Source organism: Ostrinia furnacalis, unplaced genomic scaffold, assembly GCF_004193835.3.
Source record: "Ostrinia furnacalis isolate ACB-3 unplaced genomic scaffold, ASM419383v2 OfSCF0183, whole genome shotgun sequence".
Lineage (NCBI taxonomy): Eukaryota > Metazoa > Arthropoda > Insecta > Lepidoptera > Crambidae > Ostrinia > Ostrinia furnacalis.
In genome coordinates this window covers 705544-777632 of record NW_021130422.1, presented here as the reverse complement: position 1 = coordinate 777632, position 72089 = coordinate 705544, and the positions used below count along the sequence as shown (strand labels likewise).

The window sequence follows — 72089 nt, the reverse complement described above, 5'->3', positions numbered from 1 at the left end:
AAGTATTAAGGTACGTCGCATTACTACTGCTAATGAGTAGACGAGCTTGTAATGTATAATTAAGGACATTTGTTTAGCCACGAGCTGTGATGATGCCAAATATTTGACGTGCCATGAGTTCCTCGCACACAGTCGATGGAAGATGTAAAATAATAACTGTCCCTCGTTTTTGAACTTAATTGATAATAACAGTATACAACTTTTATCGTTCGTATACCTCATTCGACAGCGTTGGCCATGGCCTACTGTAAACCAGGGTGATGATCTACGTCACACAGGTCATGGATCATGTTAAATGAGGCCCCTTATAATATTTTGCAAAATATAAAAAAACGCAATTCATCTTAGTTTATTGTAATTAACAAAGATGTTTATTAGACAAGTCTGCTGACGAGTGACGAATGTAATCTGGGGGCACGGCAGTGCCCCCACCAAGTCGAGCAAAAAAGCGGCACGGCCGTACCATCCTTTTCTCGAAGCAATTCAGGCCATTTTCGACTGCCTGTAACTTCGTTGTGGATAAAACTAGAAGGCTGAATTTTCATTTAGCTATGCAGGCATTGTAAAGACACGGTATATTCAAAATTTCATTCAATTTGAACCAGTAGTTTAAGAATTATAACGGGTCAAAGTTACTTAATTTTGTCACTCACTGACTCACTGACTCACTGACTCACCGATCATCAAAACTCTAAGGCACTTCTAGCAGACCTAGAAGCTTCAAATTTGGAATATAAGTAGTGTTTGGTGTATGAATCAAGGAAAAACTAAAATATTTGGGGGCACGGTAGTGCAACCGCCAAGTCGAGTAAAATTTTTCAATTTCGGTCCAGTTTTCTAGATACATAACTGCTGTCTACAAAATACAAAAAGAAATGAGATCCCATCAAAAACAATACTTGTCAAAAAAACCAAGTCTCGCAACTCAGTTGTTCTACGGTAAAAAGTTGTGAGATCCATGTAATACCAAGTCCAGGCCAGGAAATCTTTAACGTTTGACATAAATATATTGACTTGGTCATCGCATGAAAACACGTGTAAATTAAATTATTTAGTGCGATGGCCAAGTCAATAATTTATGTAAAACGTTAAAGATTTCCTGGCCTGGACTTGGTATTACATGGATCTCACAACTTTTTACCGTAGAACAACTGAGTTGCGAGACTTGGTTTTTTTGACAAGTATTGTTTTTGATGGGTGCAATATTTTTAATCACACTATTTTTTCACGCTTCTCAGTTCTATTGAATTTTTCGTTGTTAAGTTAATAACTTAGCGATATCCAAAATTCAGGAATATTTTATACACGTATGTAAATATTACATAACGCTACACATCACGTTTCTACCTGAAAATACCGTCTGTAAGCACTGGCAGGGGTAATTGGATAGATTTGGGGACGTAGAGACCCGATACAACCAAACTAGACCAATTACAGAATCAGATTTGTAATAAAACCTTCTTCTATTTGGTCTGAGTTGCGTCACTCCTAAAAACCTCACCCAATATGAGTTGCTCATAACGAATTAACGATATCATAGAACCCTTTTAATCTATCTATATCTATCTTTATAAATAAAAATAAATTGCTGTTCGTTAGTCTGATTAAAACTCGAGAATGGCTGGGCCGATTGAGCTGATTTTGTTTTTTTTTATTTTTTTATTATTTATTTAAAATGTTTGTCGTAGTCCAGGGTAGGTCTAAACGGTGAGCAAATAAGGAAAAATTGCGATGGTTTATTTATTGCCTATAAGGCGGTACAGAGTTCGCCGGGTCAGCTAGCATAAAATAATATTCATATTCATTTATTCATTGCCAATGTGGAAATCATTGGGGGAGGCTGAACATAGTCAGCAGTGGACGTCCTATGACTGAAATGATTATGATGATGAATATTCATTTATTCAAAGTTGTTATGAAATCACTTTAACAACATGTTACTCAGACTTCCAATATTTTCCAAAATGACGGACTATTATTTTGGGCGATCGATGAAGGATGCAAATCATGTCCAATATTGATCTCATCATCGAACGAGCCAGTCATCGTGTATGATTGAACTCATTATCTCGGTCTTTGTTCGATCGAAAGTAGATTCATCTTAATTAGAAACTGAGAAGGCTGGACGGACACAGACCACTTGGCTCTACAGACACTATCAAACATATCGAGTATAGTACAACATAATCAGTAATTGATACGGATCGAGTAAAAGTTAAATCGAAAGCTAAGAAAAGTCTTTAAACTTTTTATCAATTTTTAGACTAAAAGCAATACTCTAGCTAGGGTCTAGGCAGAGCAGAACAGAAAAGATCAAGATAATATTTTATATACATTAAGATAATCATCTTAAAATATTATTATTATTTAATAATAGTATCGGCCGGATAAGGAACTGGTGGCAATAGACCTTCTTATTACGATCTCTATTCTAGCTAATATAATAGACATTCGAGATAACCTTAGACCTCAAGTGTTTCAGAGTCCAGATGACAAAAAAGATGTGCCTTCGACAACATCTGCAGCTCTGGAGAAATGAAATGAATCACAAACATCTGTTGAAGGTGATAACATCATCTGATGTGTGCCCTAATTTGACGTCGGCTGCTTTGTTAGATCCAAACCAGACTGACAGTCCATTCGTATGTAACATGACAGGGTCAACTGAAAAGATAACACTTGAGTACGGGTTCAAAAACATGACAAGGGTGGACATTGCTAAAAGTGTGCTCGCTTATTTGTAAACTAGCGGCCGCACGCGACTTCGTATGCGTGGATCCCGTTTTACCCCCTTAGGGGTGGAGTTTCGTAAAATCCTTTCTTAGCCAATGCCTACGTCATAACATCTACATACATGTCAAATTTCAGCCCGATCCGTCCAGTGGTTTGGGCTGTGCGTTGATAGATCACTATGTCAGTCAGTCAGTCACCTATGAGTTACATAATGTATATGTTACAGGAAATGTATGAATTCTAGGAATTGTATACTATTCCTAGGAAATGTATACAATTCCGAAGCTATTTAGGAAATGTATAAAATATTGCTTCAGAGATTTTTTAATACGCACATATCCTAGGACATGTATACTATTCCTAGGAATTTTATAGAATTCCAATATTGTATTAGGAAATGTATAAAACTAAGCGGCACAAGCGCGGTCGTGTGATCGGGTGCCCTTCAGTACGCCTAAAATTTCATTTAGCCAAACCACATTGGCCCATAGGTACTTTTAACTCACAACTATTATTGTTTAGCCTGAAAGTTGTTTTCGCACTATTATAGTTTGGCTGAAAAAAATATTTGCCTATTGGCATACCTTTCTTTCGGCATCACGCATATTACGCTGAAGTATTGGAAAACTCTAATTTTAACGTCCCTTTTATTAAACTATTATTGGCATGAAGGTTTTAGTGCTCCTGTAGCTGGATAACAAAGTCTCGGTTAGGTTAGGTTAGACTTGCGACCTTACACATACACAGCGGTCGCGGCGCGGTAGCGCCATTTAAGTTTCGGAGAAAAAAAAAGAAATCTTAATTACATTTCCGATTGCTGTTTAGGAAATGTGTAAATTTTCTAAGAAATGTATCTAATATAATTTACATCACACATTTCCGGGTGATTTTAGGACTTATACACAAATCCTAGGAATTGTATACAATGACGGATTTCATACATTTCCTGTAACATATATATGTATTTAGATTGCTACAAAATACTGATAAAATATAAAGATAAGACAACGCCTAAGCTGTAGAACTAGACTTGAATACACAGTCACAGCGTAGAATAGAGAAGTGAGAACAGCAAATAGTCGACTTAGTCAGTAGTAAGTTAGCAACAAAACATTTCAGAATGTATATCAAAACCCAATTGGAAAGATAACGCGATCGCACAGTAAATGTCAGGCGGTGCATAAATCTTCAGTTGGCTGGACCAGAGAGGCACGGCACCGCGCATTTGGCTCCGGACCAAAAAGAAACTTCACGAGATACAAACGGTGGCGAAAAAACAATGCAAAAATAAATACATTTTTCTAGAATAGTTCACTTCGAATTAGGAACCCAGGGTACTAGTATTTTTCCGCGACTACGTCCAGGATTGCGGGATACTTGAAGTTCTTATTCCTGTATGAAAAAAAATTAAGGGACAAGAGGTTCCATGTACTTGTACATATCCAAAACACATACTCTTATGCATAGCGTTTTAAGTTTTGCTCGTGTTTGGGTGCCATGCAGTATGCAGTTCCTCCGTGAAATAAATTCGATGTCACGATAAACAAACGTAGAGAGAGTTATCCGAGTTCATTTTTGAGCTCCATTTCATACCGCTTTGTTTGAGATATTGGGCAGTATGAAAGAAAGTCTGACATTAGGGTTGAGATCTTGCACAGTATATATTGTGGATCTTGAGATTGACTGAGAACTTACCTTCGTCTAAAGAAGGAAGGAATAAGGGCCAGAGCCAGACATGCAGGGTGACATAAAAATTCAAAAGCAGGGCCAATTACGGGGCGCAACGGAGCGGTGAGCGATGGGTAACGCATTACGCAACATTAGCCGACTGCAGCGCGACGCATCAATAACTCGGACATAATGTTGGTAGGGTTGCCAGTACTAGCAATAGGGGCTGCTTCGATAGCTGTGAATAAAGCCTGGTCCGTGAGCACGTAGAATTTTGTCCAATGACCCCAAGCTACCTATCCTTATTGCTCGCGCGTAATTATGTTGCTGTCGCGCTCGCACACTCACTGCGGGCGCCCGTCGCACAGTCGCGACAGCAATATAATTACACGCGAGCGATAAGGATGGGTAGCTTGGGGTCATTGGACAAAATTCTACGTGCTCACGGACCAGGCTTTAGAAGTGTTAGGCCCAGAACACAAGGTAAAACGCAACTGCAACGAAACTACAACTACTAGTTACTTTTGAGTTGCATCTAAATTTCTGCCATAGATTCCGTTGAGAGACCAGACCGCTATGGCAGAAACTTAGATGCAACTCAAAAGTAACTAGAAGTTGCAGTTTCGTTGCAGTTGCGTTTCACCGTGTGTTCTGGGCCTTAATCTCGGGCATAATGTTGGTAGGGTTGCCTGTACTAGAGGGGTGCTTCGATAGCTGCGAATAGAAGTGTTAATCATCTCTTCGAAAGATCTCTAGTGTGGGCAGGTTTCCCTCTAGCAAGATGGACTGACCGGACCGTGGAGCAACTGGGCAACATGGAAAGCATTGGGGGAGGCCTATGTTCAGCAGTGGACGTCCTATGGCTGAGATGATGATTAGGTGGACTGACTATCTGGTGAAGCGCGACCTTCAACTGAATGATGAAGCAACTGGATACGGGCAGCGCAGGATCGACCGGTCTTTATAAAAATCCTTGAAGCCTTTGTCTAGTCAGTAGACTTCATTTGGCTGAAACGAATCATCTCTTCGGAATTAAATGAAGAACCGACTTGAGAAATTAAATTCAAGAGCCATTGTGAGCCTTACAAGCGGCTTTTTCGCAACTGGTTCTTTTATCAATGCTACCAAGAACTAATTTCCACAACCGAGAGTGTCAGCAGTTTTAATATTTATAAGTTCGTGCGAAGTGCGAACTCCCGGCACCGAGATTTATGTCTTCTTTCACGCATGTCGACATAATTTTAAGCTTGGCGCAATCAACCATGGTGGGTCTGCCGCTTGATATTTTTATCAAAATTTCAATTTGAGATTTCTTCATCCTAATCAAGAAGCGAAATCGACAATTTTTTTCAACTATTTAATAAATTAATTAGATTTAATCTTTATTTTTATAAAACTTAATCTCTTCCTTCATGAAGTGTTTTTCACCATCCAAATTAAAATTTCAAACTTGGCCATGGCCAAATACGCATCCTTGAAAAATTAGCACTGTGCCATTTGATAAGACAGCAAGTTGGCAACCCTACACCGAATGTGGTGTAGCGTTTGCTGAACTCGCGTGTCGTTTACTGCCCCTGCTCCACGGCAGTTTCTACCAAGTAATTAGTCGACACTCGGCATGTCACTGAGATCAAAGATTGCGATCGAATCGAAGTACCTACCTATCACTCGATTGTCATTGGAGGACTTCCAAGAGTTCAAACACGCTTTGATAGGTCAATTAATATGCACAGATCAAATGTTTTATATTTTGGTCTCGTGTAAACAATGCAATGTATTCACGAAGTTTAATATGTTGCGGTTTCGAATAGGCGCCGATAACGATTAATAAACAATTAGGCTGTTTTATCAGCTATTTCGCCTACAGACAGAATTAACATTATTTCTACGCAAGTCGTCGTGGGAGGAAGATTCGAAGAGAAGGAAAAAAGTGTGTTTATTAGCTACTCTGTATTACACATACTTAATCAATACCAGAATTATTGTAAGCATCAAACGCCTGAGTAACTAATAATGTTCTGAGGCGACCCAATATGTAACCTATTGAGGCCCGATTCGACCAAACTTTTATCGGAGAATAACTCCTGAATATAACTGGCACATTGACAGTTTCAGTATGGGAAATATGTCAAAACTGACGATTTATTCTGAGATTAACATTTACTCTTGTTTGGTCGAATACACCCTAAATAGAAAGATGGTGTTGTTAACTAGGACTTTGGTCAAAGGATTAATTGAACTTGGCATTGACAGCGCTGCCCCACGACTGTTGCTGGACTCACGTATCGGTGGTTATTGCCCCGCGCACGGCCTCGGCACAAGTAATTAGTTGACATTTCGAATACCACCTCGCGGTAAACACCTAAACACCTAATTGGGTAAATACCACCAGGAATTTTGTTAAAACAACAAAAATTTTACTCCTCATTATCCTCAATTACTTAGCAACCGACGAATACTTAATTGTCTCAATATTTTTCATAAAGTCGTGTACAATATTTTTATATTAAGCAAGTAAAAACATTACATGATACCACATAAATGAACTAAAACTTCGGTCAAGACTGTTAATAAAAATAAAATTAATTAAGAGTTAAGACCGATCATAAAGTTTTTCGTTCGCTTTTTTTACTTGACTGCCTAGAAATATCTATCCCGGATCAGCGTATAGGATACTTAGTTTTTTATTATTTTCCACTTGAACGAAGCCGGGACAGCAACTAGTGGTTTTATGAAGCAAACACCATCGGGGGTAACGAACAGAATCGTACCCGTCTGACATAACAGTTAGTCATATAACACATAGTTATAAAATAGATAATCGTTGCCGACACCGTTAACGACAGCGCCGTTGCCGGGGTTATACTGTATCCATGAGAAATGGAACATTGAAAACAACTAGAGAATAAATGTTATTCATGGTCATAATCTAAAAATCCATATTTACATACACAGGACTCGGGATAGAGAATCGAAAAATTAATTAAATAATGTAACGAAACAATACAACTAAATTTTAAGTAGTACCTACAAAGAATTGAAAACTGAAATAGTTAACACAAACTACAAAAAGCTGAATCAAACAATACGAAATAACCTTGCAAAAAAATTCCACAGACTCAATACGCCAAGGAAAAAAATATCATCTATTTATCTAAGAACAAATAACTTTCAAAGTAGCGTACAAGTAATTACCATTTTACATGCTGCGACAATAACAAGTTTCCATTGTTATCATCGGCAGCGCTGTTGAATATTCATCGGCTGTGAGCAGGTTTCGCGACACTAGCTTAGTATTGGGAGAATGCACTGTTGCATCGGATCTATTGGTAGTACTAAATATTGTTCTTCTTCTTGTCGTGTCGACAAGAAACCTACACAGCGTCAGCCCAAAACTCCGCCATAAGAATGGCGTTGTCAGTAGCCTTCATTAAATCTTCCTGCGTGCTGTTGTTTCATGTGCTTCGTCGACTGGAGAACAAACATTGTTTATAAGAGCACAAACATTGGTCGCTCATAATAATTTAAATTCAACTATTTTTGCAAGAACATTGCAAGAATCTGACTCATAAGTGGTGATGTCAACTAAAATACCTTTTGACATACTTGACCACAAATCTGTAAATAGCTATGACGAATCGAAATTACATCTCGATTCTAAAAGGCAAAAATGACAAAGCGAATCGTGTTTTGTGAAGAAACTCAATTTATTTTACAATATAATGCAGCATGGCTACGTTTTACATGTTCTCCAAGTTGTAGTTGATGTTAGAAAACTCGTTATATCACCAAGTCAACGGATTTCAACGACACTGGCCAGCTATTTCGCGACAAGCATCAAATTAAATACAGTGCGAATATAATAATCTAAAAGACAGGTGTTGAAAGCGAAAGCAGGAACTAAAATTTAATGTCAGTTTTCGCACCTGCCTGTAAATAATATCGAATAGAGTAAACCTCAACCTATAGTATGACATTATCATTGTATATCCAAGAGCATCAAACACAAGTTCATTGCCATAAACATAAGATGAGGATTATTCAAGTGTGTGAAACGCGATTCAAACGTACAAAGATATTCCGATGCGATGCGCTACAGCTAGTTCTGTACGGGCACGCCATAAAGAGGGTGTTGTTAGTTGTTATATTTGTACCACAGGGTGGCAGGAGCGAGCCGTGACGGCACGTGCTCCCGCACCGATCAGCTGTTGGCGGGGTCGACGAACGCGCGGTGACTAACGTCGGACGAAACGCGAGTCAACGCACCGGCGCAGGAGTGGATCTCGGTGGCTTGCCTTCTGATTCTGGTATTGAGTATTGTATTAGGGTTTTTATAGCTAAATCAAACGATCTGTGCAAGGGTTAGGCGTTGAACCGTCAAGGATCACTCAATGGTCCATGTAAGGTGGTTTGTATTGTGGTTAATTGTTGCTTGTTTTCAACAAATAATGTCGGCAGGACAACGTATTGCATTGTGTTTTTATTTGACTATCTTATTATCTTTTAAAATTCATGGTTCATCCAGTTTAAACAATTAATCTTAAATTTCGCGGTTCACCTATCGCGGTTAACTTGATTAGAACATTATAGTGTATGAGGAAAAACGTGTTATTTCGCTAATTCGAAAAATGTATCGATGCGACAGCAGATGCACAAAAGGTCATGTCAACAGGCTCACAACAAGTATAAAAAACTCACGTGTTTTTTTCTTAGTTCATATTCATCAGATAAGATTTGATAGCTCAGTTAATACCTGTCTGCCCAATAATTTGATGTTTTGACTAGAAACGATGATTTGCAAATTTTTGAAGTGTCGAGGACAAATAGTCATTATTGTGACTATCAAAATTTAGGAATGAAATCTTCAGAAGTAAAACGAGACGCATTACGTAGTTAGTTTGGTATGTATCTCAGTGCACAGTTGTTTTTGGGAAACGTGGTTAATAACTACTTATTTTTGGCCATTATTAGCTTATTTATGCGCATATTTCCAGGCAACCTGGAAGCTAAAGGCTGATTTACATGCCATTTAATTTTGCCGCGCAAACATAAGGTTGGAGCAAGTCATTTTGTACTTTTAAGCTGTCGATTCAGTGATGCGTTTTTTAATCGCACGTTACGGATGAGTAGTCCGACCCTGTTATAAAATAAAACTATTATAGAAAGAACTACAAGTAGCCTTTCCTCGCCAGCTTCTTTTCGCGCCAAACTCAACGTAGGTATCGTGTCTGAGTTCACCCAACACAAGATGGCATGAACATTTTTCGATCTCTAGAAACTTATCTATTAAAATCTCAGTGCGACATTGCACAGAACGGTTAACTGTGTTAGTATTAGCGTTAATAGATACAATAAAAGATTAAAGTAGCTCAAGGACTTTGATTGTTCTGACGCCAAGGAGCATAAGTCTCGTGCAAAGATTTTGTATTCGCAGCACGTTTTTAGTCTTCAGACCGGCTTAACAGATTTATTATTGTGATTGTGACGCATTCAGCTTTCATATTAAAATTTCCAGTAGACAGTAACTTTATCTTATAAGAATGAAACAAGTCAAGAGCAACATTTTTGTGTTTATTTATACCCATACGAATCTAGGCCGAGATGCTAAATGATAAGATAGAATTATACTAGACTTATCAAGTGCATGGAAGACGGCCAAACAGAAATACGAAACGACTATGTCATAATCTGGACATGCTATTTCCCAGGAGTTGGCACTGCGTATGCACTGCACTGCAAAAGTAAATCAATTTGCTAGAATTCATTAACAGTTAAATAGAATCGTGAACATAATTGGCGCTGGCATTCTCCGATGCCGATTTATAGTGGTAGCGTGCATTGCGACAGAAAATTTAATTATGTAAATTTATGATTTGGGAAAACATATTGAAGAAGCGCAGCTCAAAGACTGGTATTTTCCAGACGAAATGAGTTAATGAGATGGATGACCACATGAGATTAGAGGTGACAGGAAAATTCCTCTTCAGGGTGGGCGCTAGGCGGTAACAATAATGAGTTTAAGCACATGCAACGTGACCGGTGGCTATTATACATGGACGTCTCCACAAATAATAAAAACGTCTAATATTTAATGATTATCTTTAGATCTTGACTGATCTTAATAAATGGTTTAAGTTTTATCTAAATGCCATTATCTCAAGCATTTGCTATACGGATGGCGCACATATCACGTTTCGTTTATTACAGTTTTTCTTAGGCATTCCGCGTTTTATACATTAATTTATTCGCTTCATACAAAGGTGACCTTGCAGTGTCTATATTAACTTGTAAATAGGAGTTCTCGCGGCGTCCTTTGTTCTTCCTTAGCAACCGGCTTAGTGGCGTCAAATTTGGGCATTTTATCTTAGTACAGATAGATTTAACAAGTTGTAAACTTGCCAGAAGAATTAATATTTTTTTTATGGTTATTACATTTGGATATTACATGGGATAAGTGGAATAAAAAGATTGTCTGGGGATTATATTATCATAAATGACATTATATTAGCTTTTTTAATGTCAATAAGTTTCAAAAGAGTGCAAAATATTTATGAAAAATATAAGAAATGAAGTTACCATTCACAATTTTAACGGCGATCGCATATTGTCAGGTGGCCCGCCAAATTCCAACCTGGGTCAATAACCACTCGCAGACCGCGCTTGCTCTGTCTCTGCGCCCGCGCGCTCGATTCACAGGCCGATGCTATCATTTGATATCGTTTATAAATTTGCCAGTTGGCATTTAGGTCAAGCGCAGGCGACATTGGCGAACCGAGCGAGACAGGTGGCAAAAAAACGAGGTGGCGCCTGCGCGTTTATGCTCAGAATGCCAACTTCTCAAAATGCCAACCGCTCGCAAAATGACAACTTCTCAGAATGCCAACTTCTCGAAATGCCAACTTCGCGAAATGCCAACTTCTCAAAATGCCAACTTCTCAAAATGCCAACTTCTCGAAATGACAACTTCTCATAATGACAACTTACAATTATAAACGAATAATGAATGCAGGAGCAGTGAATGCTACCACAAATAATAAAAATCATTAAAAAGTCCATATATTTCGTTCGTTCGTTTCAGCCAAATGACGTCCACTGCTGGACAAAGGCCTCCCCCAAGGTTTTCCACAATGAACGGTCCTGCGCTGCCCGCATCCAGGCTCCTCCCGCGACCTTTACCAGATCGTCGGTCCACCTAGTAGGAGGCCTGCCCACGCTACGTTTTCCAGCCCGTGGTCGCCACTCGAGAACTTTCCTGCCCCAACGGCCATCGTCTCTACGAGCTATGTGCCCCGCCCACTGCCACTTGATTTTAGCAATTCTGCGAGCTATGTCGGTTACTTTGGTTCTCCTACGGATCTCCTCATTTCTGATTCGATCACGCAGGGAAACTCCGAGCATAGCCCGCTCCATCGCCCTTTGGGTGACCTTGAGCCTTCTTATGAGGCCCATAGTAAGCGACCACGTTTCGGATCCATATGTCAACACTGGCAACACAAACTAATAGACGTAGACTAATAAATTTACATTCGTTTTGTAGAATAGCTCAAATACTAATAATGCAATGCAAATAAAACATACTTTAACGACCTGGTTTTTCTTGTGTTGGAAAATAACTGAAAAAGAAGTGAAAAAATTCATGTCTTTTTCTAATTCAATCCATTCTTACTTCCATAAAATGTATGAAACTTGTATCCGTTTTCTACTTCTACTAATAGATAATTTTATTGACTATCGCATGATATCAAATATTCGCTTATAATGTTAAGTTACCCACGTTTTCACTTGTTTTTGAAGGAGGAGGTGAAAACTAAAAATTAAAAACTCAAATCCTCGTAATTTTGCGACAAATGGGTCAAGCCCCAAATTTGAAGTATTTTCATCGATAAAATTGTCCATAGATTACGCCATTAAAGTTTGATCACTACAAGCCCGGACACACTGTATAATTGTTACAATCATTGTCAAAATTGGATAAACAAAAACCAGGTACGGTCTGTTGTGTAACAGCAAAACAATTATGCTATGGTGTATGATAAGGTCACAGTACAATTTAAATCATAAATTAGTGCATGGCGAAAATAATGTTACGTTATGAGGATAGTTGTAAAAAATGCACAAGTTATACTTGTCAAAACTATATCGCCCTTGTAATGTGTTAATTTATCTAGTAAAATAATTGTTTTGCTGTTACAGACCGTATCTGGTTTTTGTTTATCTGATTTTAACAATGATTGTAACAATTATATAGGTGTATGTCATTCAATCGACATTTGAGATGAGAGATTGATGCGATACGACCCTAGTGTATTGATTGATTGTATAGTAACAAATAAAGGTATTGAGATATTGTAAATATATGGACTTTTTAATGATTTTTATTATTTGTGGTAGCATTCACTGCTCCTGCATTCATTATAATTGTAAGTTGTCATTATGAGATGTTGTCATTTCGAGAAGTTGGCATTTTGAGAAGTTGGCATTTTGAGAAGTTGGCATTTCGCGAAGTTGGCATTTCGAGAAGTTGGCATTCTGAGAAGTTGTCATTTTGCGAGCGGTTGGCATTTTGAGAAGTTGGCATTCTGAGCATAAACGCGCCTGCGCTGTGTGCCCACAAACAAGTAACAACTAAGAAGCTTCCTTTATCCAAGTTTCCTATAATGGATTCATAATTACTATAGACGGTTGCTATAAGAGGCACGCGCCCGAGGCTGCTCGCGTGTGCAATTTCGTATGATAAACTTATTTGATTACATGTGTGCAACTGTGTGCAATAAAACATCTTGATGCGACGGATCGCTGGGATAATTCCGCGTATGACGCATAATATCATAATTAGCTGGTAGTATCGCATTATAGCGAGAGTTCAGCTGTAACTATTGTAAAAACGAAAAAAATTGAGCATGAAGTTAATAAAATTATTAATAAGTCATCAATTGAAAAATATTATGAAATTACTTTGCGAATTTAAAGATAGATTAGGTGTTTGGCACCCGTGATCGGCCGTGACCCCGTTAAGAATGAGAGCAGCAGCCTCGACCGGGATAAAGAAGATTTTACCGGCATTAGACAGTTCCGAAAGGGTCGAAGATAATTTTATACCATCACTATGCATATTTATTGCAAAAATCACAAAGATTACTCCTGTAATCAATGTGAGATACATGATGCAATTGCATAAGATGAATCAAGCTAAATAACTTCGTGATATCATCTATTAATTGGAAAAAAAAATATCTGGATCTTACTTGGGATTGGGAATAGTCACCTAAGAAAAAGTTAAAAGAGTTTGTCTTTACATTTAAGTAGGAGTCTCTCCACTCATGTAAATCAATAATGACTTGACGCGGTGGACTATATGAATAATTGATTAAATGGACATGGCGCACAATTTTTGTTGAAGATGCCAAAAAATACTACAAAAAATTAGAATGAATACTGTATTTTTACTTTTTTGATATCTTTAAAAATGACTGAAATATTCAAGCTCAAAGTGCGCTCTTCCGCTAGGAGCGATTTTCCGCGCGGATTTTGAAAATGTGACGTAGTAACATGAAAAGCTGCATGTAAGATATTATCTGTGTACAATGGTTAGAATGGTTAGTAGGGGAGCCGAAGCGGGGATTTCGGGACTTACTAAAGAGTGGCAGACTATTTATACCTGGTTGATTACCTCTAAGTATGAATTTTTGATATAAAACGGCATTAGTTCTTATGCCTCTCACCCAAAAAATACCTCAATTAAGCCCAAATTTGAGACCGCAGCCAAACTTTGAGTGACGATGGAAACTAGCCTAGATGGAGGACACATGAAATTGAACTTCTGCTTCTTCATTGATAAAGACTTATCATTTACCATACCTTATCATTTTGTATTCCATTTTCAAGTCACTTTTTTTTCGCTTACTGTTTAAACAAAATATTATCTCAGGTCTTTTGAACGCACATCTGAACGATGTCTGGTTTTAATTTCTTCAGTTACTCAGTGACCATGGCGCTTGCAACAGTACCGAAATATTATAAACTCAAAACTAAGGTACATGGTAGCAATCCCGTCAGTAATAATAATAGGAAAATGTCTTGAAAAATAAGTAAATCGTATATCACTTTATGTAACTAATTTTATTATGTATCATACTTATAACTAATCACTTCATTCAGAACTAGAAAACGATTCCAAGGATTCCACTTTTCTTCAATAGATGATCAAGACAATAGAGTTATTTATTATAAATTGCTCTTCCACCATTTCAATTATTCTATCTTACATCTTACTTGATGAAATCTTTTTCAATTTTATTTACATGGTTATAACATTTTCACCATTCCTCTGCACCAATTTGTGAGGTACACCTGAAACCCCCGATAAAGCAGCTATTATAAGAATAATATTTAAAAAAAAACCCTCCTTCTGACGCAGTTAGGTAATAAACTAAATGTATCCAATTTCACTCCAACTTACTGTAAGGCATAAATCAAAGATTGACTTTGAATTATGCCTTATTTTACAATACACATTGAAAAATCAAAATCAAAAATCAAAATCAAAAATATTTATTCAGTTTAGACCACAAGTGGCACTTATGAAAATAATATGACTTGCTTGAGCTTTTTCGACTTTTTCACAAAAATAACAAATAGGCATGAAGAGATTACAAAATTTCTGCAGCGATTGACAGTTCACTTGATTTACTTTGACAGGTGACAATAAAGCCATAGACATTTGCCATATGAAAGACACACTTTTCAAATATTTTGTTTGCCATGAGATTCATGATTCATATCATTTAATGAAAAGATAAACTAAATTTTTTCAGCACAACGAAAATCTGCTTTGGCGCGTAGCAATGCAACGTGACAACTGCAGTTCGGACTTCTTTATACGTCCACTACACATACAATAAAATTTGAACTATCGCACATTTTTTCTTTTTAATTCTAATTCAGTAAAAATGTTTTTGAAACCTTCATTCAAAATTCAAAAGTTATTATCAATGACAGAACTTATGACCACACTATGTACATTGAATAAAATATTTTTCTTTTTATCATCAAGCTTAGCAGTCTAATAAGTTACTATGACACTCGAGTTAATCCACATTCAGCACCATAGCCTCCCCTTCTACAAGGCCCTCTACAAATGTCAAAACGTCACTTAACCCTTTTAGCACCAGTTCTTTTGTTTTTGAGAAGATGTACCCAAATTTTTATATCAATTTAATTATAGTCCAGTCGTTTGGTACAAATTAACGTGGTTACCTGGAAAGTGTTCCGGGAGTTTTGAAAATTGGTAATTAAAATAGATTTCGCTATGTTCTCTGTTAGTCTGTTAGTTAAGTGTGATTGCCGCGCTCGTTGCGAAATTGGAAAAATGCTGCCTTAGAAAAGATTTTTGATAGTTACATTCTTTCCTATTTCGTCGTTACAGCCAAATAACGTTCACTGCTGGACAAAGGCGAGAGGCCTTTGGGTTTTCCATAGGTTTTTCATAATGAACAGTCCTGCGCTGCCCGCATTCAGGTTATTCCCGCGACCTTTACCAGATCGTCGGTCCACCTAGTAGGAGGCCTGCCCACGCTACGTCTTCCAGCCCGTGGTCGCCACTCAAGAAATTTTCTGCCCCAATGGCCATCGTCTCTACGAGCTATGTGTCCCGCCCACTGCCACTTGATTTTAGCAATTCGGCGTGCTATGTCAATCACTTTGGTTCTCCTGCGGATCTCCTCATTTCTGATTCGATCACGCAGGGAAACCCCGATCATAGCCCGCTCCATTACCCTTTGGGTGACCTTGAGCCTTCTTATGAGGCCCATAGTAAGCGACCACGTTTCAGAAACTTAAACTTTCCTATTTATTTCACGACAAGCTTTTGCCTGCGGCTTCACCCGCGTGAAATTTAGTGTCACAGATCAGCATAAATTAAAGCCTATATGTTTTTTTATATTTATATACTTCAGCATATTTAAGACACCCGGCACCGTGTCCTGCCATGATCAAAGAAAAAAGAACTCGCAATTTAGCAGGTAGGTACATTAATTTGACTGTTTCACAACTCTAAATCTATTTAACGTACATTACATGAAATTTATCACATTTATCAAAGCTTCTTAGCTTGTCTAAGTCCCAAAAATAATAAAATGAAAAAAGTAGTTGTTAAAAACCTTTTTTAAGGCGGATTTTTTTCAATAAGGCGGGCGCGCGCGCGGCTATAAACGAGGTCACAAAATTCGGAAAGAACATAGCGAAATCTATTTATTCACCAATTTTCAAAAATTCCGGAAAACTTTCCAAGTAAAATTAACAAATAACTGGACTATTTACTTGTTATTGAGCACAAAGACACAAACTTGGTTATTTTTCCAGAAAATTTATATTTAAGTGCATAAATGTAAAAATGGCTTCATAGTGCACAAAATTGGCAATAGGTGGCATAATAATGGTTACTTTTTAGCGCCTAGTTTGAAATGTGATTGAACGATGACAACTAAAACAACAGTTGTCAGTTAGGTAAAATTTTATTTTAGTTGGAAAAAGACAAAAAGTGGTAAATGGGTTAACGTGCGGGGGCTGCAAAATCATGTTGTGACGTCACGCGCGAAAATTTTTGAAAATTTTAAAAAGTCCTTAAACTTCTCGAGGCTCTATCTTCGGTAATAATGGATGGATTGAGGTGAAATAAAAACTAGTGTAATGTGTGTGATCTAAACTTTAAATTAAGTCATAATTTAACTTTACAACTTATGCGTGTTGTCCATTGCCACTTTAAGATATTACTTACAATGTTAGATTTAAATTATCATCTTGGCTGATTGATTTCGGATTTCCGTTTTGAACTAGAAATACAAGAAAAGCGCGCAACTACGGCGCTTACCTAACACTTGAGTTGGCAACTAAAAAAATGCGAAATTGTCTTGTCTGTTGTTTGGTAACATTTTTAGGCTAGGAAATATTTGTTCAACATAATAAGATTTCGTTTGGAGAAGAATCCTAGATTCACAAGGTCTAAAGAAGCTCTGAAAAACCATTGGCCATGGTCTTCGTGGCCGTGGTCTCCTTGCCAAGGGAAGCCAGTTTGCCAAGTAGCCAGGTAAGGAAGAAAAAAATTTCCAATGCTTTGTAAAAAAAACATATTAACGTCAGTACAGTGACTGGGGTGCGGAATATTGAACCTTACTGCATTGAATTACGATCTATGGTTGAAATAAATATGCGTTGCGCAGGCGCTGAGTCAAGGCGAGCCGGCGAGATAACTGCCCAAAATATTTACAATGTTTTCTTGTATAGCCTGACCAGGAACATAAAAACCCTGGCATAGAGGCGCGTCAATTGCATTTGATAGTGCAACACTGAGTACAGTTGCACCTGTGTTAAATTAATAGGCTAACTTTATGTATCAGGATTCAGGATTACGGGCTAATTTGATATTTTCATATATTAACGAAAAAATATTATTATAGGTAACCTAGTTTAAATAAATTAAATGAAACCATCAATCGAGCTAGTAGGATTTATTTTATTATTCATCAATAATCAAATTCAGAACTTGAATTTTCAACTGCAATGCCTGCTCATGAACGCTTCAAACTCGGTACTTCTTTCCCAATTCCATAAAATTCAACACTTAGAAAGTGACAAAAAACTTTAAAATAGGTAGTTGAAACAAACCACAGCTAATTTTCATAGTGGACTGTACTATACGATAAACATGTCAGTCAATTTGACAACCTTTGTTGGAAACATTATTCAATGAAAATATTGTCCGAACCCTTGGTATTTCTCTTCGACAAATACATTAACACATTGTGAACCACTTTTCTTTCACGACTATAAAAAGATTTTAGCAATTTCATTCACAAAATCAATTGCGCACATTTAAAATAAAGTTTGTTTACACTTTGACAGCAATAGACTGACATGCAAGGTGACATGTCAATAAAGTTTTCAGTTACTGTTGCCATTAAAAGAAATTAGTACCATTAGTTTTCCGCAACATGGCGAGGGTTTTTATGTTCCTGGTCAGGCTATAATAACAGTATTATCTAATCTAAGTGAGCACAGGTTTGGTATGTTTTTGTCCCTAAGGTTTATGTTTATTTACTTATGTCTTTTAAAGTTTTTAATCTCATGTTTGCTTCTTGGCCATTTCACTGAATAACTTTAATCCTTCTTATTTTTTTCGTTCGTTCGTTCGTTCGTTTCAGCCAAATGACGTCCACTGCTGGACAAAGGCCTCCCCCAAGGTTTTCCACAATGAACGGTCCTGCGCTGCCCGCATCCAGGCTCTTCCCGCGACCTTTACCAGATCGTCGTCTCATTTTTTTACCTACACTCAATTCTAAGAACACACACAAGGCCAATGATGAAAGTATTGAAAAATACATGGATTTTACAATAAATTAATCATTACATAACTAAACAAAAATAGGTAATACATAATGTTGTTGTGCTTAAATGAGAGTCTAAGAATCTCATTTATCTGATTGTGTTAATGGAGTAGGTAATACCTAAATGTGTATCAAATTAAAAGATATTTTCATAGGTAATAGAAATTAAATCAGGCACTTATTTCTCAAAACAAAAATAAAAAAATACTTCAACCTATGACGTTAAAAAGCCTGTACTATCAACCTTCAAGACAGGTTTCTTGCAATTAAAATACAATAAGTTGCAATATGAATCACAGACTCCATGTTGAATCACAAGGCTGCTCGGCATCTGTGTGACATTGCAGTGCTTAAATTGGTAATGGCTTGTTGATTAATGTAGGTACAGTTGACAGCACATTAGACTATGCATTTTTGTCGCAAAATAGCACTTATTGTAATAGCATAAGATGCCGCATTGTTTAACATTACATGGTCGCTTCTGTACAATAGTTTTGAGTACATCAAGTTAAACCTTGTGATATTTTAAGTACCTAGCTTTAATTGGTGCTCATTTGTGCAATATTTTTTAAAATATTGTAGTAGACCATATCTCGTCTATTTTGTTTTATGACAATGAATTTTAAGACTAATTTCAGTTCATAACAATCCTTGTTATGGTTTGGTGTTATGATAAGATAAAGAGTTGTGTATAATAATAAAATTTTTCACAATTATTTTTAATTAGGTACCCACAAACAGAAGGCAATTTTAATAAAACACTTAGTTATAAAAGGTTTAGTTGAGTTTCTGGTAAATGTAAGTTGGTATTAAAGAGATGAATGCAGAATAGAGGACATAAATCCTAGATAACTATTATTTAAACCACCAGATCACACATTCTAATAATCTAATAGCAATGGTCAAGGCAGCACAAAGGTTGATAGATAAATAAAATAATAAAAATGCACATTTGATCACTATTCCGATTGTACTAACTGAAATACTCAATATTAATAGAGTAGCTTAGACAGAACTAAGGCTAAATATTACCCACAAAACTGTACAAGAAGTTATTTTACAAGTCATGTGTAGGTACCCTAAATGTGACCTTGGCAGTTATGTCAATGTACAACTTCCACACATTACAAAAAATATTTTTTACAGAATTTACTACATTATTTCTATTCAATCTAGCGCTCTTATCACAAATTTAGCAATAAATCAACAAATAAACGCCCATAACCGTCCACAGAACAACAATGAAAACAAACATTCTAAATGTCACAGACAACAGAAGGTCAATTTGAACAAAACATCACCCAATAGGAAATTGCTGGGGATCATTGTTCTAAAAGATCCGCTATTCGTTACTTTGCTGATGATCATAACCTAGAAAACTCTCGAAATTGTATGATGTACAGTTATGAGTGGAAACTCACCAATAGTGGCGAACTCGTCGGGGGTCCTCCCTCCGGCTATCAGCCAGCGGCACCAATCGATCGTCTCCCACTCGTCGATGGCCTTGCTGGGGTTCAGGAGCACGTCCAGCAACGGGCCCAGGTGCTGCGGAGAGGTGCTGGCGCAGTCCGCGTGGATGTACGCGGCTGCCCCACGTTTACCCTTCTTCATCAACACTTGCGCCGTAGAATTCGACATTTTCACACTTTTTTATACACCGCTCTGTTATAACAATCTCACTACACACATAAGTCACCGTATTATTTCGGTCGCTCACGGAAGAAACACCATTTCGAGTTTTACATAAGGCAATGAACTGTGGCCCGTAACGCCTTCGCCGTGCGACATGGTTTATGGTCACGAACACATGAATAACAGGAACCACTAAATTTTGTCTTTATTTTTAACCTAAATATTGAACAGAAACTGAGGCTATGAACATTTCTTTTTATTTCACAAGTAGAAAATAATGCAATGCAGAAACAACTCGGCCATTCATTTGTTGGTGTTGACAACAATGAAAATAAAAGAAGCTACTAAAGTTACTACCAATATGTTACCAGCATAGAACAAACTTTTATAAATGGTAGTTATTACATGAATAGTTGCTCTGTGTGAACGTGTTTTTCAACAACACACAGACACAACAATGTCTACCTACGGTCTACGCTACGAAACCAAATACCCAATATAATATGACAGATTCTGAAAGATGGACAATCTCCTCATCACCTGCGGGCATGCAGAAGACTTGGACTTAGCTCTTCATTGATAGTTGTCCCATTATTTGCTTGCTTTCGTTTCAGCCAAATTATTTCCACCGCTGGACAAAGGCCTCCCCCAAGGATTTCCATAACGTCTACCCCATAAAGTTAATATTCCTTCGGAAATATTAACTTTATGGTCTACCCGCATCCTGGTCCCGCGACCTTCATCGGATGTTCATCTAGTGGGGGCCCCACTTGGGGGCCATGCCATGTCTGCCCACAGTGCCCACCAAACCTACGTCGTCTGACCCGAGGTCACCACTCTAGAACTTTTATGCCCCAGCAGCGGCCATTAGCTCTAAACCCCGTCCACTACCTCTCACCTTAATCTAATTCAATATTAAGGAACCAGAGTTCCAGTTTATAGGAATGGAAAAAAGCTTCAAAAAGATGAACAGCAGGGCAACTACTTTCTCCTGGAAGTCGCTTTGAAGGAGCTAAGTCAAATTATTATTGTTATTAGAATTATTTAGTTAATTATAAAACAGCTGAATAGTGCCATATTTTTGCCGTTAGTCTGTTTTGGGAAGGGGCCCTCATATTCATATTAGCTGTGATATTAGTTCATGGCCCCCCTGTAGATAAAAGACGGTCTGTATAATTTCCAAAGTTAGATATTACTTCCATTCTGATTAATTTCCAATTTGTGTAGCAATATTCTTTTAATCTATATAAATAATAAGTAAAACGGATAAATTAAATCTTGAAAAAAGCACAATGTTTAAATAAAATCGCCCAACCATATTGCCCATAGATTGCCCCAGGCCGCACACAGGTTTTTTTTATCTGTGATCGCTGTCAAAAAATGGCTGGAATAACGTCGCATGTTATTATTTTTTGTTTTCCATTATAATAAAATTCGTCTATTGATTTATCAACTATAATAAATAAAATAGTCTGTAACTAACTATACTGTGAAATTACCATATTTACCTTACACAAGTTTGTCGTGAAAATAGCAAAACCAACGACACAGCATGGACGATGAAAAGAAGGTTATGTTTCATGAAATGGAGCTTGATGATCGACTTTTGAAGGTAAAAACGTGATAAATAACGTCGATTTTAATTCTTTTAAGCTATTTGTTCTATAATTCATGGTATTTCTGCGTTTCAGGCAATATCCGAGCTCACATGGCGTGAACCCACGTTGATCCAAGAAACTGCCATTCCCTTGTTGTTAGAGGGCAAAGATGTACTCATGAGGGCTCGAACAGGTTCAGGAAAGACGGCAGCATTCACGATACCAGTAATCCAGAAAATATTGAACTTGAAAAATACAAGTCGTCACCAGTGTATTTATGCTTTGATATTGTCACCAAGCAAAGAGTTATGTGGACAGGTAAATAATCATTTTGTCTATTAATTTTGTATATTTATTACTCGAGTTGTTGAAATACCAAAAGAATGGCAACTTACGTAAAACAAAAAGAAATAAAATAGCATAAAGTTGCTTGTTGTTGTACATAACTGCAGTTTACTCATAAACCTTGTTTCTAATTTATAGATAACATCAGTTATAAATGATTTGAGGACAAAATGTGCAAGAGAAGTTAGATGTGTAGATATATCAGCCAGCGGAGACATGCAGACACAGAAATCGTTGCTCACAGACAAACCAGACATTATTGTTTCGACTCCTTCAAAAGCTTTGGCACATTTGAAAGCAAATAACATGCGTTTAAAAGATGACTTGGCTATGCTCGTGGTTGATGAAGCAGATTTAATATTCTCTTTTGGATATGAAGACGAAATCAAGGAACTATTAGGGTAAGTGTAATAATTACATTAATGTCCCTTGAAAGGAAAATACTGCTAATGTTATGAATTTAATCATTTTTACCTGCACATGACTATCAGTATCAACAAGATAAACACTGTTAATATTTAAATTTGACATTCAATGTATCTTTAATAGAAAATACTATCAGTGACTTCAGTCCGTGATAGATTAATTTTTATTTACAGTCATTTACCAAAAATCTACCAAGCTGTACTAGCATCGGCAACACTTTCAGATGACGTTCTAAGTCTTAAGAAGATTGTCCTTCGAAATCCTGTCACACTCAAGCTAGAGGAACCAGAACTTGCTCCGTCATCTCAGTTGCAGCATTACCACTTGTTTGCGGAGGAGGATGACAAAGCGGCCATATTATATGCGTTGCTAAAACTGAATCTTGTGAGAGGGAAGAGCATAATATTTGTCAGAACTGTAGATAGGTGTTACAAGTAAGTAAAAAAATACTTTTTATTTTATAGTTCGTTTGTTTCAGCCAAATGATGTCCACTGCTGGACAAAGGCCTCCAAGGTTATTTTACAGTATTGACACCAAATTATGGAGACGCTTATGTAACATTGGCAATATCGTGTTTCTCAAAACTGAGTAAAATAAAAGAAGAGCTGATAATATTTTATTATGTTTCAGGCTCAAACTATATCTTGAGCAGTTCAAAGTCGGTTCGTGTGTGCTTAATTCAGAGTTGCCTGCAGCCGTCCGGTGTCTCTCAGTCGACCAGTTCAACCGGGGAAGGTATCAGATTATCATTGCATCCGATGAGAAAGCATTGGAGAAACCAGACGGAGGCATTCTGGCACCTGAGGATCAAATTAATACTAAGAAAAAGAAGAAAGATAAGGTAAGAATTTTAATTTAATAGTTAGAATCAAGTAGTGTAATTCCAGGGTACACAATTATTTTCAAGTTAAATGAAATGGCAATAGTAATGGCTATATTTCACCGGGACACCATGGCGGCGCAACCAGGTGCCGCTACCAACAAAATGTATACAGCTTTGCGCAACCAAACGGACACCAGGTGAGTAACTCTCTATAGAGCTGTATACATTTGGTTGGTAGCCGGCGACTGGTTGCGCCGCCATGGTGTCCCGGTGAAATATAGCCCTAAGATTTAGGATGGTCACATACCAAGCACAGCGTTATAACAACACAAATCAGCAGTGACTCCCTATCAGCAGGACTACTGAGCTGTTTATTTATTTTAGGAAGACCAGGATTGACATCATTAACGTCGTATCTGATCTATGTCACTGTCGCTTATGCTGGCATCTCGCTTTGCGTAAGAGCAGAGTAAATACAAATGAGTAGTTAGTTAGTTAATTTTGCAGGGCAATCGAATACCGCACTTAGCCTCATGATAGGGCCATTGTGCGCGATTTGTGGTTTATCTTCCTACTCCAACCACCCCAGATCCCCCCAGAAGGCGAGCAGCCCGTCCAGGCTGCTGCAGGCTTCCTGTAGCGACGACGGTGATCGAAGAAATTGAGCCCGTTGTTCTTCCACGCTACTGCACTCCATGAGCACATGCTGCGGTGTTTCCTCTGCCTCCATGCACCCCCTGCACAGTGGGCTGTCTGTGACACCTATGTTGTATAGGTGCTTGTTTGTACAAATGAGTAATTCATCTTCATAGAAACGCACCGAGCGCGGTTTGTATGCGGCGCAACCACGACTGGCTCCCCGCTAATCCACGCTAAATTTTGTCAGTGTATGCGTGCCGCATACGTATTGGCGCGCTCACATACAAACCGCGCCCGGTGCGTTTCTATGAAGATAACTTACTCATTTGTATTTACTCTGGTAAGAGGGATAGCAGAAATCGAAATTTCTGATTGTTTTTCGGAGTAACCCCGCAGTTACGTGTTGTTTGGCAGAGCCTTTAATTTGTACCTGCTTCTTCCTACAGCAAACATCAAAGCGGAAAAGGGACAAGGAATCGGGCGTGTCCCGCGGCATCGACTTCCAAAACGTGTCGAACGTGATAAACTTCGACTTCCCACTCGACGTCAGCTCATACGTGCATCGCGCGGGACGAACTGCCAGGGGGACCAATCAGGTTGGTATTCGGACTTGTTCCTTACTTTTTATAAAGTCCCGGTAACCCTTGGTAAATGAATATGCTTCTATTACGTTTGGGCTCACTACAATAGTCTTTTTCTTCTATTATGTAGGTGTAACAGCAGAGGTACAGGTTACAACTCAGTGTTATTTACTGCCATAGATGGTATGGCTCAATAGAGCTATGATGAAAAATTTAATTTCGTACAAAGTGGTCTGGTTAAAGCTTTATTTACAGGCTTTTTTCGAGTCAAGAGCATCTACCAGAAGATTAAAAAGAGTATCAGTCAATAAACTTTAATATCTTTTATGTATGTCTGGTCAGGTGTTAACATTTTATTACTTTGCTGTTGTTAATCACTTAAAACATGTTTTCAGGGTTCAGTTCTGTCGTTCGTGTCAATGCGTGAGAAACCTCTTATGGATGCAGTAGAAGAACACTTGTCCAAAGGATTCAATAACCAGAAAGTTCTACAGTAAGTATATCTACATTCTATGTCTTACACTAAGCAAAGCTTGTTCTATTTCAAGTAATTATGCATACTTAAACATTTTCGGATGGACGGACCAGATCAAGGCCGCAACTAAGTGCTCGGTTAGCGAAAGTACACGGAAAGCTGCAGTCCGCGAGGAATGGCGCCGTATTACGAGGAACAACTCTGAATCGTGATTCAAAATGATGACCACGACCACTCTGACAAGAGTGTACCGACTGAGAAGAAACATTTTCGGCAATGTTTCCGTACCTTAGATGTAGGAGGTTTTATGGAGTTTATTAAAAAGTTATAAAAGCTATTGATTTTCTGTAAATACTTAGGTTTAATATACTACCACTGCTTCAGGACATTAAATGGGTCACCACCACCCATGGTTCTTCCTGCCTCACGGCGTACGAACCGAATCTCGGGAGAGCGCGCGGGTACTTGCTCTGGGCTCTTTTCCCCGGGCGCTTTGCTTGACTCCCTACAAATTTATCTGACATTAAATGGGCCAATTAATTATTAATTATTCCTTCCAGAAAGTACGAGTTCGCGCTAGAAGAAGTGGAAGGCTTCAGGTACCGGTCGCGCGATGCGTGGCGCGCCGTCACCCGAATCGCCGTGAGGGAGGCTCGCTTGAAAGAAATCAAGCAGGAACTGCTCAACTGCAAGAAGCTACAGGTGAGATGACAAGGAGAATAAGCGCAAAAATCATATAAAAAAAAAGCATTAAATCGGTTCAACCTTTTAAGAGCCATGGTGCTAGACACGAGACACACATGGTGGTCAAATACAACACCCCTCTTTTTGCGTCGGGGTTTAAAAATACACAGTAAAACCAGAAAAGCTAAAGCTATTATAGACGTCGTATTATGTGATTTTTTATTTTACACAAGAAAAAAGCTAATCCGTAATTATTACGTCCATAAATTGCTGCCATAAGGTCGTGGCCAGATCTTAGTTTATTTTAGGGGTAGGTCATTTAATGACAACTTCAAATGATGACAACTATACCAGCATAACACATTGATGAGTGACTAATCTTCTCCCTGATTCTTCACCTTACACACCCCCCTATCAACCCACCTAAAACTCGACTTAACACCACCGAATATTCCAGGGTTACTTCGAAGACAACCCAACCGACCTGATAGCACTCAAGCGCGACAAGGCCCTACATACTGTGAGGCTGCAACCGCACCTGTCTCATATACCGGAGTACCTACTGCCTGCTGCTCTGAGGACAGACGACCCGGAACCGGTGGAGGCGGAAGAAGCGCCTCAGCCTCCTCAGAAGAAGAAGAAACCTAATAAGGAGTACGGGAATGTGAAGAAGTTGAAACGACAGGTCAGTTTAAAATTTAAGATTCATAAGATTTCAGATTGTTGTTTTACTTTGAAGTAGCTATAAACCTTAAAGATTTTGAGACATTTCATGACTGACATCATCTGAAAGAGCTAATGGCTTTCTCCTCTTATAAACTTTTAATCGATAAATAAATCAATAAAATAATAAAAAAATAGTAGCTGGTTTAGGTCGCTAAACCATTACTTTGGTAAATGATTGAATTACGAGTCATACATTGTGTTTAGATCAGTGGTTCTTAAACTTTAAATCACGAGGGACCATTTTACCAAATTTCTGTCTTGTCAGGGACCACTTATTTTTTTTTTTCAAAATCCTATGAAAGGGGAGGTCGATTTCTCGCCCACTGTGCACCGTTTGAATCGACTCATCACGTCACGTTACTAGTTTATTACGATGTCTTCGTGGACCACTTGGAATGGCTCCAGGGACCACTAGTGGTCCGCGGACCACCGGTTAAGAACCACTGGTTTAGATAAAGAAATCATATAATTTCGCTTCAAAGCATCAGGTAATAGTCATTGTGAGGCCACCATTAACTTCCAGGCACTGGTTCTACTATATTTTATTGTTTAGTTAATATTTTTTATTTCGTCTTGTTCTAGGCCCGCCGTAACGACCCCCTTCGAAGCCTTGAAGTGAAAAAGACGCCGGCAACAGACACGTAGCGATTGTTAGTATAATAAATACTGAATGTTTATACAGTTTCCTTGTTAACTTTCCAGTTGAATCACCTTTTATACAGTTGCTTGTAATATTGTAAATAAAAGCACTTGTTCAAATGTCTGACTCTGTTTTTCTTTTTTCATACAGTGCCCGCGGGGTGTCTGGGTTACTTTGGTTAGTAGACTTGGTTAGTACTACACGCATTATGTGGTGTTATTAATAAATGATTGCTATGAAATTCTTAACAAAGAAAAAATAGGATACACATAAATAGGAGGTATAGATCGTTTCATCCACGAAGACGCGCCCTACCAATTTTTGGCCGAACGAGAGGGAAGCGCAGGCTGCAAGGAGTTTGATCCGAGCAATGCAAGCGTCATTATTATCGTGTGCGTGTACCGATAACCACGATAACTCTCAAACATTAGCGGAAGAATGGTGGGGCGCGTTAGATGTTCGTTGTACCACAAGTTGTACGGTTGTTGGTGAATGCGTAAGTACATTTCTTTACACACGGTACGTACGTACTTTATTTATTTCCATTCCCTCCCCGCTCAGTACAAAAATTTGTGTGCATGAACCATTGCATGGCCATGTCTGGCGAAGGTTTAGTTAATTATTTTTTTGTAATAAAAACTTTAGTGCAACTTTAGTCCTGGCCACAATAAATGTAATATGTAAACGCCATTTTTTAAATTAAAAAGAAAAAAATAAAAATGGTTGTTTTGTCATTGCTGTCACTTAGTACGTTTTTTCACCAATAGATGTCGGTGTAGGTTTTTTTAAATCGCGGTGTCCTGATTTTTTTTCCCGCCTATATAAGGGTCGGGAAGGTTGAGTTTGGCATACTAACCTTGCGTAGGGTGTACCGTGATCACGAAGGCGGTTGCCCCGGGCAGGCGCCAGCCATTGCACCTCGGCTGGATCGCGCCGGTCTGTGACTATCCCTTCTGGGGTACGTCGTGCGTGTAATTTTTGGTAGTTGGACTTGCGTACTGCGCGGTCCATTTTAAGACAGTGAATTAAATCCGACAACCTATCGGGCCAGTTAGGAATTGAAAAATCTAGGAGGTCTTTACCCAGCAGCTGGATGTGGCGTGGTGGGCGTTTAAATACCTATCTGGTATAATTATTTTACTCTTTGTACCTATCTATAGTCTTTTTCACGTAANTATTATTTGTTCGTATATTTATCTCAGCTTATTATTATTCTCTTTATTAACTTTGGTTCTTAATTTTAAATATTTTTTTACAATGTAAATTATTAAAAAAAATAAAAATAAAAATTTATTCTCTTTATTAACTTTGGTTCTTAATTTTAAATATTTTTTTACAATGTAAATTATTAAAAAAAATAAAAATAAAAATACATTATAAAAAAATACTTAAAAATAGTTATTCCGCTGGTAGCGGAGCAGGGCCCAAGCTACCGGTTATTATTATTATTATTATAGCTTTATATTCCACATTTTTACAGTTTCATTCAATTAATCTGTATCTCTTGTTTGTGGCCTTACATAGTATTATAATACCTAATAATTATTGCGCCAATTTGTTGCCATCTTTTTACACCTTCCACACTAACTCACTGTGTAACGGTCACTCTAACCCCACCGCCGCGCACAGTTTTTGTGTCTGTATGTTTACATCTTCCTCCACTCCCTCTAGCCCGGCATTAACTCGGTTTGACCACGTTAATGTAACGCGCTCGTTATGTTACGGACCATGTAACAAGTTTTATGGCAATCGGATGTAAGTTAGGGGCAGAGCAAGTGGGCAATGCAAATTAGGAAAAATGGTTAACGCTATGAATTTTCTCGATTCTTTAGTGGACAAATGGTGTTTTCCTTTTACGTTCTTTGTTTCATTGTAAATAGCTGTTCTTTATCTGTATTTTTTTATTTCCTGGTAGTACCTACAAACGGATGCAAAGCCCTCTTGACGTAATAAAATGTATGTCGCATTCGCCCACGCCCTGTATAGCGATTGAAGTCTAAAATCCTTACGCAAAATAAAAAATGTTGAAGTCCTCAGAAATCAAAAACTTGAATTTCGAACTCAGTCCTCTTCAGTACCTCTAGTACGAAAAACTTTCGAGTTCGTTTCGTTGCGTATTCAAAGTGTCATCGAAAAATTTTGTATGAAAAATTAAACAGCGCCCCCTACATTATAGCCGCCCTAGGGGGCGCTGTTTAATTTTTCATACAAAATTTTTCGATGACACTTTGAATACGCAACGAAACGAACTCGAAAGTTTTTCGTACTAGAGGTACAGTTCGTTTTTTTTTTCAGTTCAAGTTCCAACAAACAATTTGTTTAATTTTCTTCTTTTTATTTTAGAAAACTGTTAATGGCCAGTAATTTAAATACTCGTAATCCTGATGTTAATTGGCGTTTTTGTTTCTCGTTCATTAACTAAAATGTAAAGTTAAATCGAAATTGTTTTCAGGAGGGGCCAGGTAGTTCAGTAGTTTCAAATGCCTGGAAAATAATTATAATTTTACCTAATTTTATCCAAGGACGTGGAATGTTTGAAAATATTTGACCAATTTAATTTAGTTTTGACTAGCAACTAGCAGCTACTAGTTTTGAGCAACTCAGACCACGGCCGCCGTCTGAAAATCAGCGTCATGTGGTATGCACTTGACACATGCTGAGACGGGGACCTTTTTGCTGCTGCAGCGCCGCCAAGTAATTGTCCCGTTTAATTTTAATTTTAATTATCATTCTTTTGACTGGTTCTGTAATGTTGACCGTTAGTTTTATGTATGTATGTGTATTCATGTGGCAGCAATATAAACGTTATTCTATTCTATTCTATTCTATTCTACTAGCTGTGCTCGCGACTTCGTAACCTACGCGTGAATTGTTTTTTTTTTTAACATTTTTAATTAATGCTTCAACGTGATATTAAGGCTGAGTTGCACCATTTAACTTTAACAGTAACTATGACGTGTGTTTTGTATGGAGTTTGACAGATTTCTGACATTCGTTAAAGTTAAAGTCAGATGGTGCAACCCGGCCTAAGTGTAAAGCCTATAAATATAGCCATGTAATTTACACAATTAGAGTAGGCGCACACCGTTGATTTTTCGTCGGCCGATAGTTTAGTCGGGCAGTACGCTACGCCGATTCGATTTGGCCGATTCTTCATACAATTTGAAATCGGGCACAACTATCGGCCAACTAAAAATCAACGGTGTGCGCCTACTCTTAAGGCTCATTGAAATGGCAATCTATTGATTTAGGCCTGTAATTACTAAGCTTCAGTCTATGATTAAGTTTGAATAGAGTTTTGAGAGCCTCTTTAGTGTAATGACTTTTAAGTTACACTAAAACTATATACTAAACTAAATGTACTTTAGATACTACTATTGTTTCTATTATACATGTACCTCAAATGGTTAAAGTTGACATAATTTATTTATTTATTTATTGACAAAGATCTACCAACAAAACATCTTTACACAAACAAGTAATGCATGCAATGATGACAAGACCAAAATATACATTTATAGGTAAATACAGCTTACATACAAAATAAAAACTTGACGACCGAAAGTACAATACCAAAATATTAAGTTTAAATTAGATTAACAGTTAAATTACATTCCACTTATCTAAACACCTTCTTCTTAAATGAGTGCACGCAATCATGAAAGATGTCGATGTCGCTATCCTTATACATTATAGCAATTTGATTGTGAGAATTCAAGATCAACCATATTACCTATAAAATTAGTGGCCGTGTAAATACTAAGTTCTTCCATAATCCGTTCTAACTACTAAAATTAATTCCAAAACTGGGGCGGTTTGTACGGCGTCAGAGCCTAGTAAATCACTGAACTAAATCCTTAGAGACAAGTTTAATTAACTCTAAGAAAGTTATTAACGTCGGAAGGCGTAACGGGCTCAGTACTTGAAATGGTGGTATTTATTAACCATCCTGTATAAATGTTTTGTCGATACAAATTAAACTTAAGTGTGTTGAGATAAGGGGCATGAAGGTGGAATGGCAACTATGTATTTCGTGTATTGGTTATTGGATTCTGCATAAATTTTTGGAGTAAGTACTAGGTAGGTACTTAGTTTTAGTTCGGATAGAGACTTAACAATAGATTTACATAGTTCTTCAAGTTATCCTCATTACAGAGTGACAGAATTTGCTGGCTGTTAAGGTAAGAGTACCTGGTTTTGTCGTTGGTACGAGTTTTATTTTGGACAGTTGATTTTTCAAGAGGAGGATCAAGCTCACTCACTTGCTTAGAGGCAGTTGTCTGAGCATATTATGTCGTAAGAACGGCGAGACGTTTACCCATAATTTGACAGTCATATACTTTTGGATAATAGCCCTTTGTGGAATCCAGGACCGGTCTTTGTGGAAATCCTTGGGGGAGGCCTTTGTCCAGCAGTGGACGTCTTTCGGCTGAAACGAACGAATGAATGGCCCTTTGTCTGGTAGCAGATGGATTTTTGCTACCATATTTGAAACTTTAGCAGTTGGTATGTACATTATTAATTACATGATAAGATATATTTTGATTTCTATACATAAAAACAATATTGTTAGTTTTTTTATTTTATTTTATTTATTAAGACAACCAACAAGACAAACACGCATACATGGAAATGAATTACTTTAACTAAAAGTGCTTAGAACTAAGTGTTGTCTTATTAAAGGTTTAGTCAAACCAACGCGATCACACGCGATCAGCCGGCGATGGCGATCGCCTTCAGAGGCTGCCACGGCATGCAATGGGGACAGTTGCAAATTAATTTAAAAACTAACAAATAGACACAGTGACTAGTTATTTGCTGCCGCTGTAAGAGATCTCAGCACAGCACGCACATAGTTACGTAGTTATTAGGCCAAATTATGAAATTTGATTGTTGTTCCTAGTAAAATAAAGGGAAAAATTGTATGAATAAGTGCCCCTAAGGTTTATTTGGCTGCTTCAATGTTCTACATTATACAATGTAACAAGATACTAACTTCCATAATACGGTCTTGATTAACTAATACTTGGTTACTCTACACGGTTCATGTTCGTTAAAATTAATATTGCATAGCTGATCTATACATTATTTAATAAAGCCGCTATTTCTGGAGCAACTTAACAACATTTATTAAGATTTTGCAACAATGTGGACCTTGTTAAATGCATTTTAGAAGTCTAAGGCTGAGTTGCACCACCTTGTTTTAACCGTAACATTAACAATAATCGGTGCTTTTTGTATGGAGTTTGACAGATTTTTAACGATTGTCAAAGTTAATGTAAGATGGTGCAACTCAGCGTAAAGAGTCATTCATTATGGTAGTGCCACCGTTTGACGAAAACCACATACTACATGTCATAATATATTATGTATTATTAAATGTATTCTTAATTTAAATATCAATTGTATACACTATCGAAATAAATAGAGCTTATTATAGCAACTTTATCATCTTCGTCATCATCCTTTCAGCCCTATGGCCGTATGTCCACTACTGATTCAATAGGCCTCCCCCAATAATTTCCACAATAACCGGTTGGTAGCGGACTGCATCCAGCGTTCTCCTGCTAACTATAGGTAAGAGGTTTTTTTTTTATGCATAACAAGGCAGGTATTTGACCACAATCGCACCTGATGTTAAGTGGGATGCAGTCTAGGATGGTACATATCTGCCCTGTAAGGTCATCGGTCCACACGTGGATGTACGTCCTACGCGGCGCTTTCCGGTACCTGGCCTTCACTCCAGAACCTTCCTGCCCCGCGGCGAATAGATAACGATAACATATACTTGAACGAAAATACCTTCAAGAATACCCTTGCATTTGTCGGTAGCGGAAATCAATCACCAACAAACCAGGTCAGGCGGCCCCAAACCTAAAAGATGTCTTCAGCAATATTTCCTTGTTAATTTCCTTAAAAAACTGCGTAACTTTTCACGCTTAACCGCCCGCGCTAGAGAATAACACATAAAACAACCTCCCCATGTTTTTTCTCCAACAGTTAAAGCCCATAACATTGAAACGTCAAAACTTTTATATTGATACTGCGGTAACGTACAACTAAAACATTGTTTTTCATACTTTCCCCTTTCGCCTTACAGCTTACATAAATATGATTTATCTGCACAATACGTAGTGGAGAAAACTGGGTTAGGGCTGTGCTGTGTGGCTGTACGCAGATTCGGGTATCGATATTCATTGAAGATGTTAAATGGTTACGAAGACGACCCTAACCGACGGACGGCCTACAATTCTAGGTAGGAATTACTACTACCTGATTGTTTACATCCAACTCCTGTCTACAGAATTTAAATTTAATAACAATAAAATATGTTTTCCAATTAAATTGGAATTTAGTTGTTGTATTTAACATGAAGTGGTCGGTGTGATACAATCGAAAATTATCGGGTAGGTGCTCATTAATATTTTTTTTTATAATAACTGTTACATAGTATAATTACTACTTTTACAAATACAATTTCACTGCAAAATTAGTTCCTGTTTAGTTAAAAATAGTTAAGAAACAGTTACGTTAAATGCGCTGTAGGCTCTAGATGACAATAATGATAGATACTAAGCATTTTCGATATTTTAAGCATTGTTGTACAACACTATGCCAAGTTTCTTTAGCTCAATGTGCCGAGCATTTACATACATTTCCCTATGATATACGGTAGTATGTTCTTTGGTAGCCGTAATTAATGTACCTTTGTTACATATGCAGCCAGATTTAGGATACAAAACGGATGTTATAGTAATGGCAATAGGAATTTGGGTCATTAGATTAATCTACTTTAGTGATTTCGAAATTTATTCGGATTTAAGCTGAATGTGTTATTAATGAAATGTTATTATTAACCCCATTTTACTTTTTATGTGAGAAGTCAACTTTTATTGGCAGTCAAGCTAATACTGTTTATTTACAAATCATATGCAGTAGAGGCTTTTTGAAATGTTACAGACACATTTTAAAATTTTAGCCAAGTGGATTTTTAGTTTTTAGTAACCTAATGTCAAGTAGGTATCTAGAAGTGCTGACAGTTATCTTCATAAAATATTACATTCACAGCACCAGCTTTGCAGCTTTGATTGTAATAAAAATGCTTTCAAGTCAAAACCGTGCCAAATAATTCGGCAATATCCATTGAGTGCCAATATTCGCCGATACGGAAACCTTAACATAATGACATTCTCCAAAAGTCTAGATTTCTAACCAACCAGAAATTCAATATAAAATATATTTCCACGTTCCAAAAGAGACCCTCGTCACTATTACGAAAAAATTCCCGAACTTGTGATTTCACGCCCCAAAAAGTTATTGAATTCCCTGTATAAGGTATTACTAAATTATTCACACGGCCATGAATATAACAGCGGGTGCTAAATTAAACTTTCAACGCATAAACGGCGAAAAACTGTGCCCCTTTATCATTATCAAGGAGTTTATTATACAGGGTGACTATAAAATCGACGGTATCTTGGGACGGAATATAAAGGACGCCATTATATCCACAATAATGAACTATAAGAATATTTCTTTATAGAATGTTTCATTGTTAAGTAGCACGCCTATAGATCTGAAGTTTTTTTGTCCATCTTTCTAGATCTTTAAGTCATCTAATATTAGTATATAGAAAGCTGAAAAGTTTGTTTGGTTAAACGCACTAATCAGGACGTACTGCTGCAGCATGCTGGTCCAATTCGAAAAAACACATTTGTGTTTGGTAGCCCATTTATTGAGGAAGACTACATTCCATCACGCAACAACCTCTATTCATAAATTTTATTGAACGTCAGATTTTAAACTTTTAAACTAAACTACCAAACAAATTAAATAACAATAGCCGAAAGTATTCATTTGTTTTCCAGTTCTTCGTTGTTTTATTGACACCCTGTATACTTCGCTGTTCACCGATTTATAACGTAGATGGAATTGCTTTACACGCCTTTTTATACTTTTCCGATAGCACATTATTGCGCTTTGTATCAATAAGAGAAATGATAGCACTATAATCAGAATGGGAAATAATAAAGATGTTTAATGTTTACCGAACTCACTTTATATCTTGGCTTTTCCGTAGGTATTTTTGTATTTTTTTTACATGAATAAGCAGGGTGTTTGAACGTAGTAGAGTTGTTAATACCACTTTAAATGAATTCCAAAGTAATTAATATATCACTTAAAAATAATGGTGCCATAACCTTATTTTCTTATTCTTGTTAATATAATTGTTTTTTGTTTTTGCAAATAATTTGTTCGTTCGTTTCAACCAAAGAAATTGTAGAACAAAACAGTATTACAAAATCACCTCAAAATATTCTTACATGGGCAATTTTTCAGCAATAAAAGCACGACTATGAATCAACGGATCAAGCAATTATTTTCTTTAAAGAGTTTGGGTTTTTATATTGAATTCACTAAATGGAATTTAATGCTTACTGTGCGTTAGTAATTTCTTGTTATTTATAATTTTATGATTAACGAAAAATCAATAAGTCACTCCGAATTATCATTTCCACGCTTCATTACCATCGCTCCTCACCTGTCACTAACATCCACCCATCTCATTGCCAAAACGCAGCGGATTGTACGCATATTTCCCTGGAGATATAAAATTATTAGTGCAATTTGAACTCTGCATGCAGGATGCAGCTAGCTCCACCACTGGGGTCTAGGGAACACTTTGTTACGGAACAGTAACACTTTGTTGCTGCTTGTGTTTTGCCGGTATTATCGTAGGAATAGATCGGGCAACTGGTGCAAGATTGGCTAGATCGGCTAAAGTTCTGCAAGTCGGTTATCTATACGTACCATTAACATTCTAGTAGAGTTTAACAAAGCTAGTGTTGTATTGATTAATATTGAACCCTATTTACCGATTCAGCAGATCCTACACTATAGTCTTTTTCACGTAAGATGATCCGTATGACACTTCAAGGTTATCCATATTACGCATACTACATATGCAGAATATTTTCGAAAAAATATTTGTATTTTATTAGCAATATGATAAAAAAAGAAAACTACCTTGTCTTGAAACATATAGTAAAATCTGAGTCTATTGATTATATTTTAATTAAATACGATGTAAAAATATTTTTTATTTAATGTACGCGATGTGTGAAACGGTTAGATTTAGTGCTGGGGTATTTCTTGTATAATAAAATCGATTATTTCCGCGGTTCATTAATCGATTGCAGTGAATTCTTAGTTATTAAAAACATCACAAAAATCAACTATATTTTTCGATTATTGACTTTAATAAACGCATTAAAAATAAATTAATGGTTTTTAATTTAAAGAAACAGAACCAGTACTTTTAAGGAATCGTTTTTTTGAACACGAACCATGAAATTTGAATATTATCAATAAAAAATTGTTACAATAATATTTGTTATTAAAAAAAACATGTTTTTTGTTAAATAACACCTATACAAAATATTTCTCTAAAAGTAGGTTTTACTAACTCTGCGAAAAAAATCGATTGATAAATCGCTATGGTTTAGTTATGTGACATCTCTAAATCTTTCAAACTCGAAACGTCATACGGATCATCTTAGGTGAAAAAGACTATAGTATGTAATTACGTCTCTAGTTAATAGACAAATCGCTCTATGTCGCCATCTTATTGTCTGTGGTAATCTCTGCAATAAAACTGCGTCTGCTTTTAAACTATTTTTATTTAAATACATCATAGAGTCATCTTTTCTGGTCTGAAAAGCTGTTTGAGTCACAGAATGTTGTCTATGTCTCACTTACTTTAAAATACCATTTTGTTTTGCTTTATTTATATTCGTTGTTGTATGTGTTTGGGTCAAAAATTGTTTAGTCTGATATCTATATGTCACCGTAAAATTGTGAATTCTGACGTAGTTAAATTACAATCTAACCTAACCTAACCCACTGTTAGTTTACAATCTAACGCGTTATATTATAAACTGACAGAGTTCACAATTTCACATTGACATATACAAGTATAGTTGTTGCAATTCACGAAGGCAAGTGAGCTTTACATGTGCGGCGGCTCGCTACTGCTTGTTTTTCAAAAGATTTGATAGACATTACATTATCGTTATGCGTATGTACACGCACACAACAAGTAAAGCTCACTCGCCTTCGTGGGTTGCAAGAACTATATGTACTAATACATGATCTAAGCCTGCACTCAATTTATTCGTAGTAATCGGGCAGGGATCGAAAAGAACTAAAACCAAATGCGTGTAAAGCTGTCATAAATTCCTTAAGTGAGTCTCCTAAAGGTTAAAATAAACTTATATTTTTATAACGTACCACTATAAATGTTTTCAAGACTCTTAAGTCATAACTTGTTTTATTTTAACAAGAAAAGGATTTTGTTTTAGATAAAATATAATTTTGAAATACAAACCCTTGTTTACGGATCAAATGAAAGCCAATAAAAAGAACCCAGTGGAGTATTGAGATGGTAATGTAATCTTACTAGTACCTTACAAACCCTTTTTCATAAGTTTCTGTATGTATTAAAACTTAGCGAAGCCTGATATTAAAGCACCATATTGGATATTCAAATACCTATAGTGGATGCCTGTGACTTTTTTTTTTTAAGTAACTTACTGCATGTGACTTCGTTCGCTTAGATTTTAATTCTAAAAAGTTGCATCACTTATTACATCCCATTATGATTTTTTCTGAATAATTTCGTTGCAGGTTCAATGACAGTTAACTTTCCCCCGGGACCAACTTGATCTTCACTGGTTGGGTTTTATTGGCGGTCAAGCTGTAGATCCTGGCTACACAGGAGTTGCAGCGGTAAGAACGAGAGGTGGGAATAGAACCCGTTTTTTAATTGTATCCCATGTTGCCTCACTAAATGCTTCACTAAATATACTAGCACTATTCTGATGTTTTCAAGTTACTTATAATGTAATATTTTCAAGTCTGAATGATTAAAGAACATACCTATATATCCTGATAAAATTTCGCGACCAATAATTCGTGAACATAAAGCTCAAAATGCAAAGCGACAAAGAGAAATTACAACAAAGCTATAAATTGATTGATATAATAGTTTTCGTATCATTATTAACAGTGTANGTTGCCAACTACTCGAAAAATGTCATCTTTCAGTTTTAATTTCACTTTACAAAATTCGACAACCGTCATTCAGGACTGATTTATCGCAGGCAACCCTATACCACCGTGTTCATAATGAAATAATCTTTATTTTCATTTAAATTTGATTAAATTATCAGACCGGTGCAAAATGCTCTATCAATTTACCTGTTTATACCTGGCAACCCGAGAGTTATGACTGGAAAAGAATAGGCAACCTAACGTTTGCATATTCTATGGGCTTCATACTTTCGATTGGTACGGAGTTTGTTTAATAGTCAAACCGATGAAATATTTGAAAAAATATCTATTTTTAATGATTAATTAATCATATCCTGGACTGAAATTTATTAGGCAACCCTTAAGCAATATAATTATTGACATGTTAAATTGAATATAAAATATGTTTCATCAAATAAGCATCTCGGTGAAGGTCGTTGTATAGCGGGATCTTATACTATAGGTTTTAGGTACTAACTCTTCGAAAAAAATCGATAGATAAATCGCTATGGTTTAGTTATGTGACATCTCTAAATCTTTCAAACTCGAAACGTCATACGGATCATCTTAGGTGAAAAAGACTATAACGTATCATAACTGATTTTTTAAATCTAGCCCTACATACAACAGAGCCCCGATTACGGTAATTTTTAACGTCAACAATCCAGACACGCTTCTCGATTCTGCGATACGATTGGTCGTTCAACAGCGTACGTCAGCTGTTTTGACCAATCGTATCGCAGAATCAGAAACGCGTCTGGATTGTAGACGTTATAAAAGTTACCGTAATCGGGGCTCAGATTTTATATCCTCGTTCATGAGAGATTGGACGAGCCAAACATCAGTTTGGGAGTCATTACAGTTTATTTATTTATTTATATGAAGGGCTTTTTAAACGACTCGTTTTACGCCTGCTCGTTATTTTTATGATCAAATCAAACATCAAGCTTTGAGCATTTATATTTTTTATTAAAAAAGTTTTTACACGGATTTGGAGTAACGTTTCTTCTTGGGCGGTTCTTTGACGATCACTTTGGAGTCGCTGAAGGACCTCCGAAGGGTCATGGCGTGCTGCCGGCCGGCGAGGGTAGTTGTGGACTGGAGGGTAGTCGGAGGTCTGTTCAGGTAGTACCCGTAGGGACCCATCTCGCGCCGCTGCCAGGGACTTGTCGTTATCCTGTGATGGAAGAATCTTAGTTTAACAGAGGTGGTTTGTGATTGTTAGATGTTTTTATTGTGATGAATGAACTATGTGGAATGGATGCGATCAACTAAAATAATAGCAGAGGATGGTTCTGGAAGGTGCTGGAATCTGGATGCAGGTCACTACCAATCGGTTAATCTGTAAATCATTTTGGGAAGCCTATAGTTCAGTAGTGGACGTTCTGTGGCTAAAATGATGACGATGAGAGGATGGTTCTGAGTTTCTGAGACATTTGTTAACACTTAAGTAGCTATTTTGAGTTGAGCTTGTGATGATTGTTTCTTGCTATAGAAGAGCACGAAGCTATTTATGTGTGAATGATGGTGATTATTGATGATGTAATTCTGTTTTAAGATTTTAGGAGATTGTAGTGCTTTTATGTCTAGTAACTTGACAAATCGGTGTTTTATCGTATAAAATTGTGACCTCAGAATATTTTATTCACCGACTTATCAAGTTACAATTGGCCATCATAATTACATGTTCTCAATTAACCATATCATGAGCGGGGGCGCCTCCGGCCGCGGCCGGGTCTCGAAGTAGACCACCAGCGGCGTCAGCGAGAACATCCACACGATCCATTGCTGCATCAGCTTCCTGCCTTCCACCTCCTCTTCTGAGGGTAACCGGTTCTCCTGTATGGGCAGTAGTACCTTTTGAAGGTAGTTTTGTTATTTTTATGGTACATTAGATTGGATTACCTTACCCGAGTAGCAAAATCTCTTACTATAAAAGATCTGAGAACGTTTTAGAACTGTATGCTACACCTACCAGAAGACCTGTTTGGCGATATAATACATTCAGCAGTAAGGAGGAAAGCTTTGGGACCGATTGGGACCAGTTAACTAGTTTAATCAACCATTCATAAACTCACTTCATCGTAGCAGTACTCCACGACAATTTTGATTATCCTCACCAGCACCACCCAGAAGTGCAAGCTGTAGATCACCATCCACATGAACAGCAGGTTCTGTAAACATAGCAGCTCAGTCTTTAATAGGTAAGAATGATCTTGCAACTTGACATTAAAAGTGCATGCTTACTATGGGACCCATAAGAAGGGAAGATCACCCAAAAGGCGATGAAGCGTGCTATCCTCAGAGTTTCGGAGTACCAAAGTGACCGACATAGCCGGCAGAATTGCTAAAATCAAGTGGCAGTGGACGGGGCACATAGCTCGCAGAGCTGATGGCTGCTGCGGCAGAAAAGATCTCGAGTGGCGACCTCGGGTCGGAAGATGTAGTGTGGGCAGACTCCACACTAGGTGGAACGACGATCTAGTGAAGGTCGCGGGAGGTGCCTGGATGCGGGCGGTCGTTGTGGAAGTCCCTTATGGGCCTTTATCCAGCAGTAGATGTCATTTGGCTGAAACGAACGAAGGAACGTGTTACCCACTGTGCAGTGTTAGTACCTGCAATACCAGCTCCCACAGCGGCACCCGTCGGAACAGAAACCTCCTGAATAGCGCGGCCACGAGACGGTGCGCCAGCGCCGCTGCTCCCGTCGCCCAAAGCAGCGTGGGCACCGTCGAGATGCCGCCCTCGCCGCACTTCGCCCATTCTACTGTCTGAAAGAAATATAAAAATGAATCACAAAATGTGTTGGTAAGCGCATAACTCAACAACTCCTGGACAAATTTTACCAATTCTTTTTTTAATGTTCTTTGAAGTCCAAGGATGGTTTTTACGGCGAGAAAAGTTCGAATAATTTCCGTGAAAACCCTAAAAACAACTCGAAACTTCACCCCTAAGGGGGTAAACCGTAAAACGTGGTCCACGCGTACGAACTCGCGGACGGCTGCTAGTAGGGGAACCTGTTGTACTTAGGCCAGTTTTTCGAATTTTGATTTTTTGAAAAATAATGGTGATAGTTAAACTTGTCTAGTGCAGTTATATTTAAAGATCATTTAATTAACTACATAATTCATTTATAAAATTGTGTATAATTTTAAAAATTTGGGCATACTAGCTGCTAGAAAAAAAAAGGGAAAACTGTCCTAGGTACAACAAACCAGATGTACCTTGGACCGTGTACGTTGTACCTATTTAAATTTAAATAAATGCTTATATTCGCTTCAATTTGTCAATTTTCTGTTAAATTATTATTTGAAATACCAATTATTACAGTTATTAGCAACAATATCTAAGTAAAAGTATTTTTTAAAAAAGATCCTCATCCATATTTTTTGTACTAATTATTTTTCACAGTTTTTTGGCAACAAATCACTTAAGTTTAAGCCGGCTCTCCAGTCCATGCTTAGCCTTACACAATCAACAAAAATATGACAATATTCAACATTTTTTCTAGAAAATTTTGTTGAATGTTGATATGTTATGTCGTGTAGGACAAAATACGCGCTGGAGTGGCTTTAACTTTCAATCTAGTTTTTTTTATTTCTTATCATTTAACATAAATTCTAGCAAAATATCCATTAAAACCGCTTTATCAACAAAAATAATCTTAAAAAAGTCATATGAAGATACATTAAACGTAAATTTAAAAAACATTAGAAATTAAAAAAATATAAATCAAAAACAGACTTTAAATTGCTATTTTGAGGTCTTCGGGGCATTGTTTCTATAACAGCATAATATTTTTTTATTACAATAAAATTCTCATTAAAACGCAATGAAAATCAGTGACCAAGGTACATCGCTAGTTGGGTGGTCAAGGTACAACATTACGACTACTTCACTTAATAAGCAAAATAAACCCACTTCCATTTGAGCTTAGGATCTGAAACTCATATTGTCCAGTAGCTAGATTTATAAAGATTATGTTCTAACTATAACCGTTTTGTCAAACATGCAAAATTTTTCATAAATTGACATGAAGTAAACCTCCAAAATCTCACTGCGTCAGTGTAAAATATTAAATTACCATTTTTTCTTGAACTTGCACGGCGTCGGCGAATCTTAGCTAACTTCACGTTAATGTTGACAAATAACGTATGTAATACCCTAGACAACTTTACATAAAACCGCATAATTTAAAAAATATATACAATTGTTTTAGGTACAACTCTGTCCAAGGTTCAACAGGTTCCCCTAATGTTATAAAGTTAATAGGTTTGTTAGAAAAACTCTGGAACTCTAGTATTGACTTCGAAAATACTTTACCAGTACAGGAAGCTACCTACATTGTTCTTGAGTAACATAAGGCTTTAAAATATACCCGGTGAAGACGCTGATTAAAGGTAGTGTTGAATATTTGCTATGAATGTAAAGTAAAGTATTTCAACAAAAAAAATTGGGTATTGTAGAATTGATACTGTATCACAGGCGACTGAAATTCATTTTCCTGTAACAAGTATTGGCAAAATTAATGCCACAAGAGATGCAATTGTTGCCATTGCACTTCTGATAGAGTCCATGGGAAAGATGCATTTTCGATAACACTGCTGATAGTGCCTAATAGTGGTGCCTAGGGTAAAGAGAGATATTTTAACTTACTTTATGACTTTCCGACTGTACGAATGCCCATAAGTTTTGCCACATTACAAATTTTAACTCTCAACGATTCATTACGAAATTTCACATTAGGCTAGATTATTATTTACAAAATCATGGTGCTCCTGTAATTTGCTGTAATGTCACCAGCATTTCACTGACATGTGCTGACATGTTTTGATAGAGTCAGTCATGGCGTAGCAGTCAAACTGTTATTTTTTATAGCTTTAAGTTATGGGTTTTAAGTCAATCGATATTGAAAGGTTGTATAGCTCAAAAACCAAAATACGGTTCAATAACAATGGGTATCTCTAAATAATTAACGGTTCAATAACAATAAGTATCCCCAAACAGTAAAATGAATTATCGGAGAGCTCTGCCGAGTCGTTAATCACTAGCTCGTCATAACGCCTACATAAAGCTTAAGTAGGCTTTTTGTCGTTGCTAAGACCCCGTCTTGCATATAGAATACTTAGTAGCTCTACCATGAGCAATATTATGAACGAAAAAATCTTATTCCATGAAACAGGGTTTACATAATATGCATCCCTATTAGGACAGCCTAAAGTGTTAAGGATTGTATAAAATAGTTCACCATTTTTCTCATCAGAGAGAGATCATAGAACCACAGATAGAACGCAAAGTTTCGAGTGTAAAGACGCGTAGACGTTATCATGAACGTACAACTACATATAAGTAGGTACTTACATTTTTTATGAAAACCGTCCTCTATAGATCTGTAGTCTCGTATCAAATAAAAATAAAACACCAGTAAAAACGACAAACGGTTTATTACATTTGTAACAGGAGGTCAGTCAAAGGGTAGCTCGGCCATCTTCCGCCAGGGGAAGTCCTCGAGGCTGCACTGCCTGCGCGGCGAGGCCAGCACCACCAAGGCAGGAGTCCTGTGGACCGCAACACGTGCATCTTGTTGCCTGCAAGACACCAGCTTAGAACAAGCTGGGCCAGGACTACGGGCCTGAGTGCTTTGATATGCTGTTTATAACGGAAACAAAGGAAATTACAAATTGACTTAAAAAACTTTGCACATAGGAGAATATGAGTTTTTTTTATGCTTGTGTTTCAAGTGGATGCATCACAATGGTCCAGCGGTGGCGGGGTTCAAATCTGTGTTCCTCGGATTCGATTCGGCCAGTTCGACATTGACACTATTAGGCTATTGTTGTCCATCTTAGGGCATCCTAAGTGTTCTAAAGATTGTATAAAATGATGCATAGAGCACTTACGTAAAAGACTACAAGCTACAAGTAAGAAGTTTTGATGAACTCAATTAAATGTAACATTTTCTCACGGGGGTCCTACACACCACCAATTGAAAATAAGACACCAATAAAACGACAAACGGTTTATTACATTGTGTAACAGGTCAGTCAAAGGGTAGCTCGGCCATCTTCCGCCAGGGGAAGTCCTCGAGGCTGCGCTGCCGGCGCGGCGAGGCCAGCACCACCGAGGCAGGAGTCCTGTGGACCGCAACACGTGCATCTTGTTGCCTGCAAGACACCAGCTTAGATCAAAGCTACATCAGCAGCGGGCTAGGATCATGGGATTTTATAGTATGTATCTTTGATAATGTGACTACATCAGAAAAGATTTGAAACATTCTTGTGTCTATCTTAGAAGTGTCTCGAGAAACTTGATAAGCAGAATACGGTGCAATTTGAAAAACATTTTTAAAAAAGTCGGGGACGCTTGCTCAGATACAGGAATAATATTTTTTCAGAAAAAGACCTAATTTCAGTTTTCCCTCAATAAATATTACTTCTACTACAGTCTCATCAAACGTGCTGCAGTGTTATGCAGTGATGAGTTTTTTATTTTTTTTTTTATTTTATTTTATTGGGGTAAACAAACAGTGACAAACGAGAAATTAAACAAATAAGTATACATTACAATAGTAAGTGTCCATTTGTCACCAACACCGTTTACCACAGATTTATTAAACAAAATCATTACACATTTCGTTGAGAGGTAGTGTACTTATAAATTTGTGTTGGTTCAAATAGCACTGTCCTGCAATGTGAGCAATATCATTTTTCTGAATGCACCTGGTTGAGCCGCAATAATATCGACTGAGTGAAAGCTCTCGTTATAATTTTGTACAAGACGAAACAGGGGTGATCGTTTTCCAGCATTTGTTCGTGTACGAGAAGTCTCAAACAATCGACAAGGCGCACGGCAGTGTGCTCTTGTGGGTACCTTATAACATAGTTTACCAATTAGTGGGGCGCAATCGTATCTGTTGTGACACAAGTCATATAACAATGTAGCCTCAAGTTGCATGCGTCTGTGCCTTAGACTGAGAAGATGATATTTTTCAAGAAGCTGTTGGTATGACAAGTATCTACGAGAGAATCGGTAGTGTAAAGAACGAAGGAACTTTTTTTGGATTCTTTCGAGGGCCAAAACATATTTATTATAGAAGGGATTCCAGATAGACACAGCATACTCAAGTTGTGATCGAATTAGTGTTTTATACAAAAATATATATGTAGATGGTTTTAGAAAATGTTCAGTTCTACGCATTACAAAACCATACATTCTGAAGGCGTTATTAATTATATTATAAATGTGAGTATCAAGAGTTAATTTAGAATCTAGGATGATTCCTAGGTCTTTTATAGATTCAACAGATTCAAGTTGCAAACCAGATAAGCTGTATTTATAGTTATATGTTATTCTTTTTTTGGTGAATGTTATAGCTTTACATTTATTGAGACTTAATTTTAATTTATTTATGACGCAATAGTTAGAGAAGCGGTCTAGATCAGCTTGAAATCTCAAATGATCATCATCGCTCTCCACAGTGCTATAAATTTTTAGGTCATCGGCATACAAGAGGAAACTGCAAAATCTAAAACAGTGATGAACATCATTAATGAATAGAATGAACAACAGAGGTCCAAGAATAGAGCCTTGCGGCACTCCTGAAGTAATTGGAACAAACTCTGATTCATGCCCACGCACAACTACTTTCTGGGTGCGATTAGTTATATAAGATTTAAACCATCGCCAGAGATCCCCACGAATGCCGTTGTATGCGAGTTTGTCCAATAATATTTTGTGGTCGACTCTGTCGAAAGCCTTCCGGAAGTCAGTGTAGATACTATCCGTTCTTTTATTGGCGTCTATGCTCTCAAAAATATACGAAGCATAGATTAAAAGATTTGTACTAGTTGATCTACGTTTTACAAAACCGTGTTGCTGTTCAATAATAATGTTATGTAGGGAAGGGTAGATGCTATTGTGAACTAGTCTCTCAAAGACTTTCGACAGAGCGCACAGGATAGATATGGGACGATAATTCTCTACATTGCTTTTATCTTCTCCTTTGAATACTGGTACGATACGAGCAGCCTTCCAGATAATCGGAAAAACACCTTCTTTAAGGCATTTGTTAAAGATACATTGAACAGGATAGCATATTGCTTTGGCTGTCAGTTTCAAGAAAATGGGCGGTATGTTATCAACACCAGAGCCCTTTGTGGCATCAATGTTGCTAAGTTCTCTTAATACATCCTCACTTGTGAGAGTAATGTTGCTTAGTAGTAAGTCTGAGTCGTGATTTGTGTCCGGAAGAGCGTCAATGTCATAGTCATCTGGAACTAAAGATGGTTCAAAGACTGACTGAAAGAAATCTGAGAACAAACGACAGACATCACTGGGATTATCCGCATATTCGTTGTCGTATGTAAGTCTATCAGGTATGTCCGCTGTTGTGTTGTTGTTTTAAATCTCAACTGCAACTTATAATCTACTCTACTAAACTGTGCTACAATATCGTTTACTTTAAGTTGGAGTCCAGACGCGTAAGTTTGCGCAAGTCTACAGAAAAATTCAAAAGTTTCCACCATTGGTCTAGACTGCTAATCAACGCGCATGGACTCCACACATACTCGTACATGACATACTGTGATATAGGCTCGGAGTTTCTCAATTGCGTCAGCAGTTGTTTCGCTCGACTGACTGACGAGTCGCACGCTGAACTCTCGGTCCTTGGCGAGGGCCGGGTCGCTGGTCCTCCAAGAGATGTGGCTCGGGGCGCGCCCGACCGCCGCCGCCGCTCTCTTGGGCGCCGAGCTCTCACTCTATGACGGACATCACGGCCTAAAGCTACGGTCACACAGCTCGATACATTAACCTTGATCACACGTACCGAGTAAACGGGCGAGACAGTAAAATGTTTACTCGGTCGAGACAGTTGGGTGAGCGAGTCACATACTCGAGCGCTCGGCCGAGCACTCGGCATAATGTTCATACACACCGAGTACTCGGCCGAGAGCACTGTCTCGCCCGTTTGCTCGGTACGTGTGATCAAGGCTTCAAGCTCCGGCATGCCGGCAAGCTGGTTGCGGCTTGGTAGCAGGCTGTTCAGGCGGCTGCCACCAAAAGTTGTTAAAACAACACGCTTAAAGGCATCCTGTTCACCCGGATTAATGCATGTTACGACTAGACAAGATCCTTCTTATTTTCTATAATATTCTGCCTAATAAGTACTTTTAATTGAAGACTACATCTGTCTATAAGAGGCATGATTCGAAATAATAATGGGCAGAGCAAAGCAAAAAGAGGAAATCACATTAAACTGATAAGGATTTCCTTTGAATATCAATCAATTTTATTATACTAATCAACGCATGAAATAACTATGAAATGTGAACTTTTGTTAAACAGTTGGGCCAGTTGGATGTATTTTTCAGACCGTAAGCGGTTGATTGAGGGTAATCTTTGCATTAAGGCAAAGAGCATATTATCAGCAAAAGTTCTACATAAATCTCTTAGATAAATAGTAAATCGATGTTTACGTGTGCGCCTCAGTCGTCGGCGGCGCGGGTGGCGCGAATCCACGCAGCCGTTGATGGACGGAGCCTACGAAACTGTTCACCTTCTCCATTGTGCGGTGCACGCCGCGCGCCGCGCGCTCGTGCAGTTCGGTTTGCCTGTCCCACAACAGTGAAATACGTTATTTTTTCTTCGTCACTACACTCAATCTTTCTAGAGCGGTCGTGGTCGTCACACCTCACACAATCTGTCGCCATTTCTCCCGCACTTTCATGCAGCCTTTCTTGGTGGAGTGAATCATTGAGTGCGGTTTTGACCTGATCAGTCCAGCGCATGGGTGACCTGCCGCGCGCTCTTGTGCCCTCAACCTTCCCCTGCACGACAAGTCGTTCAATAGAAGCGACGTCTCCACGTGTAATATGAAATACGTTATAGGGGGTTCTATATGTAGACGACATGTACGAAGTGCACATCTGGGCAAACATATCATGGACCCAGACGTAGTGGGGCTTACTGTCCTCAAAAGTTAAATTAAAAAATATGCAGGATTGGAAGACAAATATAGTAAAAGAGAGGTGATCACAATGTCAAAGTCAAAGTTTTTATTCAGTAGTTTAAGCCATTTCCAGGGCGCTTATTTATACACGTCCCAAGATCGAAAATGATACTTTTCAATAATTACTTAATGGCCGCACGGAACCAAGTAAACGATTGTGGTTTCGAATTATGTGTTCTGATTACTTACACGATTAGAGTAGTGGAAGGGAGATGTATATGTACCTACTTACCAAATGTAAAGTAAAATCGACTGGTTTAGTACCAGTGCTTGTACTTGTGCCAAACTCTACTCCTATTTAATTTATCCAACAGTTGTTATTACCAACCACTGCTCCAAGTAAGGCATGTTGAACCGCTGGCAGTAGTGCTTCCTGACGTAGTCGGCGTAGCACAGCGAGAGGAACCAGCACACCGTGATGTGGATCTGCGGCTGCTGCTGCCGGAGGAAGCGGGTGAGAGGGCCCAGAGGCACGATCTCGGTCTGGCCTCCCAGCAGACCGGCTGTCGTCATCTCCAGCAGCATGTTTGGACTCTAGAAGAAACAATTGACAATACGGTAGATATTAATTGCTGGAAAATAGGCTTCCTTCCCACTTTCATGTCAGCGTTAGGTACTCCATGGTGGTTTGGATCATAATTATGTACGATACGAGTATGTAACGATACCTTCTATAAGTAGTTTGTTCATTCTGGGCAGTGTCAGTTACACAATGTACCTATCATATCTATTTGACATTATTATGAGATTATTACGAGATTATTTGAAGGAATAGGCTAGAATAGGTACCATACAAGTGTCTGATCTGATTGGATTCTTTTTCTTACACTTTGACAAGTATATGAGAAAAAGTAAGGCTTTAAGACTAAGGGAGGAGCGTAACCTTTACTTACGTCTCTAATAAGCGTGTCCAAGTAATATTGGAAAAATCTCATGGAGCACACCCACAAGTGGATCATCAGCGCCAGCATGCCAAGTACCATAGTCGACTGAAAAGCAAATAAAACTCATGTCAAGAAGATTCAACATTCACAATATATTTATATCCTACTAGCTTTCCACCCGCGGCCACGCCCGCGTGGAATTTCGTTTGTTAAATTTTCCTGAATTTTCTTTGCTATAAACCTCACGGAGCCCGAGACCTTTCCAACGAATGCAAAACCGTGAAAATCGGTTCGTGCGTTCTGGAGTTATAGCGTCAGGAAGGAAAACCCGACTTATTTTTATATAGTAGATAAGCCAACTCAAACGCCTGTATAATGAGTCAAATATGATATCAAATAGTGCTTTAACAACACTAACGAAGACCGTTGTCTGAAAACTAGATCACAACACTAGCTCATTCAGATCTACCAAGAGTCTTTACTTATTCGTGTCAGTTAGACTCAAATCTGCATCTCTACATCTATAGGTCTAGATACAATAAGCGTCTTCTCCAGCAGCGAGACATGCGCGTGGTCTCCAGCGATGAAGACCGTGGCTTCCAGCTCGTTGTACAAAAACAGGGCCGCAACACTCGCGAACACCGCCGTGGGCCCCACCCCCCAAACCTCCCCGTTGCAGCTCAGCCATTTTTACACTAGCTTGGTCAGGTCTACCAAGAGTCTACTTAAAATTAGTGTCAGTCAGACTCAGAACCTAGACTCTACTCACAATAAGCGTCTTCTCCAGCAGCGAGACATGGGCTTGGTCTCCAGCGATGAAGACCGTGGCTTCTAGTTCGTTGTACAGAAACAGGGCCGCAGCACTCGCGAACACTGCCGTGGGCCCCACCCCCAGACCTCCCCGTTGCAGCTCAGCCATTTTTACACTAGCTTAGTCAGATCTACCAAGAGTCTACTTAAAATTAGTATCAGTCACTCAGGTTTAACAATACTCTACTCACAATAACCAAACGCAGGAGAACCAAAGTAACCGACATAGCTCGCAGAATTGCTAAAATCAAGTGGCAGTGGGCGGGGTACATAGCTCGTAGAGACGATGGCCGTTGGGGCAGGAAAGTTCTCGAGTGGCGGCGACCACGGGCTGGAAGACGTAGCGTGGGCAGGCCTCCTACTAAGTGGACCGACGATCTGGTGAAGGTCGCGCGAAGAGCCTGGATGCGGGCAGCGCAGGACCTTTCATTGTGGAAAACCTTGGAGGAGGATTTTGTCCAGCAGTGGACGTCATTTGGCTGAAACGAACGAACGAACTCACAATAAGCGTCTTCTCCAGCAGCGAGACATGCGCGTGGTCTCCAGCTATGAAGACCGTGGCTTCCAGCTCGTTGTACAGAAACAGGGCCGCAGCACTCGCGAACACCGCCGTGGGCCCCACTCCCCACACCTCTCCGTTGCAGCTCAGCCATTTTGCGATGGCCTCCAAGTGGGAGTCGCACAGATTCTGTAGGATCGACTTTGACATGAATTTAGTATGCACATTTGAAAAGGATAAAAAAATAAACAATAGTGAAGTTTGATGAGGCGTGGCCAACTAAATCAATCAGTTCAACTCTCTCTGTATGCAGTCTTTATTGCGAACTTACTCTTATTTTTACGCATTAAGTACATACAAGGTAGGGTATGGAATGGAAATAAACGCTTGTCAGGATAAACCTTACATAGGTAAACGTTATGTAACGCCCAGCAGCCTCTGATGTAGAGTGGAATGAAAATAAGAGTGCGTGTGGATTGGAATAAATGATGCGAGTTGTTTTAAATGAGTCAAGCAGTAACCTAATTAGACCTTTATTTATATTTATCTTACGTGGGAACGCAGATATACAAATGCATAGCTTAAATATCAGCAATATAGAAGGCAAACGCGTACTACTGAAGGCATCCACAGAGAACTCTACTTTTTGAACCAAGCAACGGCCCCAACTTTGGGACCGGTACTTTTAGTCCTGTGCACAATTCGATACAGCTTTAAGAGATATATATAATGATGAACAAAGATGGATGGTTCCTCGTCCACGTAGGCTTTGATTGTAAACTTGTAAAATACTCACGCAATGTGCATTGAAGCTTACTGTCTTGTCCGCCATGCATACACGGGCAGGGGCATTCTAACACCGCCGGCCGACCAGGACATTTTCAAGCGACGATCTCATTTATTTATTTTCACTTTCAATTTAAAGGAAATCTATTTTTTGGTTATTTATAAATCGGGGTTTTTGGCAGATGTTTGACAAATAATTTCGTCAGCCATAGATAATGTGGTTTTTATTTTGAGTCCGGTTAAAATGAGGTAGCAAAATAACACTTTGGTGATTTCATGTTTTTAACTCCTCAACATAATTCCTTCCTCTCCATTCGTTCTAAGTTACTTGGAGTTACTTATTTATATCAAATGAAAAGATATAGGTGGGTATAAGTATCATCTGCTTCTTTTAGGGATGGCTCTTTATTTACCCTCAATTTTATAAAAAGCAGAGTTTCAATTTTTTCAATATACTTGTTTAAGAACTTAGTTAAGGGAAAGTGAAATGAAACAAGTATTTTAAAACAAATGGCTAGATAGACCTGCAATGGCTGATACAGACCAGACCTAACCACTTGTCGTTTATTCTAAACTAAACACCGACGTTGGTTACATTCGCTAACACCGACAAACAACATTTAAATCCACGATTAACTACATTCAAACAAACAATTTGTACTTAAAAAGTACAAAAATAATATAAAAAATATCATTTCAAAAAAGTTACAACAATGTTGTGGGTATATGAACTACGATTTTTAAAGATTTTTCTTATAAAAACACTTAATTGTAACTACTTGCGCTATATAACACTAACTTGTAACGTTACAAACAGTCAAAGCTTTATGTAGGTAAATATGGTTAAAATGTAGGTTAGTCTAATACATATTTTCAAAGAAATTTCGTTAAGTATGCTAAACTTGAGGTTTAAGATTTAAACAATTGTATTCGATTCAATAATTTATATGAGTATTCATGTTTTTTTGCTAAACGAACAACGTTAAGTTTGGTTAACTAGTAGGTCTGAAGAAATACGACTTAAGTCTAGGATACACTAACACAGATGACATTTTCAATAACATTTTCTAATTATTTACTTCCATACGAAGGTAAGAAAAAATGTAGACTAATCATATTTATAACAATTATTATCTTAATATCTAAATATTATATTGTATAGGTATTCATTAATATCATACTCGAGTACAGGTATCTATTTTCAAATATGTAAGTAAATTAAATTAAGTAATAATACATGACTACGAACATAAGATGTAACATGCATTTAAGAAAGGAAGAACAAAATAAATTATATTGAAAAGGAACATTTATTACTTGTTATCTATTGATTTATATTATTATGATAAACTTTATCAAAATATTAAAAGCTTGGCATATGCACACGACTAAACGTTGACAATATTTAAAATCCACTATGTAATAGTCGCTATATGTTCCCATGAAACTCATAGCCTCACATCGTTATATGATATTGATTTACAGATATTATGATTAAATATTATCGCAACAATTCTGTATTCATTGCCCTGGAATACAGAAAAGTTTACAATTTAAAATATACAATATACTTATTTAAATGAGGTTTGCTTAGCACAATACGTATATAAATTAAATATTGTGATCCTACCCATTTATTTTATATTTGGTAAAGAATAAACAATAATATTCATTTCGTAGATATATTTTATAGTCTGTCCAGCAATATATTTATTTATTATTTACAACACTCGTATATGTACGTGGCTTAATCTAATTACAGCTATGTTCCCGTTATATATTTTTCGTTGTATTACATTATTATCTACTTGCAGTAAGTTTATATATGTTTCAAACTTGTACTTAAATGTTACGGTAAATATAAGAGAGTCAAATGTTTTATCTTTTACAATAGTTACTTATTTACATATAAGAGATTAGTAATATGATATCTACTTGCAAGAAATAGATAAAATGCAAGCAATTCTACAATCTATAAGTTAATGCCAAGACATATTGTCATGTTTAATAATATTATTATTATTATACTACCTTGCACAGATGTAGATTGCAAATCTCTACATTGAACAACTAATATTTAGATGAATTATTGCTAATGTCTACACGATTTCAATTTGTCTTAATCATCTACGAGTTATATGTTTAAGAATACAGTATAATTATATTGTCACGTTATTAAACTTTCCTAGATCTATATGGCGATAAATATTAAAACTATTACAGTTTTTCTTTAACTAGGAACTGTAACGCATAGAATATTGAATAGTTTGTTTTGTAAGCTATACATGTATCAGCAGCGATATACCGAAAGATGAATTGCCCTTTTCCTAGATAGGAGAATCAAATCTATATTTATTCATCTCTAGAACCGCTACTGGATAGCTGGTCCAGTATATTCGAACTAAACCAGCCATTCGATGGCTGGAGGCTTGGTCTCCCGAGGAGTGGTGGTGTACCCATGGACGCTGGTAGGTCACAGGCTGCAGAGAGTGGTATCCACCGGCGGTATCGACGTCACCTCCGGGCGTTTGATTGTTCTTATTCTCTGTGGGGAGAACATTTTGGTAGGTATACTCACTACGACAACACCATTTTGAAATGGACAATATCCCTTGAAAGTTTTTCCCTAAAAATCTCTTTATCATCAAGAAAATACTAATCAAAGCAATAATATTACTTGGGATGTCATGTTAGGAAATTCCATAGTAATCGCTGTTACAACTGGTATAAAAATTAGATACTCCTAGAACTCTGTAAGATCTTCAGGTTGGTAAAGCCTTAAGATCCCTTTTCAGTCGAGTGTCAACGGCAACGAAACGTGGATAAAAAAAGAAAAAAAAAAGCGAATTTATGGTACGGGTTTGGAAATTGCAAATGCATCATCAGATCACTTATTTCTTAAGCCCTCATAACTTTATTCTCGCTCAAAATCTTAGAGAATTGGGCATAGCTGAAAGCCAGTGTTGCAAGGATCTCTCCTTACAACGTAGACTGAGTTTGTATTTATTTTATCACTCACCTCCATAAAGCTGCCAGGCGTGATCAGGAACTTGTAGACAATGTAGAGCGGTATGCAGGACACGGTGGTGCCGGTCATGATCCAGCCGACGGTGATGGACCACTGCGGGTACACGTAGTCTCCGGCGCCCAGCATGTCCTCATGGGACAGTAGGGAGAACACGAAGAGGACCAGCAGAAATACTGGGCTGGAGGTGGAAAAAGTGTTACCGGTCGAGAAAGTATGAACGAACGTATTTATAAACGATGTTTGCTTAAGTGAAGCAGCAAATCGAACGGTTCATGTGTGACCCTGTGCGTCCACGCGCACTGTGAGATCTCATAGTAATGTTTGTGAATACGGGCCTAAGAGTGGGTAGGTCACGCCCAAAATTATTGATTGGACATTATTTATAATGCATTACTTTTGTATTTATGCAGCTTTTTTAACACAGATTTTACTTATTAGAAGAACACAGCAAGTTAACAGAAGCCAGCTTTTTCAAAGCCTGCACTGTCTTTTAACCTAACAGAACCGTAGCGAATCATCTTTCATCGCTTCTCAATAAAGGTAACCTAAGATGCTGCTCTTTGTGTACCACCAATATTGCAATATTGCTCAACCGATAGCTTAATTTACTCTCTGAAGTATGAAATCCTTAATAATTCTCCGGCCAAAAATCGTACTTATTAAAAACTGTACGACGAAGTCATTACTTACTAGTAAATGTAAGGCTCTCCTTTTCTGGTAACAATAGGTAATTATTGTTTCACAATTTGGGTTGTCGACGTCAATCCTAGGAATCACCTAAGGCGCCATCTTACCTGATGTAAGACCAGCAAGCGCGCCAGAACCACCCCGGGGAGTGACCCAGCATGCTCTTGACGTCGGCTGAGAAGCGGTCGACCCCATACACCCAGCAGACCCCGGCCGCCTCCGCGAACACCACGAAGAGAATCGCCAGCCCCGGCCCGTACACGTTCAGGAAGTCCACCAGGTATACCCCGCCCTGTGGGAATATTGGTATAAGACCTAGGGGTCATGGTACCATTGGTACTAGATCGTTAATACTTCTAGAGTTAGAGATATGTTAACCCCTCATCATCATTATCATGATCAACAGCCCTTTCACTACGACTACGAGCCTCCTCTACTATAGTGGAAGGTTTTGCCATAATCCCCACGCTTGGCTGGCGGGTTGAAGAAGGCAGTTTAAAAGATTGATGTTTTTTAGAGAGCGCTGCTGCCCGTTCTCTGTTTGATATTAATCCCTTACTATAAGCTAAATATCCTTGTGTTACGTGAGTGGCTTTACCTCAATAGTCTAGTGGTGGCGAGTTCCAAATCCATGTTCTTCAGATCTTGTTATGTCGGTTAGAAGATTTGGTAGACAGTCATCGATATAGAAAAGTATTATCTTAATGTTCTTCAAAAGAGTTTCAGGAAGTCACGGTGCATTTGTGTTTACAAGATCGAAATCAAAGATGGTTTCTTATTTTTAATATCATTTACGTCACACTTTATACCCTTACTTTTTCCAACTCCAATTGAAACTACGCAATCAATTCCAACCCAAAATTAAAACAAAGCATCCCCCAACCGTTCATAAACTCCCCAAGATTTATCTGGTGAGTGAGCGAAAAATCGAGGTAAATGAATCACACTATCACTCGGTCTCGTCACTCATGCCGAGGGTAGTGTTGAATTATGCAGCGAAGCTCCCGATAACGGACGGCGAGTAACGACGAGGTGTTTAGCGGGAGGATGGACTGGCATGAATCTTGTTCTTATACTTTTATTTGTTGGATCGAGAAGCGAATAAGGTACAATATTTCTACACTTTCGAGTTTTGAATAGTTTCCTTTTTTTACAGATATTGCTGAAAAGTTGTTAGTTCTAATTTTACTATCTGTGTATACCTAATTAGATACTTTGGAAGTTTAGAGCCTATGTAAACCTGCTTGCCACAGAATGCATATATTGCTACAATAAAAACCAATTGCAAGCTTCCAGGATCAATGTGATTTGGGACTTTGTATTGTTAGACTGGCAGATTTTCGACCATCAATACATTTAATAAAACTGGCAAACCAGAGTGTTGATTTATCCCGTCTCTCCCTTCAATAAAGGGCTGTTTCATTCAAATACGGCATTAATTCGTATACTATAGCTATTTTAAAAGAGTTGGTGACGCTTGACTTCCTGAATTGAACGTACAGCCGCGAATGATCACATTTTATGTTGAAGCAGACAAACTTAAGACTTACTCTGTACTTTCAGATATAGTCCTTTACAGCCTAACCCCGCTTACATAATGAGGCCTTGATACAGGACTTGATATATGTATGTTAGGAACACGACTGACTGCAGAAAATACAATGGAGAGTTCTACAGTGGCCTGTGGATATTGTTCTTGGGATCTCTACAAGCCAAAACGGCAGGCTTAAGGCTTACTTACGTAGGTAGTGGTAGGTAGAGCACAGATGTAGATGAAGAGACAGAGTCCCGCCACGAACAGCTCCCGGTGCCGACCTAATATCCTCGGGTACTCGTCGCAGAGCGCTGTCGTCACTGCTTCTAGTCCTACAAGTTATAAATAGGATAAAACTATTCCCTATTTTAAAGATAATATAGAGAGAAAAATAAGTTAAGTTACTAGAACACTAGGTGCGAAGGTATTTTGTGAAATGTAACTATAATCTTTTCGTACGTAGTTAGTGTACGAGTTTAAAGTAAAAATCTGATATTAAAAAGTCTTCCTAGATTCGAAGTGAATGAACTAATCAGTCAATAGTGCTGTAAGAGGTCAAATTCTTTTGATTTTATTTACACAAATCAGTATTACCGATTTTCCTACATTATTAATCTTTAAAGAACATAATCTCCAAATAATTGTCTCTACATTTGATTTATCAGCAGTCTTTAGTCATCCTTACCACCAAACGTGCTGTCCAGTCCAAGCGTGATGAGCATGAGGAAGAAGATGATGGCCCAGAACACGGACCCGGTCATGGTAGCGATGGCTTCTGGGTACACGATAAACACCAGCCCTGGTCCTTCGAGGCCGACTTCTTCGATGCTTTTGTTTTGGACGTGCGCCATGTAACTGGGTACGACGAAAATGGCAATGAAGTTATGAAGTTACTGTGTTGGTAAGTTCACACTGGTATTTTGAATTGAAAACCTATTTTATATTCATTTACGTATACGTTATTCGTAATTCTACGTCATTAACATAACACGGAGGATCAAATCCATCATTCCCTGCTGCCAACCTGTGTGTTAGTTTGTGACGTAACGTACGAGTATATTTAATGTAATCTTCCATGTTTAATACCGACACCTGGTCTAGGATATTCTTCAGCTAACATCTACGAGTAACAAAATATTACTATGGGATAGTAATAAAGACTCTACAAAAATAATATACGTGACTTACCCTAAAACGGAGAAAATGACGAATCCAGCTAGAAAACTGGTGAGGCAGTTGATGGAAGAGGTGATGAGGGCGTCTCGGTAGCAGTTGTTGTTAAACTTGTTATAGCTCGACAGTGCTAGAAGGGTTCCGAACCCGGGACCCAACGAGAAGAAGATTTGAGAAGCTGCGTCTATCCATACCTGGTTTATAAAGAACAAATTATAGTAATTGTAGATATATTGAATTTGGTAAATGTCTTGTTACCATACCTTGGAATTCAGAAGTTTGTGCCACTCTGGTGTTAGATAGTATCTGATGCCTTCAGTTGCTCCTGGTAACGTGACACCCCTCGCAAGAAGAATCAATAAGACCGCATATGGCGCAAGAGCCGTCACCCATACAACCTACGAAAACAAATTAAATAGAAATACACGACATACCAAGAGATCTGATATCCCATGAAGATTCCTAAGATGAAACATACCTTGCCGGTGCTCCTGACGCCCTTCCAAAGAGAGAAGTAGACGAGGACGAAAACTCCAACCACGCACAAGGCTAAGGATGGTTTGATGGGCCCCATGTCAGACAGTCCGTTCGACCTATGTTGCTCTAGGACATTGCGCCTGGTGAAAAATATTTATGCATCAGTGTAAAGTGCGACACAGTTATGATTTTTGCAATATTTCAAAGCTATAGGGAATCGGAAACACGGAAATGAGTGAGCGCAGAAGAATCAATGCACTTTAATCGATATGTATCATTTTAGAAAAGAACACTCTAAATATAATAAACTGAATCTTAATGCAGAAACTGGAAACTTTTATTACACTTTTAATAAACAATTTGAAAAATAAGTACATTTTTTAACTATTAATTATATTAATATTTAGATTAGGACTAGGCGCAGACCACCGATTTTTAGTTGGCCGATAGTTGTGCCCGATTTTAAATTGTATAAAGAATCGGCCAAATCAAATCGGTGTAATGTGCGCACTTCCATAGATGCCCATACTGATCAACTGCCCGAATAAACTATCGGCCGACGAAAAATCGATGGTCTACGCCTAGGCTAACTTTTTATGAAAGTACGCCCTAAGAATAAGAATAAAAATAAGAAATTATTCATTCATTACCATGTCAAATAATTCGTGAAGTTAGGAGTATATTAGCATAACTTACTCGAAGAACTCCTTAGCTGGTGTAGAAGCATTGGCATGGATCTGTCGTTCCGTGACAGGGGTACAGAGGGGGGTGTTCCACTCGTTGTCGCAGCTGGTCCACGGCAGCACGGAGTTGATGGAAGCTAGGGACGCGATCAGGTAGTACACCGCCCAGCCGATGATGGTGTTGTAGTACATGCCCATGTAGATGTCGATCATGCAGATGGCGTAGCCGACGCCTGGTACCAAACAATATAAAGTTCAGCTGTGTATCATCTGACGGATTAAATATTGATTATGATTGATTGATAATTAAAATTGAGTCTAATTCTGTAGCAGTAAAGGTTGATATTTGACTGAGTACGTACAACAGGAAACAACACATAAGATGTCTTAGTGTGTAGCTTGATGTGCCGATATTCGCTTAAAAAAACTTAAGATGTAACTAAGAGTGTCGAAATTGATGTCGAATAGACGACTAACTAATATTTGTACCTACGTTTACGAGGAAGTTGATTTCGGAAGCATTATCTATTAATCATTCAGTTAAGCAGAAGCCCTCATCTTTTTATGCAACATCTTAACCCAAATAATAACCATACCGTATTATTCCCCGCCAACTAGAAAGCTAACTCGATTTTCCGTGCCGCCGCTTTAAATAAGTCAGAAACGCATTCAAACATTTCCCTCACAATAAATTTCCAAACGTTCAAAATCAAATTAATCAAACCGAGGCGGCAAATTCAAGAGCAAACTTCGCGCCAACTTTTGACGTTTGCCGGCGCCATTTTGTTATCGAATCAGCGACATCTGTCGGTAATCAAATGATATCGCATCGGCGCTAATTAGTTTAGGCGCGAGATGGCGCGAGTCGTATATTGATAACAATCTGGATCGGGTGTCGCGTCGACCCTGTTACTTGATACAGTGATTGCTCGATTCACATGTCGGGGAATTCAATTTTGAATTTCTGCAGTCGATTTATGCAGTACAATTGGATTGAGAAGAGACATGTGTAGCTTTGGATGGAAATATTTACGTGCTTAACGTTATTAATTACCTACTGGAAAGTGGAAATGTTTGATATTAAGAAGAAAGAAAAATTTGGTAAAAATGGACTTCAATCACGAGAGGAGAGCGCAGGTAGGAACTTGAATACTTACTAACGCCCGTATTCACAAACATTACTATGAGGTCTCACAGTGCACGTGCCGTGGACACACAGGCTTACACACGAACCAATCACAGAGCTCTATTCAACGCTGTGCGTTCGATTATTTGCTTCACTTAAGCAAGCATCGTTTGTGAATACGGGAGTAAGTATTCTGGATAAGAATATATTACCTAAATAGAAGTAGGCACAATAAATTACATTTATTCATCAAATTAAGTATCCTATCTACCAGTGATCTCATTCGATTATTTCTAAACTATACAAGATATCGAAAAACTGGCTACTGCTCCTAAAAGTGCTTCACGAGCTTTTTCAAACGGTACCAATAATAAGTTACAGAATAAACTGGAACTATCCGAAAATTCAATGTTTCCAGCTTCCATACATTTAGTAAAGCCACATAATATTAAAAACTACACAAGATATCTTAAAATTGGTTACTGATCCTAAAATAATCGAGTGAGATCATTTATCATTTCCACCCTGTATAAATACTCATTACTATACTATGCTATTATCAAATACGTATAACAAAACTCCAGTTCATCTCCATGTGAACCAAGTCACACAATCGGACATAAATTCTCACCGTGTATCTCATATCATATTCGTATTGGTGAAATGATACTTTTTCCGAAAATGCGTGACGATAAGGCGGGATGGGGCAGGATATCGCGAACTCCGGGACATTTGCGAGTTTTATTGCAAACATTATTATCAACAAATATTCAAATTAAGTGATTTATGACGTAGTAAATGCAAACCTTCCTTGTTTTGATTATGTATAATAATAACATCGCAAACATATCAAATCGGTTTCTTAACCTAACTAAGTATTATAGTTGAAAATAATGACAGAACTTTACTCGAATCTTGAGCTAAAGAACTCGTAGCTTATCTTTTAACGTAACCAGTGAAAGTACCGCACCAATAACTGGTTAATATGAAAAGTTAATGGATTTATCTATGTCTCTACAAAATCATTTTTGTACCGACAAATATCAGCGTTGTTAGTAAACAATGCGTCCAGGGAAAAATTACAATACCTATAATATAGTTAATGAAAATGGTTGAAACTGTTTGTAACACCTCTACCTAAATAAAAAGCTGTTCTATGCAAAAGCAAAGGCCCTTGAAAACCCTAGTAAATAATAAAAAGTTGCAACTTGTAAGTCCACTCGAAGCTCCGAGGGGCGATGATTGGTCAAATCATGTCACAACAACTTCCCGCGGAGCTTTCTGCCTGATACGGCTAATGGGGCACGAACTTTTTGTACTTTTGCTATCTTTGCTCAGGGTAAGGTTAGTGGAAGATTTCGGATCTAAATTATTATTTCTTTTGTTTAAATTTAAAATCATGGATGATTAAATCGGAAAGGTAAATGACAGAAAAAAATTAACCACATAACAACAATGTTAACAGCATTGTTGTGTTCCGGCAGTTAGAGGTAAGATAGGCAGTTCCTCCGTGGTTGAGGATTCCGGGTGAAGCTCGCTTCCACCTTCGGCCTGATCATCACTTACCATCAGATGATCAGGTGAGATACAGGCCAAGAGCTTCCTCGTTGTGGATAAAAAAAGAAAATATTCTGTGGCATCTCAAAGATATTTTTTTTAAATGTGCTCACTGGATGGTGCACAACACAATTTCAACGTTTTATTAGAAAAAAAAATATTGAGTTACGTAAATGACTAAAAAGTTTGATAAAATAGCCATCACAGATATATTTTATGCGAAATTCGAAATGATCCAGGTAGGTATTCCTAATTAAATCAATGATACGTGAGACAGTTAATTTTAACTTCTCCCGAGCCCGATCTAGACTTAAAAACACCTTTGAATGTCTATGCCTAGATGTTGTGGCTATGCCTATGACATTGGATGGAGATGAAGACGGCTGCAAACATTTGCTCTTGAGATTTGTCGGTCGATGGCGCACTCGGCGACTAAAAATGTTTCTACGAATGTAGAGCTTAATATTCTAGAGACTGAAAACTTATCGTGATGATGGTTCGGGTTTTTAAGTGTGTGTGAAAAGTACAAGTTAATAAGTTATTGTGTCGTTTTTATCCGTCACTTAAAGCAAAAGTAGTAAAAAGGGGAAAAATTGAGCTATTAAGCGATTTTTCAAATTCAGTATGACGCAACGGTAGATAGAAAAGAAAAAAAGACATAATAATAAATAAAATCTCGAAAATAGGTATCGACCGTCCTTATAAAAAGCTCTACCACCATGGTTTTATGAAAATGGAACATTTTTAAATGGTTATCGTGATTTTTAAAACACACACTCAATGTAAAAGCTATAGAAAACATCACCACATTGAATTCCCTCAGCAATTTCTTCCAGTCAACTTGACCGCATGTCAATGCAAAGCGGACCCGTACGAGAGCAATCGACTTCATACATTTTAACAAGCCACTGGCCAACATTTGTCTTTAGCTAAAAGCATTGCCTCCTGTATATTTATAAAGGTCGGTTCCTGATGTCCCTGGTACATAAAATCCCCTTGTTTTTATATGGAATCTCGGAGTAATAGAATCTGGTAGGTTAGATCGGATTTAAGCTTCATTTTATGTAGTTTTAATTTCATTCGACGCCTCTCGATTTGCGAGCTCCTACGCCTAATCAAATTATTTTGTAAATTACCTAGTTAATCCCCCATTCGTATAAAACTGTTTGTTACTAAATACTCGAATCGAATCTTTCTGACTAATGCTATTATGAATTATTTTCGATGTAATGAAGAGACAGAAGAAGATAAACAAACAGTCTATTTTGTTTTGTAAGATTTCAGTTTTTTCATCAGTCACTTTACGACGATCGACTTCAATTTTAAGAGTATGGATTACAATCGTGATTTTTTTAAATATCAAAGATGGTGTTTGAATCCCAATGATTTCCCCATCGAGTGAAGAGAGAATAAAGGTTTTCGCGGACCCTATACAACGAGCCGTCCTGGGGGAGTCCGACAATCACTTAACACCGTCTTACTAATTTGCGAGTATTGCTGGCGGCGTTTAATACAGATAAGAAGCCGATTTAAAAGCATATAAAACGTTTTCGTTTCATTGAAATAATCATAATTGAAGTGTTACGTACTAAATTAAATTACATATGAAAAATTACATAATACGTGTTGTAATACCTTCATATTTTGTTAAATAAAATTAAATACTTTCTGTATTAGAGTGATAAAATACTTCTTATAGAGAAACAGAACACGTTTTTACTTGAGCTAAAAAAGCACCAACCTTTAAGAGCCGGACAGATCCTCTTCCACAGCGTCAGGCAGCCGCAGCGATGGTACTGTCCCAGCGCCAGCTCCATGAAAAACAAGGGCAGCCCGCCGAACAGCAGCATCACGCAGTAGGGGATCAGGAAGGCACCTAGAGATGACGAGGAGTTAAGATACCAGATAAAAGAAACAATATTGGCTGGTTTAGAGCAAGTCTTTTGAAGAGTCGGGCCAAACGGTGTATTTAGTCGTTAACAACGGGCCACTTACATTTACTATTTCAGTTACTCTCAGGACGAGTGCAATAAAAACTCCGCGGGCCACTTAAAATTCTTTCAGCAGCCTTGGTGAGGCAGGATTCAGTAGAGTGCAGTTCCTAACTGTCAAGATCACAACTGCAGAAGCTGCAGTGGTGGGAAATTACTATTTGCTTCTAGTGCAGTGTTTTAATTTAGTTTCAGACATCAGTTAGTAGACTTCAGGACTATAAAGTCTACAATATGACTAGCTTAACANTTCCACAAAGCGAAGTCAAAACGAAATGAAAAGAATCGTAATGAACAATAGGTCCCTGTGTAGGTTTGGAGAAATGATTATGTTACAGGAATTGACCTTCGTACCTTTAGGTCTATTGGATATCGGTTTGGAAGTATCAAGAAACTTGATTCTGGAATAAAATATTTGGAGGTTTAATTGCGCGTAAAACAGATAAGCAAAGCCTCTACTGAAAATGAGTTAGAGAATAAGATCCAATGGCAACTATTAAAATTAATTATAACAAATCATTTATCATTATTCGTGGTAGCAGGAAGGCGCTGGATGAAATCATTGGGGGAGGCCTATGTTCAGCAGTGGAAGTCCTATGGCTGAAATGATGATAATGATGATGATGAAACATTTATCTACATCTTGTGCTACACCTGCTGCTAAATGCCGCAATAGCAAAGTCAAATTATTTATAAAATAGTAAACTATGCTGTTCAAGAATTGTAGAGTATTTCATTTCAACCAAAACACGCCTACTGCTGGATATCTGGATAAAGGCCTCCCCCTAGAATCTTAGCAGCTTCTGTATTGCCCGCGTTCAGAGGGCCTAGCGTGAGTTTACATCAAACGCGCTCACTAGTGAGCGCGTCAAAAAATGTCATTAAATGTGTGACGGATTGTACAGCGCCCCTAGCGGGAAAGGTTTAAAAACTAAAATTTTCATAAATTTTTTGTGAGCGCGTTTGATGTAAACTCACACTCAGCCCACAGGCGCTTCTTGCAACTTTCGTCAGTCGTCGGTTCACCTGCACCTGCACTTGTTCTACTCACGGTGGTCGGAGGCGCGGATGCAGGCGGGTCGAGCGCACCTCATCATCATCATCATCTCAGCCATAGGACGTCCACTGCTGAACATAGGCCTTCCCCAATGCTTTCCATATTTTCCGGTTGGTAGCGGCCTGCGTCCAGCGCTTTCCTGCTACCTTTATGATGTCGTCGGTCCACCTTGTGGGTGGACGTCCCACGGGACGTCGTCAGTCGTCGGTTCACCTGCACTTGTTGTACTCACGGTGGTCGGAGGCGCGGATGCAGGCGGGTCGGGCGGGGTCTGCTTCATTTCAACCAAACTGCTGGATAAAGGCCTCATTCTAGAATCTTCACAGCTCCTGTATTTCCCGAGATCAGGCGCTTCTTGCAACTTCCATTAGTCGTCGGTTCACCTGCACTTGTTCTACTCACGGTGGTCGGAGGCGCGGACGCAAGCGGGTCTCGTGGAGCCTCATCATCATCATCATCATCTCAGCCATAGGACGTCCACTGCTGAACATAGGCCTCCCCCAATGCTTTCCATGTTTCCCGGTTGGTAGCGGCCTGCGTCCAGCANCATCCCTAGTCGAGACACAAATTGGACTTTCTTTTAGTGCGAAATGAGGCAGAAAAGATGTCATATATATTTTTTTAATTTATTCAATACCAAAATGTCATAACTGCGGGCGAAGCTAGTTTAAGGTTAAACATCTATTTAAGTTTATAATAGAAAAGTTTCAAGCCAATATTGTCTTTTCTGAGCTATATTTAAAGTATTTTTAGAAACAATATTTTGTGAGGCAGAAAAGGTCTCATACGCACTGTAAAGAAGTTCAATATTGACTCGAAAAGACCTCATACGCACTGGCTGAAAGTCTACGAAAAATGGTTTCGCAGTGAGCGTGTTAAGTAGTACTTTGCCATTGACAAGGTTATCTTGATAGCATCTCACTTAACGTCTTGTTCTAAATTTAAATTAAAAATCTTTATTTCCCTATTCTAGACGGGGCTACCCCAGTAGCCCTCAACTGATTCATCATAATCTACTATATAAAAATAAGTCGAGTTTTCCTCCCTGACGCTATAACTCCAGAACGCACGAACCGATTTCCACGGTTTTGCATTCGTTGGAAAGGTCTCGGGCTCCGTGAGGTTTATAGCAAAGAAAATTCAGGAAAAGGGGGTAAAACAGGATCCACGCGTACGAAGTCGCGGGCGGAAAGCTAGTATCTCATATTATCTGTTGATAAAGACATTGAACTCACCGCCGCCATTCTGATAGCAGATGTACGGGAACCGCCAGACGTTGCCCAGGTCGACCGCGAAGCCGACGACTGCGAGCAGGAACTCCGCCTTCTTGGCCCACGTCTCCCGCTCCCGCTCCGGCGTCAGAGACACTATCATCGATCTGGTCTTCTGTGGTTGCTGCCAGAAGAAAGGAAAAATTTAAAGCGTATTTCCAGCTGTTGAAAATAGACACTCATAGACTCAGCATAGCTTCCAGTAAAGTTCATCAGGTTCCACCCATCAGACAAAATGCAGTGGTTGATTCTTACGAGTTTCGTAAGAGTTTTACGTCATTGTATGATGTTTCTGGTATTCTATTACATGTTTGTAACTAGGTATGTACATTTAAAAAAAACTCTTTGCCCACAAATCGTGGTACTGAATGGTGATTCCAACTTTCAATTGTATTATTTTAAAACCTTTCCAAATCCTACATCCTACTACTACAACAGCTTATAAGATTTGTGAATCAAAAGTGAGGTAAGAATATATTCCCGAATATGAACGTAGATGGGACGAATCTCGTAGATGGATGCAATATGCAAAGGTAATCTGGACCCACAATGGCTTCCACAAAGCGAAGTCAAAACGAAATGAAAAGAATCGTAATGAACAATAGGTCCCTGTGTAGGTTTGGAGAAATGATTATGTTACAGGAATTGACCTTCGTACCTTTAGGTCTATTGGATATCGGTTTGGAAGTATCAAGAAACTTGATTCTGGAATAAAATATTTGGAGGTTTAATTGCGCGTAAAACAGATAAGCAAAGCCTCTACTGAAAATGAGTTAGAGAATAAGATCCAATGGCAACTATTAAAATTAATTATAACAAATCATTTATCATTATTCGTGGTAGCAGGAAGGCGCTGGATGAAATCATTGGGGGAGGCCTATGTTCAGCAGTGGAAGTCCTATGGCTGAAATGATGATAATGATGATGATGAAACATTTATCTACATCTTGTGCTACACCTGCTGCTAAATGCCGCAATAGCAAAGTCAAATTATTTATAAAATAGTAAACTATGCTGTTCAAGAATTGTAGAGTATTTCATTTCAACCAAAACACGCCTACTGCTGGATATCTGGATAAAGGCCTCCCCCTAGAATCTTAGCAGCTTCTGTATTGCCCGCGTTCAGAGGGCCTAGCGTGAGTTTACATCAAACGCGCTCACTAGTGAGCGCGTCAAAAAATGTCATTAAATGTGTGACGGATTGTACAGCGCCCCTAGCGGGAAAGGTTTAAAAACTAAAATTTTCATAAATTTTTTGTGAGCGCGTTTGATGTAAACTCACACTCAGCCCACAGGCGCTTCTTGCAACTTTCGTCAGTCGTCGGTTCACCTGCACCTGCACTTGTTCTACTCACGGTGGTCGGAGGCGCGGATGCAGGCGGGTCGAGCGCACCTCATCATCATCATCATCTCAGCCATAGGACGTCCACTGCTGAACATAGGCCTTCCCCAATGCTTTCCATATTTTCCGGTTGGTAGCGGCCTGCGTCCAGCACTTTCCTGCTACCTTTATGATGTCGTCGGTCCACCTTGTGGGTGGACGTCCCACGGGACGTCGTCAGTCGTCGGTTCACCTGCACTTGTTGTACTCACGGTGGTCGGAGGCGCGGATGCAGGCGGGTCGGGCGGGGTCTGCTTCATTTCAACCAAACTGCTGGATAAAGGCCTCATTCTAGAATCTTCACAGCTCCTGTATTTCCCGAGATCAGGCGCTTCTTGCAACTTCCATTAGTCGTCGGTCCACCTGCACTTGTTCTACTCACGGTGGTCGGAGGCGCGGACGCAAGCGGATCTCGTGGAGCATCATCATCATCATCATCTCAGCCATAGGACGTCTACTGCTGAACATAGGCCTCCCCCAATGCTTTCCATGTTTCGCGGTTGGTAGCGGGCTGCGTCCAGCGCTTTAAGGCCTCCTTCTAGAATCTTCACAGCTCCAGTATTGCCCGAGATCAGGCGCTTCTTGCAACTTTCATCAGGCGTTGGTTCATCTATAGTCTGGTCTGCGAGCACGTAGAATTTTGTCCAATGACCCCAAGCTACCCATCCTTATCGCTCGCGCGTAATTATGTTGCTGTTGCGCTCGCACACTCACTGCGGGCGCCCGTCGCACAGTCGCGACAACAATATAATTACGCGCGAGCGATAAGGATGGGCAGCTTGGGGTCATTGGACAAAATTCTACGTGCTCACAGACCGGGCTCTACTCACGGTGGTCGGAGGCGCGGAGGCAGGCGGGTCGGGCGGGGCCGCGGGGGGCGCGGGGAGCGCGGGCGGCGCGTCCGGCATGTCGGACGGCTCGCACTCGCCGTTGCGCCGCTCCGGCCCCGGACTCTCGCCCTGCGCAGGAGTTTTTTATGTTGAACACTTCTTATTGGTTGAGGAGTAAAGCAATCTTAACATACAGAGAGCGGTTCCCTCGCCCTGCGTAGGAATTCATTACATATATTGAACACTTTATCATTGTTTGAGTAAAATTAGCAATCTTAACACACAGAGAGCGGTTCTCCCGCCATGTGTAGGAATTCATTATGTTGAACTCATTGGTTGAGTAAAATTAGCGATCTTATCATACAGAGAGCGATTGGTATGCTAGCTTTTGGAACCTTAATTTCGAACTTCTCCTATGTTCTTCTGATTAATTTCGTTGCGGGACCAATGACAGTTTAACTTTCCCCCGGGACAAACTTGACTTTCATTGGTTGGGTTTTTATAGCGGTCAAGCTGTAGATCCTGGCTACACAGGAGTTGCAGTGGTGGGAACGAGAGGTGGGAATAGTCCCGTTTATCTTTGGAACTTGTCCAGAGCCACACTTTTAAAGGAGCGTCCACACAAGGCGCATAAGCTCACGAGGTACGCTTGTCATCCTGCTTGATTAAAATAGGTATCAAAACAATGCCAAGAGCCTTATGGCGCAAGTACACGATGCGGGAAATTGGCCAAGACGTAATAATGTGAAAACCATCTCGGTTACTTTCGCGGCTTTCGCCCATACTTCGGTGTGCGGACTAGTGCTTCGACTTAGAAAATTTTCCGCATAATGTACTTGCGCCATTAGAAAGATCCAAGAAGATGACTGGTAGACAAAAAGTAATAAAAATGAGCAAACAATTAATTTTCGTACAGAAGAAACCAAAACAATTTTTATCTGTGGTTAAGTTTTGAAAGGTTCCTAATTTGAAATTGATTCTTAATTTGAAAATCCTTCCAATCTGAGGTTGCGGAGCTTGCAGATGCATCCAGCAAAAAGTAGCGTGAAGTTAGACGCACATTGCGAGCATGTGAGTTAGTTAAAAAAATCCCGTGCACAAAGCGGTGTATTTATTTCAGCAGCCATCAAAATGTTTGGCAATTTCTAAAGTCAAGTGAATTTAGTCAGTGAGGAACTTTTCGGTAGCCACCAAAACGTTTGCCAATCGCCAAAGTCAAGTGAACTTAGTGTGTGAGTGACTAACTCCTAGTGATTAACTTCTTTAACATGTGTACAATCAGAAAACTGTATTTTAAAGAGACGTTGGCTGACTGGGAGTCAAGTACGCGGCGCTATGGAGACGAGGTTTGTTCGCCGTTTGTTTAATTAGTGTACTTAGAAGGACTAGTATTTAATTGAAATGAGTAGTTCTTTTGATTCATTTTCGCTGTTATTCATTTACGAGCCAGAAACAAAAAAATATTAATTGAAATAGGAGTCACTCACTTGAGTGTTGTACATACAAAACATTTTAAAATCTCTGTAAAACTGTTCAACCTGATTATTCGAAAAGAAATATTCGAAAACTTTAAGGGCTGATGGTTATTAGGTGAGAATAAGCACATTTTCATTATAGGTAGGTAATGTAATTTAAGAGTATAGATATCATATTATTTCATGAGGATTAAACAGGATTTCTAGAAAATTCAAAATAGGTAGATTATGTAACAAGCCAATTTACTGTAACATCTAACTTAAAATCTTTTTTCTTGTCTAGAATCTAAGCAATTTTGAGCCCCAAATCTTGTCCTTTCATCTCGAAACCTTAAATAATTCCCCGGGCCACGTTGTCAAGCCAAACACACTGGCCGCAAACACGCCGACAATTTCAACTGTTTGCTAAAGGAGCGCCACTGATTGCTTCGCAAATAAAAATAATGGGAATGACTCTCGGTTAGATTCTGCTTGGAGCTTACATGGGACAGCCAGATTTTAAACTTGAAGGTTTAGGCCCGGTTTCAAAATTGAGATATTTATGTAGCTTTATTATGCTACGAAACAATTTTCGTAGCAGTAGGTACTACGAGTCTACGAAACTTCGTAGTTTCGTAGACCTAAGCTTGAAACGGAAAACAATTTTATGGTTAGGTACTACAATGAACTTCAAAGTTTTATCCGAGATAAATGAACATTCTAAAATTCTCTCTCTTCTTGTTTTCAAACGATTGTCTTATTTCAATGTTAAATAAATAATGTAAAACTATTAGTTGTGTCATTCTGTCCTGAAAAACTGTTAGTTATGTGTCATTCTGTGTAACGAAGCACATTTGGCTGAAGACATTTTTGTCTTAACTTTTTATTACCAGTCTCTCACAACGATCTAAAGAAACTAAGCAAGCGCATCGCGAGGGCAACCTTACATATCAATTTCGTTTACGATCCAGCCTAATCCCTCTTCTAAGACGTTTTACGCGGAATTGAGTTAACTGGTTTGTCAATTAGCGAGCAGAAAGATCCCATTTGCAGCTAATGTGGACTGGATTGATATGGGCGTTTAATTTGAGATCGTAGATAAAAGCCGAGCTTTATTGCTAATCGTTTAAAGGTGCTTTTATCCTTTTATTTAATTAAATACGAAGTGATGGACAGTTGAATTAAGAGAGGCTAAAGCTACTAGGAAGCAAAGATAAATCTTTTTACACCGATTTTACAAAATTCCAATTGGTATGAGGAAAAATAAAATTGAGACTTCCATGGGCCTATTAATGGACTAACATGCTAAAGAAGAAGGCATTTTTGTTGCTTATCATAACATTTGTACATTCAGTCACGATTATACCTTTTTGTCGTGTAGGATGTAACAATATAACAATTTTTTTTCAATTTATGAGTCACTTTAATGCACGGAATCATATTTTTATTCGGACTACAGTTTATTTAGTCAACGAGCGATTCTAACAATAACTAATTATATTATTTTTAATGTGTGTTTTTTTTGTGTGTGAAATTTCAGATTCGTAAACAATTTAATGACGTACTTTCAATGATACCTAGAAAGAGCAGTTGAAAAGATACAATATGGGCAACAAAATGCAAAATGTTCGAAGCAAGGGATATTTTGCTAGCCTTTTGTTCTCTTTACGAGCGTTTGAGCGTTATTGACGATAAAACCCGCGGTATTTAACTACTCGAATGGCCGCTTTAGGACCTTTTGAACAGATTAAAGTTTGAGAATATCTTAACCAATAGCGTTTCAAGATGTGCGTGAAAAATCTTAAAAGTATGTAAAAACTGTACAAATGACAATCTTAGAGTAGGCGCACACCGTTGATTTTTCGTCGGCCGATAGTTTAGTCGGGCAGTTGATCAGTATGGGCATGTATGGGAGTGCGCACACTACGCCTATTCGATTTGGCCGATTCTTCATACAAATTAAAATCGGGCACAACTATCGGCCAACTAAAAATCAACGGTGTGCGCCTACTCTTACTATTATTAAAGGGAAACTTTGGGAGGATGCACGAATGATTGTTGCTCTTTCACGAAAAAACTACTGAACGGATTTTACGGTATTGTATTTTGTATATCAGACTAACATATGGCCTATAACAATACATAACTTATGAGAAAATGAACTACAGCGGGTGCAGCCACGGGCAAAAGTAAATATTACCACTGTCAATTAAAATCCATCCATTATTTTTTACGACTTTTACTTTATTAATTTAACCTTTTTATTCCAAAATTCGAAGTAATCTGTAAATTGCCTTATCAATGAATTATTCAATTTCAATTTTGATGCAAATCGGAGAGGTTTGACTTCCATCGCAATGTTTACGAATCTGAAACTTTGTTTTATTAATTGAATCTTTCTTATACAAG

At 38.3% G+C, this 72089-nt stretch overlaps 4 protein-coding genes and 1 non-coding gene across 6 annotated transcripts; 2 read left to right on the top strand and 3 right to left on the bottom strand.

The window, feature by feature from the left end:
• The first annotated feature begins 21776 nt into the window (after positions 1 to 21776).
• Positions 21777 to 27475, top strand: Hlc (putative ATP-dependent RNA helicase DDX56). The gene is made up of 10 exons (XM_028305949.1): positions 21777 to 22026; positions 22106 to 22330; positions 22496 to 22758; positions 22957 to 23217; positions 23415 to 23625; positions 24693 to 24842; positions 25223 to 25320; positions 25863 to 26004; positions 26444 to 26671; positions 27295 to 27475. Exons 1-10 carry the CDS (start codon positions 21967 to 21969, stop codon positions 27355 to 27357), a joined length of 1701 nt encoding a protein of 566 aa, XP_028161750.1. The 5' UTR covers positions 21777 to 21966; the 3' UTR covers positions 27358 to 27475.
• A 725-nt stretch (positions 27476 to 28200) lies between these two features.
• On the top strand, positions 28201 to 28363 carry LOC114353921 (U1 spliceosomal RNA). The gene has a single exon (XR_003655960.1). It is a non-coding gene; the product is annotated as a U1 spliceosomal RNA (small nuclear RNA).
• An 11050-nt stretch (positions 28364 to 39413) lies between these two features.
• On the bottom strand, positions 39414 to 43239 carry LOC114353813 (uncharacterized). Its single transcript, XM_028305938.1, has 5 exons — positions 43100 to 43239; positions 41059 to 41214; positions 40522 to 40617; positions 40143 to 40282; positions 39414 to 39620 (listed from the first exon to the last, which is right to left on the bottom strand). Exons 1-5 carry the CDS (start codon positions 43142 to 43144, stop codon positions 39425 to 39427), a joined length of 633 nt encoding a protein of 210 aa, XP_028161739.1. The 5' UTR covers positions 43145 to 43239; the 3' UTR covers positions 39414 to 39424.
• Positions 43240 to 44487: 1248 nt separating this feature from the next.
• LOC114353743 (uncharacterized) lies at positions 44488 to 51604 on the bottom strand. Of its 2 annotated transcripts, none has more exons than XM_028305840.1 (7): positions 51442 to 51604; positions 50649 to 50834; positions 49346 to 49441; positions 48781 to 48986; positions 47920 to 48054; positions 47017 to 47200; positions 44488 to 44607 (listed from the first exon to the last, which is right to left on the bottom strand). In XM_028305840.1, the coding sequence occupies exons 1-7, from the start codon at positions 51475 to 51477 to the stop codon at positions 44488 to 44490; spliced, it is 963 nt and encodes a 320-aa protein (XP_028161641.1). In that variant the 5' UTR covers positions 51478 to 51604. The 2 variants fall into 2 exon arrangements, with proteins under 2 accessions (XP_028161641.1, XP_028161650.1); XM_028305849.1 differs by having other exon boundaries at positions 47026 to 47200.
• Positions 51605 to 53855: 2251 nt separating this feature from the next.
• Positions 53856 to 68319, bottom strand: Sert (serotonin transporter). Its single transcript, XM_028305827.1, has 12 exons — positions 68227 to 68319; positions 65980 to 66139; positions 63438 to 63572; positions 59027 to 59246; positions 58332 to 58470; positions 58117 to 58251; positions 57869 to 58047; positions 57366 to 57535; positions 56888 to 57012; positions 55254 to 55438; positions 54451 to 54637; positions 53856 to 53976 (listed from the first exon to the last, which is right to left on the bottom strand). The coding sequence occupies exons 1-12, from the start codon at positions 68302 to 68304 to the stop codon at positions 53905 to 53907; spliced, it is 1785 nt and encodes a 594-aa protein (XP_028161628.1). The 5' UTR covers positions 68305 to 68319; the 3' UTR covers positions 53856 to 53904.
• Positions 68320 to 72089: the final 3770 nt, after the last annotated feature.

Bases quoted from the DNA above. Each gene is read 5' to 3' on its own strand.
- Hlc (XM_028305949.1), top strand. From the start codon at position 21,967: ATGGACGATGAAAAGAAGGTTATGTTTCATGAAATGGAGCTTGATGAT. The intron at 22,027-22,105 runs GTAAAAACGTGA...TCTGCGTTTCAG, and splicing joins TTGATGATCGACTTTTGAAG to GCAATATCCGAGCTCACATG. The intron at 26,005-26,443 runs GTGAGATGACAA...CGAATATTCCAG, and splicing joins TCAACTGCAAGAAGCTACAG to GGTTACTTCGAAGACAACCC.
- LOC114353813 (XM_028305938.1), bottom strand. From the start codon at position 43,144: ATGTGGCAAAACTTATGGGCATTCGTACAGTCGGAAAGTCATAAA. The intron at 41,215-43,099 runs GTAAGTTAAAAT...TATTTCTTTCAG, and splicing joins TACAGTCGGAAAGTCATAAA to ACAGTAGAATGGGCGAAGTG. The intron at 40,283-40,521 runs GTGAGTTTATGA...CTGCCCATACAG, and splicing joins TGGAGTACTGCTACGATGAA to GAGAACCGGTTACCCTCAGA.
- LOC114353743 (XM_028305840.1), bottom strand. From the start codon at position 51,477: ATGGCGGACAAGACAGTAAGCTTCAATGCACATTGC. The intron at 48,055-48,780 runs GTTGGTAATAAC...GTTGTGGGACAG, and splicing joins ATGCCTTACTTGGAGCAGTG to GCAAACCGAACTGCACGAGC. The intron at 44,608-47,016 runs GTACGAGTATGT...GGTGTCTTGCAG, and splicing joins CCTATATCACAGTATGTCAT to GCAACAAGATGCACGTGTTG.
- Sert (XM_028305827.1), bottom strand. From the start codon at position 68,304: ATGCCGGACGCGCCGCCCGCGCTCCCCGCGCCCCCCGCGGCCCCGCCC. The intron at 57,013-57,365 runs GTAAGGATGACT...TATAACTTGTAG, and splicing joins ACTGGACAGCACGTTTGGTG to GACTAGAAGCAGTGACGACA. The intron at 53,977-54,450 runs GTGAGTGATAAA...TTCTCCCCACAG, and splicing joins CGCCTGGCAGCTTTATGGAG to AGAATAAGAACAATCAAACG.